The sequence below is a fragment of the Setaria viridis genome, chromosome 6 (genome assembly GCF_005286985.2).
Source record: "Setaria viridis chromosome 6, Setaria_viridis_v4.0, whole genome shotgun sequence".
NCBI lineage: Eukaryota > Viridiplantae > Streptophyta > Magnoliopsida > Poales > Poaceae > Setaria > Setaria viridis.
The window spans coordinates 28,208,070-28,272,136 of record NC_048268.2 but is presented as its reverse complement, the minus strand read 5'-3'; the positions used below and the strand labels follow the sequence as shown (position 1 = coordinate 28,272,136).

Genomic DNA, 64,067 nt, shown 5'->3' with positions numbered 1-64,067 from the left:
TCATATGGGCGGATGTATATTAAAACAATTGCATTAGCTGATGAACCGTTTCGCTCAATCTTTTACATTATGATTGGACTACACACAAGTCTTTCCACTATGATGAACATCGTGAACTCTAAAAACAAATGTACCTCACTTGGTTCTGTACTCTATTTTTCTTTGAGATGCAATACTCTAGGTTTTACCTCCCTTACTTTTTAGTTTTTAGTTCAGTCATTTGTATATTCTTGTGTATGCTGATACTTACATCTATGTGGTATGATTCACAACTACCATACACTTTTCTAATAACTACCACTAACTAGTTTTGTGTTGCTATGAAACACAAAAGATGATATGATAGTGTGATTTGATCATGATCTCGTTCAGTACGCATCTAGGCTTTCACTAGCACTCACCTTTCGCTTGTCCATCTCTGTTATGATGTTATTTGGAATAGTGTAGATAGTGTGATTTGATCATGATCTCGTTCATTACTTATATAGGCTTTTAGTAGCACTCACCTTTCGCTTGTCCATCTCTATTATGATGTTCTTTGGAATAGTGTAACACCCTAATTTTCAAACTTTTACAAATTAATAAAATTTTTTAGGATTTGCTAGAATTTAATTGCTTTTGCTTAAGGATTTAAGGATTTTCTAAAGTTTTATTTAATTTTCTAGGCATTCAAATGTTTTTCTGAAATTTAATTAATGAATCATACGACTTCATTGTTGCATTCATGCTGGTGCATTGATTTTGATTGTTTAAATTCAAATTTGTATTTGAATTTATTTATTTGAATTCCTTTGAAACAATAGATTTTCTTTCTCTTTTCTTCTTGTTCTTTTGCCCCATCCTTCTTTTCGGTTCAGCCCACAGCAGCACCTAGCAAGACAGGCCGCCCCAGCTCGGCCTAGCTTCCACGCCTCCTCCGCCCCGCCCCGCACCCAGCACCTCACCCGATGATAGGTAGGGCCCACCTGCCATCCGCCACCTCCAGCCACCTGTGCCTGACGCGAACTCGGTGCGAACTCGAGTATGAGCTCAAGTCCCGGTCACGCCCCGTGTTCGCCACCTCCGCCCTTAGGCCCGCATGCCTAGGCCACCTCCCTAGGCCTATAAAACCCGCCGCCACCTCTGTAAGCCCCACCAAACCCTAGCTTCGCGCCCTCAAGCTCTGCAGCGCTGCAACCCTAGCCGCCGCCCAAGCTCGAACCCATAGCCGCCTTCCCATCGATGAGAGCACCGCCCAAAGCACCGTGAGGAGGTGAGGAAGCCGCCCGTGAAGATCTCGTGCGCTCCCGTGCCCTTTACCACGTCCTTGGGCTCATCGGAGTCACTGCTCCGCCGTCGAGCCGCCTCTCCGAGTTTCACGTCGCCGTCGCCGCTCTGAGGACCTAGATCGATTCACCATGCACCCATCGTCATCCCGAGCTGGGTCCTGAGCCAGTTCGAGGGATTTGAAGAGCAAGACTTTGAAGACTTAAAGTAGCAAGAGTAAGTTTAGGAAGGCAAGTCGTGCCCTTGATCACAATTTGATCCTATGCAACCTTTATTTTAATGTTCAATACACATATGCTATGCACTTTAAACATATAAACATGATGGGTCCTATTTAAGGTGTGCCTAGTTTTATCCCTACACCTTGATCAACCTAGGTTTACTTTAATGTTGGGTAGTTCTTGCTTAGTTGCTCTAACTGGGTATGGTGGTATTAATGAAAAAAACCAATGCTTAAACTTATTTTATTTATGCTATACCTTCCATTAATACAAGATCACCATGCTTAATTGGAACATAGAGAACTACCCAGAAAAATAGTACAACCATAAGAACTACATGGCTCTAGTTTTGGCTAAGTAATTAGAGACTCTAGTTTGGGATAATCTTACCAAAAGGGCAAAAGGGGGACTGAGTCGTTGTATAGCCCGATCCTTTTGGGAAGTGAGCTTTGCTAAGACAGTATGCCCATTAGAGAGGTTTATGCACACCAGACACTAAAACCTTAGCGGGTTACCACTTATTAGGAAATCTTTGTAAAGGTCTCGTAGTGTCCCTATGCAATCACACCTCGGAAGTGTGGTATTGTGCCTGGCCCGCACAACATAGTTGGGTCTAAAGTTCTTTGAACTTTTACGCGACTTGTGGGTAAAAATGTACAACCTATGCAAAGTGTAAAACTGTTATAATTGCCATGCTAATGGTTAAGAGCGGCCTGGACCCTCACAAGATTAATTTATCAGAAGTTGAATTAAATTGATGTTATTTATTGCTGTTATCTTTATTTATTTTCATACTTAACGTAGGTGGTATACTTAATAATTGCTAATAAAACTTGACCAACCAATTAAAATGCTGAAATGCCATTAAACCATAGCCTATCCTTGAATAGCCTTACACTGCACATTCCTCACGCTTACTGAGTACCAACCATAAGTGTACTCACCCTTGTTAAAATCGCTGCTCAGACCAAGTCAACTTTGAGAAGATTCTTCAACTTTGAGGCAGAGCCAGAAGAGGTAGAGGAAGTTCATGAAGAGACAGCATCAGCAACTGCTCCAGCACCTGATCTAGAAGACGCCCAAGGAGGAGAGAAGAATGCACCAGATGCTGCACTAGAGAAATGGACTCTAGAGTCGAGGGATGATCTTGGGGAAGGTGTTCCCATGGTCGACAACTTGACCCTGCACCCTGTGGGAATGACTCGAAGCTAGTGTACAATTGTGATCGTTACACCCACCCCCGGTATGGTTCACATTGGGCGGTGACGGTGTTCCTCTACGAGGATGATCACAGCGCATGGAAGGAAATGTCCATCCACTGTGATGTTGCTGAGAGGGATACTAAGGAAGCTGGGATCGCTGAAGCTGCTATGAGGGCACTCTATGTCCTCTTTCACAAGCATCGTCACCGTTTGAAGCACACCAGTTGCAGGTACACTCCATACGGGGCAAGCGGGGAAGCCAAGATATACATAGCCCCGGTCACTGGAAACAACGCCTCTCTGAACAATCTCCATGAGCTGTTAGCTGCAAACAACACTGCCTTGGATGAACTTATTTTAGCAAAATATAAAAGTTTTCAGATTGAACTAATTTTAATGTTATTTTTTACTCCCTCCGTTCTAAATTGTGGATCGTTTTGATTTTTCTAGATTCATAGGTGTTTGTATGCATTTAGACATATCCTATATTTAGAGGTATAGTAATAGAAAAGCTAAAACGATCTTGGAACGGAGGGAGTAGCTGTTTATTTTCATAAATATAGAAAAATCCTCACCGTCCCGCTTTCGTTTTCTAATGCCTACTCTGCCCAGTACCAATCTGGATTTTTGGGTGACTCAGCAAGCCGTGGAATCCACCTCACGCTGCCCCCCAACCCAAAACCCTATTGCGCCGAGCACAAAAACCCCCAACCGCTGGTCCCGCCGCCGCACGGGCCCCCCGGGCACGGACACGCGCCCAGAAAGATAGCCCAGGGGACGCACCCGCCGCGGCAGAAGAGCCCAAATCCCGGCCGCAGAAGCACGCGCTTGCCCTGCCCCTGTCCCCATTCCCTTCGCTCCCGCCGACACCGAGCAATTCCGACGCGGTGCTCTGCCGACATGGCGCCGCCGCCCCGCGCCACCACGGTCCTCGCCTGGTGCGCCCGCTCTCCCGACGCGCGCAAGCGCGCGCTCTCTCTCTCGCCTCTCGGGGGACTCCGTTTCTCGCGATGCGGCCACCGTTGATTTCTCTCTTTCCTCGGTTTGTGCTTGCAGGGGTTCCGGGGAGGACGGGCAGATGGGCATGGGTGGGAACGAGGAGAAGGACTGGGCCCACTGTGTGGAGGCGCTGGAGCCCTACAACGTCACCGCCGTCGTCGCCGGCAGCCGCAACTCCCTCGCCATCTGCGACGACGGCCGCGTGCGTCCCCTTCCCCGACCGCTGCCTACCGTTCGCGTGTTGTTCGTTTGTCGGCGAGCCTCCCGTTCTGAGTTCTGACCCGTTTGCTTGGGGTTCCTTGCCGTGCGCAGCTCTTCACGTGGGGATGGAACCAGCGCGGCACGCTCGGGCACCCGCCGGAGACCAAGACGGAGAGCTCCCCGGGGCCAGTCGACGCCCTCGCCGGCGTCAGGATCGTCCAGGTGCGCCTCGGCTCCTCTTTACCCGCGAGATTCATACCTCCGTGTTGCTGATGAAACAAGCTCTCTCCCTATGGGTTTCGTTGGTTCCAGGCGGCGATTGGCGGGTGGCATTGCCTCGCGGTGGACGACAAGGGCCGCGCGTACGCCTGGGGTAAGTGAACCCACTTCCTGGCGCTGCCCGTGACCGATTTCTGGTTGGTTTGATGCAATGTGCGTCGATGGTGCAGGGGGGAACGAGTACGGGCAGTGTGGCGAGGAGCCTGAGAGGAAGGAGGACGGGACGAGGGCGCTCAGGAGGGACATCCCGACCCCACAGCGGTGCGCGCCCAAGCTCAAAGTCCGGCAAGTGAGTGGACTTTGATTCCTGCGCTGTGCTAACATCAGTGAGAATATTTTGAAACTTTAGCAATTTTGGTTCGTGCTCTGGTTGTAGGGAATCCTACAAATTGTGGATGGTATTGTCAGTTGTCACTTTGGCATATGCTTTGTTGCCAAAGAAGTAGTCTGGTTGCGAACCACATATGGGATAATTTATATGATGATGGAACTGGAACTTTTATAATGTTTCTTGTCCATATGAATTATTCCTGTCTCCGAATGATGCTGCAACTTTGTCTCCTGCACTCATGATTTCCATTAGTTATCTTTTGGGTTGCTTATTCATTTGCTAATTCTAGGTAGCTGCTGGAGGCACACACTCTGTGGTTTTGACTCAAGAAGGTCATGTCTGGACTTGGGGGCAGCCATGGCCTCCTGGTGATATGTACGGTGCCATACACCAAATCTTCAATTTGTTTTGTTATTTTCTCCTTGAATTTGTTGCTGACCATATGTCTTTTTCAGCAAGCAAATATCTACACCAGTACGTGTGCAAGGCCTTCAGAAAGTGAGGGTGATTGCTGTAGGCGCATTCCATAATTTGGCACTAACAGAGGATGGAATTTTGTGGGCATGGGGTAATAATGAGTATGGTCAGCTGGGAATTGGAGATACCCAACCAAGATCACAACCTATCCGTGTTGAGGGGCTATCTGATCTCTTACTGGTTAGTCATGCTGATTTCTTTTTTCTTTGAATTTCTGTTTCATTCTAAATTAGTCTGATATCAGTGTAGATGTAGAGTTTCTCAAGCCATTACCAAACAAGCAAGTTAAGGCTGCCTTGGTGTCTAACTGAAATGATTTTTTTTCCCAATCTTAGTTCTTTTACCCCAGCTAAAATTGACCTGCAAGGAGTAAAGCTTCATTCAGCTAACAAGTTTGCTCTTTCCAGGACTTCAAGTTATAATCGTCGCACATTAGCAATAATATGTTTGGTGTTGCTGATAAATTGATAGTTTAACTGCACATTGGTTTCCTGAATTTTCACTTGTTACATGTACCCCTATGTCTATTTGCAGGTTGACATTGCTGCTGGAGGTTGGCATTCAACTGCACTGACTAACGAGGGAGAGGTATTACTTGCCATCTTTTATATATACTGCTTTATTCTACCAAGCCACCAGATGAGAAAGATTTAATTGGCAACGGACTATTCTTGCATCCTATGAAATTGCATTCGTGAAGGCTGTTGTAATGTTACATTGGACTGCAAATTCAGGCTTGCTGTTTATTCAGGGCATGCTTGAAAGATGTCCAAATTAGATCTATGAAAATAATTATTTATTATACATATTATATGGTGAAAGTAATCTAGAGTAGGGTGTCAACTGTCAACCAATAACCATGCTGAGCTCATCCGAACCAAATGCAGACCATTGTTCAAAAAATGCTACTGACTCAAGTTTAGCTTGAGTTACACTGGTCCAGCTCACGTGTACCTTGTTCTGGAGTTTCTGCAAAGCCAATATTGATGCCATAGAAATATGTTTAACCCGGTTGGACACTGGCATTGATCACAAGAAAATGATGATAAAAAAATATAAGGTGCTGCAGGCTAAGTTTGTACTACATATTAAGGAAGATAGGACAGAGAATAATTGGGGGAGCATGGCAAGGGTGCATGTTGAGAAATGAATTTAACTAGGCCACTTTTGATGGTTTTGTTTTAAATGGACAACAGCGAGGGCTTGTGGCTTCATTTAGAAACAAACATTGTACATTTGACACATGTGTGCTGTGTTGGGAAAAGCAGATATGCACTTAGGTCTCTCTGCTATGTTTGTAAATTTAAAGGAATGAGCAAATTGATCTGATCGTAACCTTGATTTATTACACTCATCATTTTTCATCTTGACAACAAGTATTTCCTATAACTGCATCATCTATTTATCTCCCATTTTCATATATGACGAGCAAAATCATGTTTTAGTCCACTGTTAAGCATAATCACTCATTTGTTTTTGCGTACGTGTTAACGTGTAGGTGTATGCTTGGGGGAGAGGAGAACATGGGAGGCTTGGATTTGGAGATGATAAGAGTAGTCACATGGTGCCCCTAAAGGTTGAGCTTCTAGCTGGAGAGGATATTGTTCAGGTAATACACCTTGACTGTTCCTGGGATGTTAACTTAGTCTGCTGCCCTCTTCAATTTTCTTCTCCAAGTTGAGAATCAGGGCTCATTCCATGTTTGCAGGTATCATGTGGAGGAACCCATTCAGTTGCACTAACTCGAGATGGCCGAATGTTTTCTGTAAGTACCTTTTTGTCACTAGCTGGTTATCGTGTGCTTTGCAAGTATCTTTTGGACGTCAGAGCTAGCATATATAAATGGATATCTTTCGATCATTTGAGCATTTTACTGCCTTTTTTTTGGTAGAATACCACCAAAGGTTAATTACAAGTTCTGCAACAAATTTACATAAACTTCTCTGCAACAGTTTTTGTTCTGAAAAACATACCCATGGACACTGAAGATGAACAGACTTGAATCTTGCTTTATTAAATACAAAATATTTGAAGACTTTAAAGATCACTAAGGTTGTTGATGTGCTTTTTAAACAATAAGACACATGCTATATAGAAGTTTTAACATAACCACTGTTCAGTTAGCATTATTGATTTTCCAAGCTTTCTTGCTCATGTTATCTGTGACACCCTTCTGCGCTGACAGTATGGGAGGGGTGATCATGGCCGTCTGGGCTACGGCAGGAAAGTAACGACAGGCCACCCCCTGGAGGTTCCCATCGACCTGCCGCCTCCGAAGACCAGCACCAGCTCGGACGGGCAGTGGCAGGCGAAGTACGTGGCCTGCGGCGGGCGGCACACCCTGGCCATCGCTGAGTGGAACGTGGCAAACGACTGATCTGCGGGCCACTCCTGAACTTGACAAGTATATTATTACTACAGTGATCGAAGAATAAGCATAAAGCTATGCAACATTAGGGATCGTAAGATTTACTGTACGCTGTCAAGAAAAAAAAGAGGATTTACTGTATGAGCTGAGTCTGGTAACGAAGAACAACATTCGGGAAGGGAACTTTGTGCAGAGATAAATGAGAGGTTTTCATTTCGGCAATATATTCGATGAACTAATCTGTGTTCCTGTGTTTTCTATTTTCTGCTCCCAAATTTGCCATTCGGTGGTCATTTTATGATCACCAATGAGGTCATTTTTTTTTGTCTGAAAGTCACTGTACTGAGTGGCTCTCCTTTTGATGTTCTTCAGAAGCGTTCATATGCATCGAAATGAGATGGGCAACTTTTGTTCCGACGCTGTCTTGCTCGAATTTCAAAATATTAGGTTGTAGCTGTGCAAAGTTCCATTTCACCCGAGGGCCCCGTATGGACAGCTCTCCTATTTGATGCTAATTAGAAGTATTTAAATATTTGGATGCTATTTAGATGCTAATTAGAAGTATTTAAACATTTGGATGCTAATTAGAAGTATTTAAACATAGGTTAATTACAAAACTAATTGTACAGATGGAATCTAATTCGCGAGGTGAAACTATTAAGCCTAATTAGTCTATGATTTGACAATGTGGTGCTACAGCAATCATTTGCTAATGATGGATTAATTAAGGTTAATAGATTCGTCTCGCGAATTAACATAGAGGTTCTGCAATTAGTTTTATAATTAGCTCATGTTTAGTCCTCCTAATTAACATACGAACATCCGATGTGACATTGCTAAAGATTAGCACCTAATATCCAAACGCCTCCGAAATACCTCAACCTCCAAAATCTATCATATATCCATCGAAAAAATTACCACCAGTTTCCTGCTTCCTACCTCTGCTGCACGGATACATAAGTATCTTGGGAGTATTCGGAACAAAAATGAATATAGGAATTTTCGGATGCTTGGGCCGATACGACAGGCCAATATATCCTTCTGCTGGATACGGCCCAGCCCAGGTAACGGATTGGTACTTGAGGCGTAGCTACTGGCGCGCGTCGTTCCCTGCCCAGCTGCCCTAGCCGCCGCCGCCGCGTCCCCTCTCCTTGACATCGACGGCTTGACCACCGTACAGTACACACCGCGACGCATCCCCGCCCCGTCGCCGGCCGACCACGCCGCCGCCATCTCTCGTCCCGCAGGTCTGGTTCCTCGAACTCATTGCCGTCTTGCAGCACGCGGATGTGGCTGGCTTCTTTGGTAATGGCTGGGCTTGCCTAGTTGTTCGTGTTCCTTTCAATGACCCTCGTTCCATTGCTCCCTGCAGATTTCCCCTAAACCTCACCTGACCCAGAACCCCCGTCGGCGGCCGCGATGATAAAGAGGCGCTTCTTCAGGCAGGACCACGGCGACAGTGGCGGCTCCTCCTCGTCTTCCTCCTCATCGGGTTCGGACTCGGACCGAGACGTGGCGGAAGAGGCAGCAAGCGATGACGAAGTAGAGGAGCAGCAAAAGGAAGAAGAGGAAGCGGTCGAGGAGGAATCGGGAGAAGAAGAGGAAGAAGAGCTGAAGCAACAAATTCAAGAAGAAAGTGAGTGCTACTCCACATTATCACAGCGTGGGATGAGATCTTTCGCGTATATTCTTTGTGTTTACTCCGGGTAATTTTGTCTTGCGTCAGTGCAAGTGGATTAGTTCATCGATTTTAATTTGTCTACTTAAATCTGCAATATATCATCTGAAGGAGAGGATGCATCACATTTTTCATGTAGACGAATGTGGCAATTAATTTCTCCATTGTCTCTTTGTTATCAGATGTAGTGGCTACTTTTGGCCTTGTATGCACTAAATCTGGACACGTGACATTTACAACCTAACAATGGCGAAATGTCAGTATATTGACAAAGAATATTGCCTTATCACTATACAGCTTGCATATGATGCTAGCTCTAACTACAATTTTTCAGTAAGAGAAAATGTAGAGTCGATGGAGAAACTGAATAAGGGAGCAGCATGTCATCATTTGTTAAGCAAAACTGCCGCGTTCATCGGTTATGTTAGCATCTGTTTCATTCTATGTTTTCTATGTTCATTTGTTATCTTTTCAGTATATGTATAAACAATTGAAACCTATCCTCAAATGCAGGAATAACTGAAGTAGACTTGTGACATGTGAAAAGTGTTGATCAAATTTCTTCTTCTTCTACTCATGTTTATCAGGTTCAGGGTACCAAAGTGAGGAAAGCTCTGGGAATGATGTTGATGGTCCATCTGTAGGTATTCTTTCTTGTTGTGATACATCGCTTTATTAATTTTGGACTTTTAACTTATTTACCCCTCAATTTAGAGGAGCTTTGATGGTGGGCAATTATGGTTTAGACTAAGTTTGTTTTATTAGTAGCAAAGCTGCTGTTTGATGCCTTTTCGTAGTTAGTAGAACACTCAGAATTATTATTTCTGACTTCTGAGATTTATCAAGATACTTCTGAAGTCTTGTCAAACTGAGAATTACGGTTTGTAGGTTAATTTACTCTATTTGAGAGCTAAATGAATGTAAACGTATAACCAACGTCTGTACCCTTTTGTGTGATTGTGTCATATGGTCATGCATCATGACTAGATATGAAAAATAGTTTAGATAATTTCGCAAAACATCTATTTGTGACATTTCAAGGAAGCACAACTTCTAGTGGCTATTTCACAAAACTACAACTTTCATTAACATGTACAACTTTCAGAGAAAACAGTTGTAGGGCCCAACCGGCATCCAAATAGACATGGACTATTACCTATTTTGATGACAGGTGTGTCCCTTAACTTGTTTTTGTGAAAGTTGCAGTTCCTTGTTTAAGTGGGGCAAAGTTGTTGTAGTTTTGTGATGGTCACCAGAATTGTAGTTTCATGTTACATTGCCCAAATACTTGTAGTTTCCTGAAATTAACTCAAAAAAATGAAATCCAAGCAGTACTTATCTTTGTTTCTGATTTATGTAATGGTTCGTCGAGTAGTACGGAAGGGAGCTGATTCTGCCCATTGCTATTGAAGTTACTCTATGTTGAACATTTTTAACGAATAGGTTTGGTTTCAGATGATGATCACAGCAGCCCAAGAGGTGAAGAATGCGATGAAATAAGTTTGCCTGTCAAGAAATCTTCTGGTGCTAATGCTGGCTCTGCCAAAAGTGCCGCTAACACAGATGATGCTGTTGAGGAAGATTTTGCTAACTGCATTCTGAAGTGCAAATCTGTGTATAAGTGCAAGCTCTGTCCAAGGATCATGTGCCTGAATGAGGAGATGGTGAGGGTACATCTCAAATCAAAGGTAATTAATTTTGAGGAATTCTAATGTTTCCTTTGCGCAAAACAAGGAGCAGGGTCCTAAAAAATTGATAACAATTTTCTATTCTGAAGATTGAAAGCAACCTTGTATGACAGTAGGAGTCTCTTTTCCTGCTCCTGTCCGTTTTCTCCCTCATGCTTTCCATTTGGTTTGCCTTTGTAGAGGCATGCTCGGTCCAAGAAACTACTAGGAGAAGGGAGGCTTAAGCTGATGCTCAACAGTGATGGTGAGCTGGAGGAAGAGGAAGAGACACATGCTGAACGACATGCTCGGACTATCGCTCTCGCTAAGGTAATTGCACTATGTAATAAAATTCTTTTTCCTCCTGACTCCTGACTGATGTATTTAATTTTAATTGTTACAGTATAGAATTTTGGCATTAATTTGTTCATGCTTGTTAACTATTTCAGCAAGTACAGAAACCAAAGAAGGATTCAGGTAGGCAGCGGCAAAATCGGAGAAAGAAGGTAACTGAATCACTTCCTTTTTTCATTTGCATATTTTGCGAAGCACATATCGAAGGCTTTTAGGAGTCATTTTGAAAATCCTATTGAGCTCAAATTTTGTGCTATATCATGCTTTCATCATCTTCAATGATCTCAAGCAGCAGACCACTGTGGAGGTCATATCTCGATGTTGAATACAGTTAACTGAAACTGCATTACTGTGGTACTGCACATGTTGTTTTTTGAAGCACATGTGGAAGGCTTTTAGGCATCGATTGGAATGTCCTATTGAGCTCAAAGGTTGTGCAACATCGTGTTTTCTTCATCTTGAATGATCTCAAGCAGCCCACTACCTGACTACCATGGAGGGCATGTTTGGATGTTGAATACACGCTTAAAACTACTGAAAGTAGTACTGCATTTTGATTATTGGTGAAGCACATGTCAAAGGCTTTTTAGGTGTCATTTGGCGAAGCCTATTGAGCTCAAAGCTTGTGCAATATCATCTTATTATCATTTCCTTGTTGAGTGATCTCGAGCTGTATGCCACATATTAGGATGTTGAATACATGTAATGAGTTTTCCTTGAATGTGAACTTGTAATGTATTGCATCTCATCTGCGAAGCAACTGGACGCCCCGCCACTGTTGTCTGATATATTTTGCTGTTATTTCTTACAGAGGTCTCGGAATCATCAGGAGAAGAAACAAGAGGCACAAGGCTCAAATAAAAAGCAGCGCAAAGCTAAAGGATGAAGTGGTTTCCGCAGAAAATGTGCTCAGATCTTTTTGCTGGTTGCAGCTTCAGCTGCTATATGCTCTGAAACTGCTAGTAGTGAGATCATTATGATATGCAAAGTAACTTCTGCTTGGTTGTACCTTCTGTTTCAACGAAAGTTGGTTATAGTTTGCTGAAACTGAAAGATTGAATTGAAATGACGGAAGAGATAACTCTGCTGTTAGCGCTATAACACTTTTGAATCCTTACTGTGATTTATCTTAAGTAGTACAGTATATTGCAATGGCTATTTCAAAGAAGTTTGAATAGAAACCGATGCTTTAAATAGCTAGCTATTGCTGTTTTTGAACCTCTTAACGCTAAGCATTAGTCAATGGCCTTGCTACGTTAGATATTGATCATATGAGCGCTATAGCTTGCCGTGGCTTATAGCTATAACATACTTGGTCATGACCTGGACCATGGTTTTAGAGAGCTTCAGAATTTGTTTCTGATAATGTCCGAGGCATATCTCTGTTTACTCGTGATCGTGAACAACCAGACGGTATTGACGAGATAAAATTTTGAGCACAAATTGAACACGGAGTTACCATGCTTCCACTACTGAGACAGTGAGTCCAGAAGAGGCCTGACAGTGGATTACTTGCATCCATCCATCACCACCCGAAAAATGGAGTTGAGTTTTGCTGTTCATATAAACAGCCAAAGCACCGGGCATGACCTCTGGCGTTGTTTCTATGCAGCCAAAGCTTCATTTGTCGCTCCATTGTGGTGTTTTATGTAGTGATGACAGTTTTGATCAATGAAAATTATACTTACTGAGATGGAATTTTTGACTAATGAAATGTGGCTGTCACTTAAAGTGCTTCGCAGCGGGCTTGGAATTCAAGGCCCTGATCAAGAGTTAGGCCATATTTAGTTGCCAATTTTTGAAGTGCCAAAATTACTGTGCCAGCACTGTAGCACACTGTAGCGTTTCGTTTGTATTTGTGAATTATTGTCCAAACATTGACTAATTAGGCTCAAAAGATTCGTCTCGCAAAGTACAACAAAATTGTGCAATTAGTTTTTAATTTCGTCTACATTTAGTACTCCATGCATGTACTGCAAGTTTGATGTGATGGGAAATCTTCTTTTTGCATAGTGCCAAAGTTGGAATTTGGGGGAAACAAGGCCTTATTTTTAACCTCGGCGCCATAAAAGTAACATGACAATTATGATTTTGTCAGGGTACATTTTAATTTTTTCAGAACAAATTCTGACGGCCAGTCTGGGTCTGATGCAACAGAACCCGAATCCAACCTCGGTTCTCCTGCGTATTTGCGGGAGCCGACGCTTCCTCCAATCTCTCCTCGCGCGCTATCCTGCACGCCGCCGCGTCGATCTGGCCGGCGCGGAGGCCGTCGTGACCCCTGCCACTGCCGTTACGAGGAGCCTCGTCGTGACCGCTGCCGTTGCTGTAGGGCCCCGCCTCAGCCGCGCTTGTCACCGTCGGTCCCCCTTCGTGCCCTCGGGCGAAGCCTCACGCATGGCCGCCGCCGCGGGAGCCCTTACCGCCCGCCGGTGCTTCCAATTCCTGCTGCTCCACCGAGCCCTCGGTGCGCCGCCTACCAGCGCTTCCCCTCATGCCGCACTGCTGTGCTCCAGGCTGCCGCGAGCCCACGACGCTCGGACGGACCACGTGGGGCGCACCAGGCATCCTACATGAAATGGAAGATGAAGTTAGTACGGTGACGCACGCCAAAATTTACATGTAGAGATAATAAACGGACACTTACAGAATCCAAGCGCTGATCAGAGAGACGTCCAGGGCATCATGATGGTACACTTCGTATATATCCTTGAAGTCTAGCCACAGCACTTTCTCCCCTTCACCGTGAAAATCTATCGGTTTTACCTTCATGCCGATCATCTCCCTCGAGTTGGCGGATGCCGTCATGTACCATTGATGGAATTCGTACATCTTTGTTGATAGCTTCCGTAGCATTGAAGGCTTTACTAGAGGTTTGCCTAGCTCATAAGGCCATCTCGGCTCAGGGGGCGGTGCAGTTGGCGTCTCGACTTGCCCTATGCATTCATCAAGTCCCAGACCTGTTTCTTCCATGAACTTCAATATATTTGCTTGTTGATCCAAGGGCATTGCTTTTACCCGTTGAGCATCTTTTTTTGATAAATGCCTGAGGTCGGGGACTGGACCGCTGGAGGATGATTTTCCTTTTCTTTTATCCTTTTCATCAGCCTTTACTAGAGCCCGTTCATAGTTTGACAAGAGTGGTATCCTTTTCTTGGCTCCTTCCTCCATCCTGATAAAAAAGTTTAAATCTCACCGACTTACTGGCGGTGGCTCCATCTCCCTTGCCTTTTTTAATTCGGCTTGTTTCTTGAACCACTCACTGGCCTCTCGTTGGATTTCTGCCCACTGTTCCGCATGAGACATTGCCTCAAAGCATTCCTTGCGAGCCACTTCAGGGTCGACCTTTGTTTTCTTCTTTCTCTGCTGTCTTTGCTTGGGAGGCGGTGCTCGTGACTTCTTGAGTGGTGCTGCAGGTTCCTTCGAGGGGGCCGCTCTTGGTGCCGGCGACGGTGATCGGGGAGGGGTGTTGTTATTGTCGTCGTCGCTCCCAGCACCAGGATGTGGTGGAGATGGAGACCTTGATATAGATCGAAGAGACGGTCCTGGAGCAGGAGATGCTGGTCTCGAGGTATGAGGAGAAGGTCGCTGCTCGGGATCTACGGGGAGCGGTCTTGAGGTCTGAGGAGATGGCTCCGTGCGGGGAATAATGATGTAGCGTTTCTTCCATAGAATGATCCCATGAAGCGCATCTGCCAATGTCTTTTCCCCGTCGCCTCCCGGGAAGTCGAGCTCTAGACCTTCATACTGGGCATCTACTATTTGCTCGACGCAGACGCTGGCGTAGCCTGTTGGAATGTCCATGCCATGACTGCTCTGCCCTGCCAGGGTTGGTAACGCACTTCCGTACGCTACCTGTACATATAGCAGAAGTAAACAAGTTGAACTCCGATCTTGAGGCCTGGATCAATTGACAAGATTGCATAAATATTATGTATAAGTATACCTTAATAGTGAGGTTGCCGACCGGTGCATGCAGCTCACATGAGGTCCGTTGCGTGATGGCATCCACGGGGAACCGTTGCTCCTCCACGGGTAACCTGGGCGTCTGCGCATCGGGGACCCCTGTAGAAGCACAACTGCTCCCGAGGCGTTGAGAAGGGCTGGCGGTGTGAGGATTCGGCATTGCTCCAGATTGCGCCAACTCCGCAACTGCGTCGGCCACCCGCCGATTGATTTCATCCATCATTCTTTATTCTAGCATCTGCCGCCAGCTCTCCTCCATCTGTTCCTTTCTTCGCTTCCGGCTTCTGTAAGAGGCGTTGTCGCCTCGGAAAGCGAACTTCCACGGAACCACCCCGAACCCCCGGCAACGTCCTGGGTGCTCTGGATTACCGAGGGCCAATGTGAGCTCATCATTTTCTCGGTCCACCCTCAACCTCCCAGCCTTGGAATCTTCAATGTTCTTCATGAGATGTTCGGCCTTCTCACGTATTGTGTCATTGAAAATCAGCGTCCCATCCTCTTGGCTTAGGGAGCCTCCATGAGCGTAGTACCAGTTCTTTGATCGTTCGGGCCATTCAATAGTTGCAGGTATGATTCCCCGTTCGATCAGATCTTGTTCCATCTTTCTCCACTTGGGAATTGCTGAGCCATACCCACCTCGCCCCAAATGATGGTGGTAGCCCTTCTGACTAGCATTTGCAACGTTGGTCGTGATCTTTTTCACACCTTCTTCACTCCTCTTGTATTCAACAAATGCATCCCAGTGGTCCCTCAACTTTGGCCACGCGTTGAAGTCTGGAGTTTTGCCCTTCTTGATGTAGTGGGTGTCCAGCATCTTCTTGAATGTCTGGAATTGAGTAGCCATCTTCTTAAGCGTCCACGCTTTGACATCCTTCTCACTATATCCTTCGGGGAATGTGAAATGTCTCTTCACGTCTTCCCACAGCATATTCTTTTCTGTCTCTGGAAGGGCGTACGGATTATCGCTTCTGCCCTTCCATTCTCTGATGCTGATAGGCACGTTGTCCCGGACGATTGTCCCGATTTGACTAACGTACTTCTTTGCTACTTTCTCGGGAGCAACCGGCCTGCCCTCTTCTGTAACTTCGGTGATGACAAGCCTCCCTTCCATCACCTTTGTACGACCTCGGGTCTTCTGCCCTTGTGTCGATCCGGAGGGCTAACAGTTCAAGATTCGTTAATTAGTACGTAGTAGTAGCGGTGGCGTGAAACAATACAAGAATGGTTGTATATACCTCGCCGGAACCTTCCGCCACGGCAAGTTGTTGCTGCGGCTGTTGCTCTTCATTCCCATCGGCATACATGTTGAGGAACATGTCCGCCTGGGTGCCCTCTTCATCCGTGTATGATAGTGGAACGTTGTCGCCACTACCATCACCAGCGATTATCTGCTCCATGATATACCTTGCGGTCTTATCGTCTGCCATTTCAACTATTGCTGGAAACATACATGGAATCATACATGACAGTCATAGAAATTGTCTTAATACAAATTTGTACAAAGTCCTACAAAGTCCGGAATCATACATGTATATAATGAAATCATAAAATAACATGAATCGTACAAAGTCCGGAATATTTATACAAATTTCTATGAATTTTGACGAATTTCTACAAATTTCTACGAATTTTGACAAATTTCTACAAATTTCTATGAATTTATACAAATTTCTATGAATTTTGACAAATTTCTACAAATTTTTATGAATTTCTACAAATTTCTATGAATTTTGACGAATTTTACGAATTTGTATGAATTTCTACAAATTTCTACGAATTTCTATGAATTTCTACAAATTTCTACGATTTTCTATGAATTTCTACAAATTTTTACGAATTTCTATGAATTTCTACAAATTTCTACGAATTTCTACGAATTTTGACGAATTTCTACGAATTTTGACGAATTTCTACGAATTTTGACGAATTTCTACGGCGGCGATAAGGGCGGCGGAGGCGGGACGGCGGCGGTCAGGGCGGCGGTACGGCGGAGGCGGTTCACCGGAACCACGGGCGGTGCCTACTACGTTGTGATGGGCGGCAGGACGGTGGCGATCACGGCGGCTACTCGGCGGCGATCACGACGGCTACAAGGCGGCGATCACGGTAGCTACTCGGCGGGACGGCGGCGATCACGACGGCTACTCGGCGATCTCTGTATCAACTCTAACTTAACAAGCTAACTAGAAATCTAACTTAACAAACTAACTAGAAATCTAAAAATCTAACTTAACAAAATTAGAAATCTAAAAATCTAACTTAACAAAATTACAATTCTATCTAAAAAAAACAAAATTAAAAGAAAACCCTCTCCCGGCGCACCGGCCGGCGCGGCAGACCTCTCGCGCGCGGGGCGGTGGCCGGGGCGGCGGGACGGCGGCGGCCGGGCGGCGTGCGGGACAGCGGCGGCCGGGGCGGCGACGAGGACGAAGACGACGGCGGTGGCCGAGGCGAAGACGACGACGGCGGCTACAAGGGACGGCGACGAGGGGCGACGAGGGGCGACGAGGATGGAGCCGGCGACGAGGGGCGACGAGGATGCAGCCGGCGACGAGGTGGCCGGGGGCTGGGCCCGTCGACGGACGAGGAGGGGATCGAGGAGGGCCGGCCGGGGGACGACGACGGCGCAATGCGGGACGTCGACGGCGCAATGGGGGACGACGACGGCGGCGGCCGGCGAGGGAGGCGGACGGGCGGCGACGGCGGAGAGCGCGGGACTTGCGAAATTTTCGCTAAGTGTGGAACTGGCGGGGGGTAGAAGGGAGTACAGTGCCTTTTAACCCCCCCTTTTATCCCGGTTCGTAATGGGACCCGGGACAAAAGAGGGTGGGTTGGAGCGCACCCTTTTATCCCGGGTCCCGTCACCAACCGGGATAAAAGGCCCCCCCTTTTATCCCGGTTGGTGACGGGACCCGGGACAAAAGGGTGCCCCCGCCAGGTGGGGCTGGGAGCGTACCCTTCAAGTACATGCTGTCTGTGTCGTCTAAACAGTGGGTGCATGCCCGATATCCCTTATTTGTCTGTCCTGAAAGGTTACTCAATGCAGGCCAATCGTTGATGGTTACGAACAACAGTGCTCGTAGATTAAAGATCTCTTGTCTATCCTCATCCCACACACGTACACCTTCTTCCTTCCAGAGCTGTAAAAGGTCATCAACCAACGGCCTTAGGTACACGTCAATGTCGTTGCCGGGTTGTTTTGGGCCTTGGATAAGCGCCGGCATCATAATGAACTTCCGCTTCATGCACAGCCAAGGAGGAAGGTTGAACATACAAAGGGTCACAGGCCAAGTACTATGACCACTACTCAACTCACCGAATGGATTGAAATCCATCAGTACTTAAACCAAACCTTATGTTCCTTGCTTCACTTTCAAAGTCTGGGAATGTTCTATCAATTGATCTCCACTGTGCCCCATCTGCGGGGTGTCTCAGCATCTCATCTTCCTTACGGTCTTCTTTGTGCCATCGCATCAACTTAGCATTCGCCTTGTTCCTGAACAAGCGCTTCAAGCGTGGTATTATAGGGAAATACCACATCACCTTCGCGGGAACTCTCTTCTTGGGAGACTGCCCCTCGACATCACCAGGATTATCTCGCCTGATCTTATACCGCAGGGCTTCGCAGACGGGACAAGCATCCAATTTCTCGTATTCATCACCACGATAGAGGATACAGTCATTAGGGCATGCGTGTATCTTCTGAACCTCCAATCCGAGAGGGCAAATAATTTGTTTAGCTTCATATGTTGTGGACGGTAATTCATTATTCTCGGGGAGAATCTTCTTGACAATGTTCAACATCCCCTGAAATGCCTTATCGGACACACCATTTTTTGCCTTCCATTGCACAAATTCTAGTGTCGTACCTAGTTTTTTATGGCCCTACTGGCAACCTGGGTACAACAATTTTTGGTGATCATCTATCATGCGCTGCAACTTTGCTGCTTCCTTCTCAGTTTCGCAATCTCTGTATGCATCTCGTATCACCTGACCAAGGTCATCAGTAGGGTCATTTTCTGCAAACTCATCTTCATCAGCCTCGCCCATTGTAGTACCTGCAAAAGCTTGGCCTGCAACCCAGTCCGGAATGGTGTCATCTTCCTCCTCCTCCTCGCCATCTTCCATTACAACCCCTAGTTCACCGTGCTTGGTCCAAACCAAATAGTTAGGCATGAAACCGTATTTAAACAAGTGGCTGTGAATAGTCCCCAGGAATCCTTTGAATACTCCTTCCTGTTATTGCATTGGAAGCATGGACAACATACGAACCCATTCTCTGGCTTGTTCGCTTTTGCCACTTCGAGAAAATAATGCAAGCCATCAATAAACACCTTGCTCCGCCTGTCTGCATTATACATCCATTGCCGGTCCATCTGCATCGTATTACGCATGAAAATGGATTACACTTGACAATGGATTACGCGTGAAAATCGATTAAAGATCCAAACAACATGGTACAATACAACAACATGAAGATCCAAATACACATATTTAAATTATTATCATAACACTGCATAAGTTGTTCAACTTGAAGACCGTGATCATCTCGCGAGGATGTCCTCAACTGGGCAGCACCGCACTTCGTCATTAAAGAGGTTAGATGCTACGGAAAAGGGGACACGGTCACGATGTCCGTATCCACTCTTTCTCGTAGAATCGAACCTCCTTCTTGACATACGTTGCTGCTCGGCGGAGAACATCCTCGGCGAGATGAACACGGTATGCAAGTTCAACAAGTAGCAGAAGTCATCTATGTACAAAAATTCTTTCCTTACCACTACAGAAGTTGTTGAACTTGAATACCGTGTTCATTTCGCGAGGATGTCCTCAGCTAGGCGGCACCGCACTTCATCATGAAAGAGGTTAGATGCTACGGAAAATGGGACACGGTCACGATGTCCGTATCCACTCTTTCTCGTAGAATCGAACCTCCTTCTTGACATACGTTGCTACTCGGCGGAGAACATCGTCGCAGAAATGAACACGGTATGCAAGTTCAACAAGTATATGAATTTAAAAAACCATATTGAATTTGATAAGATAAACCGTCTAGACAAGGTAGCATCATTTTTAAACCACTGAAATAATGCATACTATATATGACACATCAATCTCCCTCACATTCTAGCTCAAAATATCTCTCCATTTTTCTACTTCATCATCACATTGTAGCAAATAATCTTTCCATCTCCAAAGCATAAATCAAAGCATAACACAAGGATGAAGTAGCAAACCTTCGCAGCACTTGTTGGCTGAGTCAAATTTCCACGAAAATGAGGGAAAAAACTTCGGGCAGCACCTCCCTTGCTTGGGCACCACCGGAGAGTAGGTGAAGCTCAGCTCTCTACCAATGTGCTGGACTGGCTCGGGCTGGAGGAAGAAGAAAGTCTCTGTCTCGGGATATGGTGAGGGATGAGTTTTTATCCCGGTTAAAAACTCCAACCGAGACAAAAGGAAACACCTTTTGTCCCGGTTGGAAGTTTATCCCGGTTGGAGGATCCAACCGGGATAAAAGGGTGGGTCCGGCCACCGACGCCCCCCAGCTAGCCGTTGCAACCGGGACTAAAGGGGGGCCTTTAGTCCCGGTTGCAATTACCAACCGGGACTAATGCTCCCCTCCAAATTTCCGCACCCCCCGCACCCCATTTTGTCCCGGGCCAACTTTAAACCGGGATAAAAGGGGGTGGATCGAAAGTCAGTTCTCTACTAGTGATTGGAGGTAGCTTGCAGCAATCTGCCGAGCTGATATTTTGAGACCTCGTTTTTTTGAAGAATTTTTTGAAACTCGAGTTAGCTCTATGCCTTCGGCGCGGCCCCTCGCCGGCGACGCCGCCGCCGCGGCCTTACACTGTCAGAACCACACGGCTTCTCGCACCACGTGCTACACCTACCCGTTCTCCAGTCTCCACTCGAACCCACCCACCTGAAGCTCCAAGCCCAAAGCAAGCAAGCTCCGCAACCACCCTCTGCTCCTCTACGGGTCTCCGCTCCCTTCTCCTCTCCTAGGGTTAGCAAGCTTGGTCTCGTAGGCCTTCGCGCGCGACTGCGCCCGCCCGCTGCCCGCACCGGCACCGAGATGGCAGCCGCCGCTGCGGCGGCGCGGCCGGTGCCCCTCCGCCGCCCAGGCGCTCTCCTCCGCTCTCCGGGGCCCTGCAGCCTGCTCGCCTCCCGCGTCGCGGCGCCGTTCCCCCGCCGCACAGGTACTGAGTGGTTCTCATCTTTTGATGTTCTTCTGAAGCTCTCGTATGCTTCGAAATGGGATGGGCAACAGCTGTTCCCACTCTATTTTGGTCGTTCCGTCGTTGTACTCTAGTGGCTCCAAACTGTACATGACATTGTTCTGCTTATATGAGCAAGTTGTGAGCTATTCCAATTTCAAAACGCTTGGTCGGAGCTATGCTAAAATTCCATATCGCCTGACGAAAGGCTCAACCTCCAAAATCTGTCGTATACCCATCGAAATAGTTATTAATTGCAATGCTGATTCATTTTACAGCACACCATTTTGGTGCGTGTGGAATCACAGGCAGTGCTAACTTCTGTTCTCATGACGTTTAAAGTGATTCTGTGGTAGGACTTTGAACGCCACCAGGTTCCTGTTTTCTATGCTATCAGGTTGCTATGATTTCCAATTGGTGAGTATAAATGAGGCCTGGGAATGGGAGTGTGCGCTCATTTGGTCAGGATCCATGTTAATATTCTCAGATTTTTTTTCCAGTGTGCACACACTGTTTTTTCAGGAGTAGTTTGTAGGTGCTGCCGATACAGAGCATATTCGTTGATAGAAATAGCTACATAACTGCACAATTCTGTAGTGCAGGTTAAATAAAAAAAAATTGTCCACTAAAGTAATCCTGATCCCCCAGCCATTTATCAAATGAATGTGCACTCATTCACAGCATTATTTGTGAAACAATTCTGATTACACAAGAATATAAATCAGACTTGTTAATTACAGTTCATTTATGTTCCTCATTCTCGAATATCAATTGACCTTCCTCATTACTCAAGGGAGCTGCTATACATGAAGTAGCAGCTGGAACTATTTGGCAAGTTCTAGGCATGGAGCTGGCAGGACCAACTAGCGGAGCATAAGTTCCTCGTCCATCAATTCGTGACACAGCGGGCACACAACACACAGTTCAAATCATCTACTGAAGTGCACAACTCACGTTTTTCAAATGCCAGAATCAAAAGTTTTCCGATATTTCTCATCTTAAGACCTAAAAATCAGCATTCTTTATAAAATTCATTCAATAAACACATTCACAGCTTCGTACATCATGCTGGTACATTATTTTCACAAGCCTGTCCACCACGCTGGTGCATTTACTTTTGCAAGTCCGGTACCTAGCTGCTGCAGTGAAGAAATGACATAGCGGTGTTGCTGCTGGCAAGGCCGATGTGTTGCATGAATCCTCCTAGTGTGCCACAAAGTAACTTATCGATAAGGAACTCTATCTTTTCATTACAAACCCTAGCTGCTGCATCATGGAAGACGTGGGCAAAGTCCATGTGATTAGGGAGAATGGTAGTATAAGAGGTAGATATTGAAGGTGTCACCTGGATCAGATTTGAGAAAAGGGGAGTTCAGCTTTGGAACCGGGGCTGCAAGCATTTTCTTTTCTCCAGGTCCTACTTTCGTACTAAATATTGCTTCTCTGTCATGAGGTGGTTGACAAGATTCCTTAAACATTATTCTTTTTTTTGTGCTCTACAACTTCCCAAAAAATGCCATCCAAACCCGAAGTTTTAGGCTGATATTTTGGTTTGTGTTATCAATTTCTTTGTTTAGGATGTTAAATTATTATTACCTGTTAATGGGACATAGGAGCCAGGAGAACGCAATTGCCTCTGCCTGACAAGATCTGTCTATGCCCCTTTTAACTGAAACAGTTGTGATTTGGTAAAGTATGTCTGTTCTGAACCTTTAAAAAAATTATGCCTGTTCTTGTTACCAAACATTGGAAAAGTTTCTGTAAGAAGCCAGGGGCATCGTTTCCTTTTTCTGAAGAAAGGGTTTCAATCAGTTAGACCCTCCAAGAAATAGATGGCTTGAATGTCTGCTATATAATTGGCAAAGTTATCTAACAAATCTTGGCAGAATTTGGTTGATGGTAAAACTAATGTAACAGAATTTCCTTATTTTTCAACAGATTCCCTGAAGATAAATCAACTCCGGCTAGCAGCTGCACGATTTTCAAAAGAGAGCAACTCTGATGAGGACGATGATCTCCTTTCTGAACTCAGGGATAAGGTTAGTTTAAAAGCAATATACTATCTCTATGCTAACAAACTTAGTAAAAATAGTTACCGTAATGTCTACTACAGTGGGATGCCATAGAGAACAAGTCCTCTCTTCTCTTGTATGGTGGTGGAGCAGTCCTTGCTGTCTGGATATCCTTGGTTGTGGTCAGAGCTCTCGACTCTGTCCCATTGGTAATATATCTACCTTATCTTGGTATTTCCATTTACTTGTGGCTGTTCATTCTCTAAGTCCATGATGTTATTCATATTGCCATCTGCTTATTTGATTACTGTTTTCTTGCCGTGATCTGTAGCTCCCGGGCTTATTGGAGCTAGTTGGGCTCAGCTACTCGGGATGGTTTGTATACCGGTACCTGCTCTTTCAGGTAATCTTTAAACCATGTAGGTTGGCCGTGAGACTTCTTTTCCACTATTCAACACGAGTTTCTCAAGTTCAGGTTGTCCTTAACTGTGAACACCTAAAAGTTGCCCGTGGAAGATGCACACACAGCTTTGATATTAATGAGCTAGCACAGATCAAGTTGTCCACTCTCCTTGCCTGACATGCCCACCAGATAAACAGCTGGCTAGTGTGCTTTGTCAAAGCTAGATGCAGTGTCCTTTCTCCTTTGCATTTGGTTGAGCCTGATTACAATTCAACATAGCATTAAAAATGCACATGATTTGTGTTGAATATGTGTCGGTGCAACCTGCAAGGATGCAACACCAAGACCAAATACCTGGTTTCTGTACTTTTAGTTTGTCCAAGTATTGGTTCTGATCATCCGTATGTTTTAGTTCCATTAAATGAATGCCTGCTAAAAATCCGTATTGTTCTGGCAGGAAAACCGGAAAGAATTGGCCGATAACCTCGATGATCTAAAGAAAAGGATCACTGGTGATGAATAGCTGTATTCTTGCTTTGGGACCTTGTAGGCTTCTATTCTTAATGCCAGTCAATTTAGATATGATCCAGAAATATTCAGAGCTATTGAGGTATGGCATCCCACGCCTCCCGTGCAATCTACAGTTCAGCATGGTGTTTTGCTGAATCTTCTGATTCCTGAAGACGCATCTCTACATTTTCAAGCCGCGCTGAAATTCTTGTGATTCCCTCATGCAAGCTGTGGTTCCTCTCACGAATTCCCCGTGCTGCCCGGAGTAGGAAATTAGCCGCCGGAACGTACAATTGTATTGTAAGGTGTAAAGTCATCTGAATTAAACCAGAAGCACTCTGTTCTCCCACTTGGTCAGAGATGACGCACCTTATATTGCTAATCGAGTGATTAATTTACACGCCCTGTATCTGTATCTGAAACATCTTTGCTTTCCATGTTTGCTCTGAATTTGTCGGTTGGCTACCTGGCCGCTGCCACGAACTATTTGTGCCGCCCTGCAGTTCCATGCATGGATTATCACTCGCATCAATGGTTTTTCCAGATTTAGACCTAGTTGTGTCATATCGGATATTCGGATGCTAATTAGGAGGACTAAATATAAATTAATTATAAAACTAATAGCAGAATTCCTAGGTTAAATCGCGAGATGAATCTATTAAGACTAATTAATCTATCATTAGCGAATGGTTATTGTAGCACCACATTATCAAATCATGAATTAATTAGGCTTAATAGATTCGTCTCGCGATTTAGTCTAGTGGTTGCAATTAGTTTTGTAATTAGCCTATGTTTAATACTCCTGATTAGTGTCAAACATCCGATATGACAGGGGCTAAGGTTCAGCCCCTATCCCCCAAACACCCCCTTATGCAAATTGTAGGTCATTTTAACTTTTTAAGTTCATAGATATTATTATGCACTTAGATATTATATTTAGATGTCTACCTAAAAAATATAATGATCTACGATTCAAAACGGAGGGAGTATATCTAAGTGCATAGAAAACTATGCACTAGAAAAGTTAAAAATAGCATAGAAACTATACCCCTAGAAAAATTAAAATAATTTTTAATTTACAATAATTTAGAACGGAGCTAGTACCAAATAGGTGCGCATGCACCGTCTGATACGATCGATATCTTTGGCTCTTTGCCGTACGAACGCTGTCAAAGACGTGCCACATCAGGATTTGCAGCCTGTGCCACGTCACACTCCGGATTGCTTCGGCGAGATGCCATCCCTTTCCGCGCCGGGATGAGACCAACTTGACGTGGAAAAGCGAGCGTGTGTTGGGCTGTTGGCTCCGCAATAATTCTGCCCGCGCGCGCTGTCGCCGTTCCTGGCGCGCGACTTGAGCTGCCAGCCACGGTCCACCACGCACGTGCCCGACTGCCTGATCCTGTACGCGGCTTTTTTTTCTTTTCCATTTTTTTCATCCAATTTTTTCACACCATTTTGTATTCGAGTGAATATATTTTATGCATATAACATACTTGCATAAATTATTTAACAACACTCCAATAAAAATTATGGTAAATATTATACTTATAAATTGTGTATATAATAAAAATTGTGCTCTAAAAGTTATCATATAAGTTTTTGTTAGGAAAAAGTTATGCATATAAATCGTGTGTATAAGTTAAATTTTTCTAAAATAAAAAATTAAAATCGTCCTTTTAGAAATTGTATATAGAAGTTATACGTACGAGTTCTGCGTGCCATTAAAATTGTACTAGATTATACGTTAAAGTTATGTGTATAATCTATGATATTCAAAAATGGAAGAGAATTAAAACTTTCAAAAAATAGAAAGGTCAGGGGATTGTCCGGAATCGATGGTTGGGAGGCTTCATGCCAGTTAGACCCTGTTTAGTTTCCCCAAACTTCTAACTTTGACATTATGCAAAAAGAAGGTTCTCCATCGCATCAAACCTGCGGTACATGCATGGGGTACTAAATGTAAACGAAATCAAAAACTAATTGCATAGTTTTGTTGTACTTTGCGAGACGAATCTTTTGAGCCTAATTAGTCAATATTTAGACAATAATTCACAATATAAATAAAACGCTACAGTGTGCTACAGTGCTACAACAGTAATTTTACATCTTCAAACTTTGGGCAACTAAACAAGGTCTTAGCATGGTCCTGTTGGCTACTTGCTCCGGCGAGCCTGGACAGCGAGGTGTCACCCGTGATCGCGACCTCTGCGATGGCTGGTTGCTAGTGCTGGGCCGGGCTGCAACTTTGCCCGGAAATTTGTTGTTCCTTTGACAAAAGCTTGTACGGCGCCATATTCTTTATTTTTTAAATAACGATTTTATTTTCTTTTTAAAGGAGGTTCTAAAATTGAGAGGTTATGTAGCCTTGGGGAAAAAAGGACCTGGTCCAAATTTGCCCGGTCTAGTTTTTAGATATTTGTTGGCAGCTAGTAGACGCCTAGAGTCCTAGATCATGGTTATAATTCATCGGAATGGCGTGCATGTGGGGCATCCACAATGCTGGAAGGCTCGTGGTCACTGTGCATTTGGTTTTCTTGGTGATTGGTTTGCTGGCAAACTAATTTCGGCCGCTTTTTACGCCTTTTTATAGTATCTTAATGAAAGTAGCTTTTTTGGGCAATCGATTTTGATGACCAAATTTGAGGTGAAAACATATCCACATGTTTTAAAGGGCGGAAAAGTGATTTGCTACATGCATGATCTCCTATCTTTTCCTTTGAAAGAGAAAGGGCCATAGATCATTATAGTAGTTGGAGCAACCTTTTTCTGTGTGAATACCATGTGCAGGCGCTGCCGACCAGCTGTGCATGATGCTGAAATGCTGATGCCCGTTAATCCGAACCGTCAAATCAGGCACTAATCACATGATTATGCGATGAATTGCAAGGCCTTTTCTTATCGTCGTGCCGGCTTTTTAGCAGAATAATGTTGAGTTTCCACTTTGGCGCTTTGCAGACAGGATCATTTCATTAGGAAAGCAAAGCCTGTTTCGGAAAAAAAAGAAAGAGAAAAATGACCAAACATCTCCCGGCGTACTACATGGCCGCACGCACAACCCGACCGGACCCACATGTCATGGGCAAGGGCCGGCTTTTCCAGTTCGCGGAGCCCGAGGGAGAGGTTCTCAATCGCGCAGGGGGATATTCCCCACCGACCACGTACTCCGAGCCCACCACACTGGATCACCCCTCCAAATGACAACCTGGTCCCACAGTTCTCTGGGCCCGCATGTCAGCCGCGGTCGCCTTGCGCGAGGGATGCCGGTGCGGGCCCCACCCGCAGGCGTGACGCCGCGCCATTGGCCCGCTGACCACAGCCTACCTCTCGCGTCTCGCTATAAAGACACGCCCATTCCCACGCCGTTGCGCCCTGTCCACCCCCCCCCCCCCCCCCCCCCACCCCAGCATCCGGAGTTCCCGACCGCGCCGTTCCGCTGCGCTCGAGAGCCGACCCACGCTCCAGGAGGTTAGGGTTACCGATTTGCCTGTCCCTTCTCTCGAGAAATTAATCCTGCGTGCTGTCCTGCTGCTTGATCTCGTTGTGCTTCGTGTTCGTGGTACGCTAGATGCGTGGGAGTGCCGCGAATTTTATTCGATTTTTTTGGGGGCGATGTTCTGGCATGCGGCTAGATCCGCTCGTCTCGGGCGTTACTGGGTGGGTTTGCTTGGTCTCGATCTGCGAGATCTGAGGCGGGGCGCGTAGATCCGTCCGATTTGGCAGTAGTTTGGTGTGAGGACCGAGGACCTTTTGGGTTCCCCTTCTGTGGTGAGCGGCTTGTGTATGTTGGAGGGAGTAAACGGAGGGGATGGAATGTGGAATTTCTTTAGTCGAATGCGTTCGTTTATCTGAATGGTTAGCGTATACCTGGATATTTGATCTGGATGCAGGCGTACTCTGCAACTAGGGTATCTAAGGGTAGTGCGGTTTGTTGCAGGGAGGTGTTGGGGTTGAATTTTCTGTTGATGAACTATTATGTGTGGGATTCGCTAGGGATACAGAACCTGTTGGTCTGTGCTGAAAATGTGGTAGGATTAAATCATTAGATATCTCTGTGGTTAGATCTGGCTGGCCCATTTCAGTGATCTGTTAGTCTGTGATGTAAATAGTTCGTGTATGACTTGGATATGACATGGATTCTTTTAGGTGGTGTTTGGTTGGCTCAAATGTAACGCAATTCGATTACCGAATGTAATGAATCACATTACAGATGTTTGGTTGTGGTGGTTTGTAATCAATTGACGCTAATCGAATCCCTTGCCTATACAATACCTATACAAGCTTGTTACCCCTCCTCCCCCACTGTAATTAACACCCACGCCGTAATCTGATTACGTTACTAGAGTGCAACCAAACAAAGAGGGTAATCACCCATTCCGCCACCGAATACTCTAATCTGATTCCCTTTGCGTTTATGTTACCTTAGCACGAACCAAACACTATCTTAGTCTCTTGCATCATATCATAATGTGTTGATGGTTTGTTTGATTCAAATGGATTTGGTATTGTGGAATTATATTGATTATTAGTTTGCTTGGAGTCATATATTACTATTTTGAACCGTGGATTTTTTGTGCTAGCACCTTGTGTTAGATTAGCTGATGCCTCCTTGTGTGACTGTTTGTCACTGGTTGAATCAGATTTGTGTGACCCTATCTTGTTGCTCAGAAATGTTTAGTCACCATTCTTATTTTAGCAAACATGAGTGAAATGAATGACTTGTTGATTTTTATGGCCAGCATGCACATTTTCTGTATACCTGAGTAATTTTGTTTAGTTTCTACTGGCTTTTGGCAGCGACTTTATCAGTTTATTTTGTTGTTACAGTAAGCCTTATCCTTGATCAACATGTCGAGGGAAGAGAATGTTTACATGGCCAAGCTGGCAGAGCAGGCCGAAAGGTACGAGGAGATGGTTGAATACATGGAGAAGGTGGCCAAGACCGTAGATGTTGAAGAGCTCACTGTTGAGGAGCGTAACCTCCTGTCTGTTGCATACAAGAATGTGATTGGGGCTCGCCGTGCTTCATGGCGCATTGTCTCATCTATTGAACAGAAAGAGGAGTCCCGCAAGAATGAGGAGCATGTTTCTCTGATAAAGGAATACCGTGGCAAGATTGAGGCTGAGCTGAGCAATATCTGTGATGGCATCCTGAAGCTGCTTGACTCACACCTTGTGCCTTCTTCTAGTGCTGCTGAGTCAAAGGTCTTCTACCTCAAGATGAAGGGTGACTACCACAGGTTAGGAAGGGTGCAACGCAATATTACAATATGTATTTGAATATGTATAAGCTGAAGTGTAAGCAATCAGATTTGATAACCTTCTTTTCTTTGACACTATCGCAGGTATCTTGCTGAGTTTAAGACTGGCGCTGAGAGGAAGGAATCTGCCGAGAGCACAATGGTGGCCTACAAGGCTGCTCAGGTATGTTCATTTTGCTGCTGGGATGATAGAGTGGTCACTATATTTTCATGTCATAAAAGATGCCCAGTTCATTTGAGTGCCTAGCGACACTCTTTTCTTAGCAAACTCTAATCTGCTATGTAATGTGTAGGATATTGCTCTGGCTGAGCTGGCACCTACCCATCCGATAAGGCTTGGACTAGCTCTTAACTTCTCGGTGTTCTATTACGAGATTCTGAACTCCCCAGACAAAGCTTGCAACCTCGCAAAGCAGGTTGGTATCACATCTACCATTCTGTTACATCCATTTTGCTCTGTTTATGGTGCAGACTGTTTGTGGTGCACTGGAACCTGAACTCAAGAATGGAACCAAAAGTACCCTTTTAACTGAAAATTGTAGGTTCCTTATTGTCCTTGGCTGTTTAGTATAACTGGAGGTCTTGATTGCTCGTCATATGCTAGAACCTTTTCTCTTTTTCACAGTTAGGTTCGTCAACTAAACCATCTTGAACCCAATGTATCAGATCAGATAATTTCTGATTAGTAATGTTAATTTTTAGTTTTCATATGATAGCTTGCCCTCTTAGCTAGCTACATACTACAATTGAATTTGCATGCTTTTAGTGATTGTGTCATTCTGTATTCTGCTGTCATTGCTGGACTGATTATCATTGGCTCTGTTCTGTGGGATTATGATGAGACTTGTTGTATCTGGTGCTCACATTATCAAATGATAATGATTGTAACTACAATTCGTTTACTTTGTCCAAGTAATTGGCTGTCTTGTGTGGGTTACCTTACCAGTTACCAGCTTAAGTCTGTCATTGCAAGATAATTGATGCTGATCTACTAATCCTCTTCAGGCATTTGATGAGGCTATCTCTGAGTTGGACACCCTTGGGGAGGAGTCATACAAAGACAGCACTCTGATCATGCAGCTCCTGAGGGACAACTTGACCCTTTGGACCTCCGACCTCACGGTATTTCCTTCCCTTCCAAGCTTCATCATTTGTCGCTTATCGTCTGCTCACCTTGAGGTGCTAAAAATCTTAAATTGCTCTCTGCAGGAGGATGGTGCTGAGGAGGGCAAAGAAGCCCCGAAAGGCGATGCTGGCGAGGGACAGTAACCCTTAGATGTCCTGTGCTGTCAAAGTTGTGCGCTGCGCCATTATTGTAGCTGCTATCGTCTACCCCGCTCGCTTCTTTTCCTATAGTAGGCTGGTAGAGGTCGAATTAGTTCTCATTGCTTTGCATTGCCGCTAGTTGGCACTAGGCCCATGTGGACTGGTATTGTTCTCCTGGATTTGACAAGCATGTGTGTGGTCGGTCTAGCGTTTTATTGAGCAATATTGAAGTTGTCGTTTTTCATCTAGTTGTTGCAATCAGTTGTTGTATGTGTTCTTCTGACCCTCCGCCCTCCGGAATGGCATCAACACGTGCTTCTGGGCCTCCGGAATGGCAACATGCCATCATCGTGCCTGGGCTGGCATTTTACTAAGGCACTCTTCTATAGCCCATGTGGCCTTTGAATGCTCCTTTGTGTGTTTGGATGCCAGAATTTGGTGAAGCCTGAGTTGCCTGACCACATAGGCTTTTTAAAACTAAAAATTGAAAATAGCAAAACCCCACCCCAAGCAGGGTATTTTCAAATACCGACATACCCATGTATGATGTTTATCACTTCCTTGCATTCTGGTGCTTGTAAGCTTTATGTTATGGTTGATAGGCTGATGCCATTTTGCCTCCAACATTGTTCGACCCGATCTATATGTTATGGTTGTACTTGAGGCGGTTTGTGTGCCAAAGCTTGCCCAAGTGGGAGCGGGTGAGTCATGTGGAATAGGGTTAATCACAAACTTAAGGAAAATAGGGTTAATATTGATGGCTAAAGCATCAGAGACCAAGGAAATTAGTTACAACTAGACAAGGAGAGTATTTGAAAACATACAAAACTTCTTGGTGTTAAACTGCAACTCTGTAAGTAGGATGTGGATAGGTACTACGTATTTGCAGACCTCCAATCTTGCATGTGGGTTTTTGCAATTTTCCCCAACTAAAAGTCCCGTACGAGCTGACTCCACAAACTAACATGAGCGGCCCCGACCTCTAGCACGGTAATCATAACCTCCATACGAATCCATCTTTATCGAATTCGTTGTAGGGAGAGGGGCCACCTTGCGGGGAACACGCAACAGAGGATAGAATGACAGGGGAGCTTCGACAATTCGACGATGAGACGGCGGAACTACAATTACTACACCATCCTAGAGTTTCTAGTTCAAGTCTTGTTCGATGCCGAACAAGTCACCCTTCTCCATCTTTAGCAGGCTGCTCCCGATTACAGGTAAATCAAAGTTTAACTGAAGCAAATAATAGTGGTAAACGCACTTAGGAGCTAAGCAAAGTGAATCAACGTTGGCCAGTGGATGATTGATGGATGGACTGACGTAGAACCTGACGAACCAGCACTTCCCAAATCTCTGACGAGACTAAACGTGCTGTTCACTGACGAAACTGAATGGCTTCAGTTCCTGACATACCTCGCGCGAAAGTTGGGGGTTTTGCGGGACATCAATGGCCTCGGCGTGCCAGCACCTGGTTGATGGGCTCCGGCTGGATGGCAACGGCTCGCCCTGTTTCTTTCCTTGCCTAGTTGTTTCCAAGTATTGATTCCTACCTTTTTTCAATTATGGAATGTAGTGATCTCGTTGCATCTTTTGGGAAATCTGCTACTACCTCCGTTCCAGAATATAGCTACTTCTAGCATTCAAAATTTGTCCCATAATATAGTTATTTTTAAGTTCCCAAGTAGCTTATCTGGCATAAGAGGTCTAAAATACCCTCCATGCATGCAAATCAATTATGGCATGCAGATCTGCATGCAAGCTTGCCACCAATTTAATAGGAAATGTATAATTATTCTAATAAGGGGCAATATAGACTTTTAATCTACATCCTTAATCTGTCTGAAAAACTCTAGAAGTAGCTATATTTTGGAACGGAGGGAGTATTACTGTTAACACAGAAAAGATTAGCCTCAAGTTAACGCTGAAAAGATTATCCTCAAATTGCAGCTAACACTAGAAAGATTAACCTCAAATCTGGCAAGGCACAGCATATTAACCAAGGAAACCTACATAATTGAACGAATCTATCATGCACAATAAAAAACTAGTATTGCTAATTTTCTATAAAGCTTGTATGAGCATTGCCTTGCCAAATTTAACAGATTTAAGTGAAACATGATTAACTGCAGTTTCAATTGGTGCATGATAGATTTGTTAAGAGTACTCATTTGTTAAAGTCCAAACTTTCTATTGTTTTGGGCAACTTGTGAAGGTGTTTTTTTTTGGGTTTGGAAAGATTAAAAACATGCCATATAGTGGCCAGTTTATAGAAATCCTAGTTCTTGCTTGCGTTATGAATTAGGATGGATAGCTATTCCTTTTCATGTCTATGTAAGACACCTAGGATAGAAAAAAAAACAAATTGGCAGCGTGGATGTTGGTATTGATATTTTGGGGTTCCAAATCCTCTTTACACTTTGTATTGATATTGGGAGTGTGATACTTCTTGATCATGGCCGACCTTAAGAAAGGCTGAACTATCATCTCCGTAATCTTCTAAGCTCCCACGCTACCAACATTGCCACCTTCTTTCTTCTTTTGATGCCATGGAAAATTCAGCAGCTCAAGCCATCTGACGTGCAGTTTGCAACCATCCCCTAGGTCCAGCTCATTCCGCTCAAGTGCTGCAACAAAGTCAATGCGGCTCTGGAAACGCACAAAGGCTTTCCTGCAAGATCGGTCACCAACACGTGCAATAGAACAATCAGTATTATGAATGGTATGTTGAACTCAATTGATCAATGAACAGACCAGTCAACTTGGTTTCCCTGTGCTTGTGCCATCTGGATTCTGTGGGGTGATAATGCGTCGGCCATGTAGTCGACTACGGTCGAAATGAGATTTGAGCATGCTTCTGATCTGCAGTGGTGAGGGATCAGTAAGACAAGTGGAATGACAAGGCGAAGGAGACTGATAAGGGGTAGCACAGGAGATGTATGGTTAATCACCTCTGTGATACTGAGAGATGAATCGAAGCCCTCAATGTAGATGGTGCGAGGTACTCTACCAGGCAGTAACTCCATTGCAGGAAGAGTATCTCTGAGAAACGAAATCTAAGCTGACGAGTTAAACAACAGAGTGCATTCAGGATGGCGTTTACCTGTTAGGATCATAGCTGTTCTTATCAAACCATGCAAATTTGAGTGGACGCCCCATCAGGCAACTCCCAGTAAGCAGACAAAGTGCCTACAAACATAACGACACAAATTGCAACATCACTACAGAAAAGAAGAGAAGATACAATTATTGATGTAAAGACAAAGGTGAGCAAATTGGTGGATGCCCTATCAAACCAAACTGGCATGATGTTGTGCGATAATCTCAGAAATATTTGCCCAACAAACACAATCGAGGGAAATAAATTGGAAACATGTATTTACCGCCTGAGCAGCAATTGCTGTAGCAAAGTGTACAACTGCTCGGTGTCTTGTACTACTGAAAGAAATGTCAATAACCCCATTGATGTCCTTCAAAAGATTACTCCTGTAAATGAAACAGAAAATAAAAGGTAAAATTTTGGTCTAAACTTCAGGATGCGAATTAAGCTGTACGATCTTTGGACTGCATATAAGCTTACACTTGATAATAGCCGACATCTGGGGCCAAGTCCCAAAACATGATTGTGGTCATTTTTGACACTTTGTCTGGACGAACTCTGACATTTGGGCTGCACATTCGGTGTAGGACTTTTATGCTGCACTTCCGGTGTAGGACCTTTAGGCTGCATGTCCGGTGTAGGACCTTTAGGCTGCATGTCCGGTGGAGGGCCTTTGGGCTGCACTCCCAGTGGAGGACCTTTGGGCTGCAGACAATATCAACAGACTACAATAGTTACCAGATCTTAAATTCCAAGAAACACAGTAGATGGGTTTCTACATTCTGTTGTCTGATATGATCTCTATCCTGTGCTATTGGCTACAACAGAATCCTTCTCAGTGAGCCAAAACATCAACAAATTGATACACATCTAACGGTTGATGTGTAAAAGTATAACCATCTAATCTTTATTAGCTAATCTGCTAGAATCCAACATAGGAGCAACTGCCGCTTCAGTATATGGAAGTTATACAAGTGAAAATCAATGCTAGAATAAATCATAATATATCGATGTGATATTTCTTAGTTACCAAAGTTTCAGATTTCTTGTGTTACTAGCAATGAGCCTTGGAAGTTTGAACTACATATTTGTTATGTATTTTTTCCATAGAATTCTACACCCATGTGCCTCTTATGTCGCATATGAAACTATATGTTATATGGCCTAGAGAGAAACAAACCAAACTAGAATTGTAGTGCAAACAAAATACGGGCAAAGACAAAATTTAATAGATAGAGATTTGTTTGGATTGTGCTATACAAATTTGTGGTAAATTAACAGGATTTCATCGTTCCAGATTGCGCAAAGTGATGTTAGATTTCATTGCGTTACCAAAATTTTCACTAGTGTTATCCAGCTTTAGTATCACTGAACAACACTCAGTTATCGATAGTGTTATCAAATGCTTAGTTTGGTTCAGGTGGATATCAAACTAAGCAATGCTATGCATAATGTATATTCTAACAGCCACAGATTCGATTTTTGTGTTGTACCAATACCCAAAAAATACTCGCCAAACGATACCCAAGGCAATGGCCATTTGGCACACCTAGTAGCAGTTTATTCAGCAAAATCATGTAGACACATTTTACCCATCAGAAACTGAAGATAAACATTGTGTACCAAAGGAAAGGAAACTAATGCAGAAGTTTCAGCATGTTAGATTGGACAAGAGCAATGGATCAGAAATAGTGTGCAGGATTTCTTTCTAGGCAAAAGAAGCAAACAGCAGCCAACAAGCAGTACTGAGACTCACCGCTGGGTTGAACGAGTTGAGCAAGCTACGGCGGATCGCTCAGACCTTTCCAAGATGAGACTCACCGCTTGGACTGACCACCCAAGTAGAATCCCCAAGAGGAAGCAATTGTTCATCGCCGAGCATGAGAGACAGATCGTGTATGACGACCCTGACATGCAGAGGACATTCGGTAATCTTCCGCCTTATTTGCGCCAAAAGAAGAGCCTCGCATATGAAGTTCTCATCCACCTCCGAAGCATCGCCGACTTCCGATCGCGCTCGCCATCCCCGTCGCCGGGACCCTCGGCCCCCTCCAGCGACGGCGATTCGGGACATGACGGGGATCCGGATCGCGGCTATGGCGAGACACGTGGGGTAGGGCCGCGCCTGCACGGTTTTTTCATTCAAGATGGAGTCGAGGATGGTGGTTCTGCTCCGGCGAACGACGCTGGGCCGTCTGGGGTCCTGTCGCGAGCTGGCGCGCCGCAGCCGCCGCCGCATTCTCAGGCGCCGCGGGCTTTGGCGCAAGGGGCTGTTGTGATGCCCCCGAAGGTTGCCGTGTCAAGCGTCGAGCGCGGGTCGCCGGCCGCCGCCGGCACGGTGGCCGCCGTCGTTGTGGAACGGCCATGCTCAGATTCCGAGGTAAACGAGGTGGGGCCCACACAGCGGACTGAAGACGCGCCCGTCAACGGCTCGCCCGTGAGCGCGCCGCAGGCTGACAGCGACGCCCACGTCGCGCCACTGTGCACGCCCGCGAACGGGCCATACCCTGCTGCTCCTGCTCAACTGGGCACGCCCGTCAGCTTTTCACGGGTGCGCCGCGCGCCATCGGGTCACCAGGGATTCGGTATGCTGCTACCGAGGGGCTGCCACGACGAAAAGGGAGCGGACCCCATGCTGGTTGAGGCCGCGCTCCCCGCCAGCTCAAGTTCAAACGCCCCGGCCGTTTCCTCCCGCCAAACCACGCCGTTGCGTACGTACGCGCGCCGGGCGCGTACTCGGCCTGAGCACGAGCTCGTCACCGGCAGTATGGACCGCCCTACTCCGAGGAGGACGCCGGACATCGACGACGGCTCTCCCCCCCCCCCCCCCCCCCCCCCCCCCCCCCCCCCTGGTGGCCACATCCGACGCTCCTCCCGCGCCTGCGGAAGACGCGGCTCGTCCCACGGCACGGCGGCGAAACGCCTCGGCACCGCCGCCGCCGAACAGGCATGAGCAGCCGGTACACCAAGCTGATGAAGCTGCAACTGCCAAAGCCAGAACAGAAGCCTTCATTGCCTCTGTCAGAATGGCGCTGCAAGCTCCCCTCGCAGCTGCACCACCTAAGCCCGTCGCACCGCCGGCGCAGACGCCAAGACGGAGTAGCAGGCTGGCCTCTAACGCTCTGAACTCGGCGACCCGGCCGTCCAAGAAAGGGGAGCTTTTGACAATGAAAAAACTCGGCATCATACCCCCGGATCAGGGAGATACTAGCACGGCTGATAAAGATTTTGACAAATTCTTAAACACAACTATGAAACCGTGCCACTTTGCATCACTCAGGGATATATTTCCTGCGGCCAACAACCTCTCCGACATGGAGCTCCTGCGAATCACCTCCCAGGCGGGTGGTACTGGCACTCTCGTCTGAACGCGCTTCGCCCTCACCCCTACTGTTGTAACTTGCTATGCTATGGATTCGGAAAACTGTAACATCCTCGTTTGGAATGTCCGCGGGCTCAATGCGCGCGCGCGTAGAGATGCACTAAGGACGATCGTGGGCGACGTCAATGTTTTGGTTGTATGTTTCCAAGAAACAAAGCTCCGCGAGATTTCCCAGTACCTCGTTTGTGAATTGCTTGGCAGCAGGTTTACAAGCTTCGCATTTCTGCCATCCAATGGTGCCAGCGGTGGCATTCTCATCACCTGTAGAGGGCCGGAGCTGGTCTATTCCTTGTTGCACATTGGCCGTTTCTCTATCACCGTAAACATCTCCACGGGAGCATCGCAAGATCTTTGGTGCTTCACAGCAGTTTACGATCCCCAACCAGAGGCTGAGAAGTTAGAGTTTCTCAATGAACTTCGCTCCATACAGAGTATGGCCGCTCCATTTTGGATGATAGCTGGCGACTTTAATCTTCTTCTGGATGCCTCTGATAAGAACACCAATTCTATCAACCGGGCCGTTTTAGGAAGTTCGTCGATGACATGCAGCTCATTGACGTACATCTTCATGGTCGTCCCTATACATGGAGCAACGAGAGATCAAACCCCACCTTGGCCAAATTGGATAGAGTACTAGTTTCTGTCGACTGGGACCTGAAGTTGTTCCCTTTTGCTTTCCTCCAGGCCCTCTCCTCGGACATATCCGACCATTGCCCCTTGCTGTTAACCACCAATGCAAGTTTCTCAGTTAAGAGACGTTTTCATTTTGAAGTATGGTGGCTCAAACTGCCTGGTTGCTTAGAAACCGTCTCACAAGGTTGGGTGTGCCCGTCACACATCTCTGACCCCTTCACCAAGCTCGACATAAAACTCAAGAACACTGCTCGCAAGCTTCAGAGCTGGAGCCAAAAGAGTGTTGGGCAAATCAAATCACAGTTGATAATTGCAAGGACATTAATCCTCTGGTTGGATAGGGCTCAGGAAAGGAGGCAGCTTACTGAGGAGGAAGGCTAACTCAGGAAACAACTCAAATGTAAGGTCCTGAGGCTTTCATCGCTGGAAAGGACCATGGTCAGACAACGATCTAGGTTGATCCACCTTCGTGACGGGGACGCAAACACAAAACTTTTTCACATGCAGTGTGGATACAGAGCTAAAAAGAAGTTTATTGCAAGGCTAGAGCACGAAGGTGGGGTGGCAATCACACAGGAGGAGAAAGAAGGGGTCCTGTTCAACCACTTCTCTGCCATTATGGGCATTGCCATGCAACGGAATGAGACGGTGAACTTGTCTTCTTGGTTTCCAATAGAGAAATCTGAGCCATTTGGAGTTTCCTTTCACTGAGGACGAAATTTGGAATACTATCAAAGATCTACCAAATGAAAAAGCGCTTGGCCCAGATGGTTTCATTGCGGAGTTCTACAAATCTGCTTGGTCAATCATCAAACCAGATGTGATAGCTGCATTTGACGCGTTCTACAGGAACACAGTTGCACAGCTGCATAAGCTCAACGGCACATTAATCACTTTGTTGCCCAAAAAGCAGGATGCCAAAATACGAGGGGATTATAGGCCTATAAGCCTCATACACAGTTTTGGAAAGTTACTGGCAAAGCTACTCTTAAACAGACTTGCACCTGAGCTTAGTTCACTGATTGATGTTAATCAGAGTGCCTTCATTAAACAGAGATCTATTCATGACAACTTTAAATTTGTCGAGCAAGCTGCAAGAATATTGCATAGGAAAAAGAAGCCCACTTTGCTGATCAAATTGGATATCTCAAAAGCCTTTGACAGTGTATGTTGGCCTTTCCTCTTGCAGCTGTTACAAGTCATGGGTTTTGGATTAAGATGGAGGAATTGGATAGCAGCATTGACATCATCAGGCACCACAAGAGTTCTGCTCAACGCTACACCAGGCCCTGTGATTCATAACGCCAGAGGCTTACGGCAGGGGGATACTTTATCCCAAATGCTCTTCATCCTCACAATGGAAGTTCTACACCGGCTGTTGAGGAAAGCAGCAGGAAGGCGTCCTCAAACCACCTGCAGATTCTGCAATACACCACCAATGCTCCATTTATGCCGATGATGTAATATTGTTTGCTGCACCTGATGTTCAGGACATCACAGCAATCAGAGAAATTCTTAGCTTCTTCGGGAACACATCAGGCCTACACACCAATTTGCAGAAGAGCTTGATAGCTCCTATAGCTCGCAATGCAGATCAGGTTGAGAACATCCAGGGTATCTTGCCAGCTCAGATTTCTGTTTTCCCTATCCAGTACCTCAGATTGCCTCTATCAGTCACCAGGCTCAAGAAATCTCATTTTCAGTCTCTGATTGACAAAGTGTCAGCAAGCATACCGGCTCGGAAGGCCCCCTTGATGAATAAGGCAGGCAGGCTTACTACTGTAAAGGTTGTCATGAGTTCCATTTGTGTGCACACATTCATATCTTTAAAGGTGCCAGATTAGGTTATTCACAAAATCGATAAAAGGCGTCGAGGTTTTCTTTGGGCCAGCAGCAACAAAGTGCATGGAGGGAAATGTCTGTTTCCTGGCCTTCAGCATGCAGACCACCTGAATTTGGTGGGCTGGGCATCCCAGATCTACACATTGCCTCCTTCTCCTGGAGGTTGAGATGGCTTTGGTTGCAGAAGACGAACTTGGACAGGCCATGGAGTCATATGCAGCTTGATTTTGTCCAGGACCAGATGCTACAGAATCTCATCCAAGCTTGCATCGAGGTACAATTGGGGGATGGGAACCGGACGTTGTTTTGGACTGACAAATGGCTTGATCAATTAGCCTTGCACCATTGCTCCTGAGCTATGCAAACTAATTCAGTTGAGAATCAAGAAGAGGAGGACAGTGGCTCAAGTGCTGAACCAGAAACGGTGGATACATGATATTGTCGGACGACTCATAGTACCAGCTCTAACTGAGTATGTCACTATCTGGCATGTTTTACAAGGGAGGACACCGTCAAATGGAAATGGAACATTTCAGGCGAATATTCAGCGAAGTCGGCGTACCAATTTTTCTTCAAAACAGCTGTCACATTTGCTGCAGCAAAGCCAATTTGGAAATCATGGGCTCCTCTCAAAGTCAAGTTTTTTATGTGGTTGGCCACCAAGAACAGGTTGTGGACGGCGGCAAGGAGACAAAGAAGAGGACTGCAGGATCAAGCCGATTGTGCCCTCTGCAATCGCACTGGAAACGGCAAAGCACCTGCTCTCCAGATGCTCCTACACGTTGCAGGTGTGGCATGAAGTCAGCGCTTCAATCAACATTCAAAACACTGCACCGTTACAGCATCAATCACTGCTGGATTGGTGGCTGCAGAAAAGAGCTGGTTTCACTGCAAACAAGTGCAAAGGCCTCAATTCAGCTTTCATGCTAATGTCCTGGAACCTTTGGAAGGAGAGGAATGATAGAGTTTTCAATTGTTCCCAGGCCAAGAATGTCGCTACCCTAGTCCAACAGAACACAACAGAAGGTGAGAGGTGGTGCGCGGCAGGCGCCAAGCATCTAGCAGCTCTGGGATGGCCAGGGAACCCAGGGACGGCAAACATGGCGCTGTTGTTCTCGGCAGACGTTTAGAACTCTATAGCTGGGTTTCCACCCATTAGTTGTAAAGGTTTTATGTATTAGCAAGTTTCGCAACTTGAACCGTGTGTGTGCACCCGGAAGACCCACGTTGTATGATTATTTCCTTCTTAATACGAAGATGCGCAGCTTTCCTGTGTATTCACGGAAAAAAAAAAGCAGTACTCAATGAGCAAACTAGCTCACTCCCAATCCCCCCCCCCCCCCAAAAAAAAAAAAAAGGCAGATGGTATTCTGATGTGTTTCGGTTATTCTACTCTGTGTGCATATAGTGCTTGCAGGAGACGGCTAGCTGCCGGGAGCTTCGAGCGGTAGCCATGAATTACCTTGTACTCGCACAGCACCGCCAGTCAGTGCTCAACAACCAAACCATGCTGCTATGGCCGATCTGAACTGGGAGGCGAGAGATTGGAGGGAAACAGAGGAGGATGGGGCTCACGAATCCACCGCTCCGGATGACCAACAGACTGGTTCACCAATCTTGAAGGGAGGAGAAAGATCCTCTGCTGCCGCGGCCTGCCACCGGTTGTGGAGGAAGGAAGGGTGGATCCGGTACGATTCTGCAGCGTGAGCAGTTGCAGAAGCAGTCGCACAAACGGAAGCGAGGGGCGATGGTGCCGGCCTAGGAGGAGTTGGCGCCGGCGGACTTGGCGGATACCATTGCCGTGATACCGGGGAAGGGGAAAATAGTACTGGTTTGGAGTAGACTCAATAATTGATAGCACTAAAACATCAAATGCACTCACAAAAATAGCTCCACCTCTATTTCTTCCTCGTATTTTTCCAGCATTTTTTCAATATAGCAGTTGACCATGTTATTGCCCCCACGCTACCATGCAAGGCAAACTAGCTAGCCTCTCCGCATTTTAAACATGATTGCTTCTCCAACTTTTAATTTGCTTAAACATGTTATGTGCTGTAGGTGGGATGGTAATGAGGTATAATGCGAGGGGCAGGTCGGGGGCAGGCCGTGAGTTCGAAGGCTAGACACTGCACACGCGCGTATTTGATATGAAATACGCGTGACTTATGACTTGCAACCGTGAGCATAGCTGGGGGATTGCCTTCTAGACCTAGTAATTTTTTTTTGCTATTTGCATTTATAAATTCCTGTTTTAGTGTGATATCCCACCGGCGTATTATCTGATATTCGCACCAGTTTCAACGTCGGCACAAATAACCATCCACATTGTATCTTCTTTGGGTGCCGGTCCTTCCACCAGTGTGACTGAGATTTTCGCGCCGGTACAAATGAAGTGCTCTGCAGTAGGCCGACTCCGGCGGCAGTGCGGTGACCATCGCGGCAGCAGCAACCACGAACCATCAGGGAGAGGAGAAAAGATGATAGGTGGTACTGCCTTCCCCTGACACCACGCCCTCGCCGCAACCTTTCTTATGGTTTGTGCGCGTTATGGAGTAGCCCACGACGACGGTGTAATCATGTCTCTCCAGCGAATGGATGGGAACTTCCCACGGCTCGAGCAGACACTCAGGCGTGTTAACTTCCCTGAGGCGTATGGTGGAAGAGGTACGGTGCCGATGAAGAACAATGCCAGGGCGGAGAGGAGAAGAACGGAGCTAAACCTCATGGCTGAAGAAGTTGGGATTCTATGACTAATTTCTTTCTGAGTTCTAGGCAACTAAAACAGAGTTCAGGTCCTGAGGCCCATCAGTGGCATTTCAGCGACTGAGGTGACCTTGTTGATGGGTTTTTTCAATTCCTCGGTGGAGCAGCTTTCACCTAGTTTAAATTTTGGTGAGGGGCTTTGCCTATAATGCTGTGTAAGATTGCTTTTGCTCTGTTGAGGTCCTCTATGATGGCTGATTACTTCGTGACATAGATCTTGGTCTGTTCCATCGATTTGGGTGGGTTGCGTTGAAGGGTAGGAATTTGCATTGATGCATCTTTTGATCCCCGCGGATCAGCTAAATTTCTCTTTTTAATTTAGTGGAGCCATGTAGATTTAAATGTTGAACTACATCTAAATTATGTCGGTCCTCACATGGTCACGGTCGACGCCATTGTTGGGGAATAATTTTCAGTTCAATATGAGGAGTACTACATGGGAAAAATGAGATAGATATGGGTAAGTCATCCAAAAAGCTGGGATATTATAATTTATCTTCTACACAACTATATTCTCTGGATATTCGAGGGCACAATAGTCTTCTACATGCCCATATAGGCGGATTACAATACGCCTCCTTTAAAAAAAGCGACCTAACACACAAGCTCTGGCTCGCTTCTGCTTCTGCTCAGGCCTCCTTCTTCGATTACATCACTTGCCTAGCGAAGTCTCAATATACCCTTCCCTAGCCTTGCCACATTTTGACATCACTATCTCAGCATTCACGTTGAATGGTCTCGGATAACCGTCGCTTCTTGAATTTTGGTGAGGGGCTTTGGGGGTCTTGAGGGGCTTCGCCTGTAATGCTATGTAAGATTGCTTGTTCTCTGTTGAGGTCCTTTATTGCTGCTGATTGCTTCGGCTTCGGCATAGTTCTTCTTTGATGACCGATTGCTTCTAGACGTAGATCTTGGTTTGTTCCATATCGATTTTGGTCGGTTGCTTTGAGAGGTCGGGATTTTGCGATGATGCATCTTTTGATCCCTGCATATCGGCTAGATTTCTCCTTTTTTTGGAGCCATGTTGAATTAAGTGTTGACTACATCTAAATTATGTTGGTCCCCACGAACACCATCACTTTTGGGATTATAGGTTTTTGTTCAATCGGCAATTGGTGACGTCTAGTTTATCCCTAGCAGTGTTGACAGATCAGAGCCCTTCGCTCCAAAAGACTGAAAAACAGTAAACATGAAAACCCCTACGCAAGGGTAGATGGCTTAGGCGGGGATCGTTTGCCCGGCAAGAGTAGTAGGCACTGCATACATGTGAAAGGATCCTGCTACCAATAAGCGGGCGCAGTAGACGTTGGAACCAACGTGATAACAAGTAGGAATCACTAGTACAGAGAATATTTTTTCAGCAGGAATCACTACTGCAGAAAATTGTTTTTCAATGGGTTTATCACCTTCCGGGTCAAAAACAATTGGTGGTGATAACTTTTCATTGCTGATTCTATAATAAGCAGGTGCAGTAGATGTTGGAACCAACAGTAATAACAAGTGTTGTTTGCACTGCCCAGTTCTTAGATGGAATGGACAGTGATATATCTTTTCACTACCAGGGGCTAGCCATGAACCGACAATAATAGTACCGTCTATTTTTGCTGCCGGGTCTTGGCTACTGGAAACCCACTCATTCGCATGAAAATCTTACAACTTTTTCATACGATGATGAAGACAAACTATACATAAAAATTATAGAGCTTGACGCAATCTACAATTTTATAGCTGCAACCTTTTCAATTTAGATTGTTTAGATACCCAAATATTCAATATAAGTTTTCAGACCTATCGAACGATCTAAGATGGAAACAAGGTTAACATCAAAGGTGTACTCGGCTAGATCTACAACTTTGTAGTTGATAATCTTTTCATTTGAAATCATTTTGATAGACAAATATTATATATAAGATTTAGAAAAGTTAATAAAAACAGCTTCCATAAATAGGTTGTGAGTTCGCATATTTGAGAATGCACATTTGCTTTTTGTGTGAAAAATCACAGGCGTTGAGCCTTGTGAAGGGTGATTGTGTGGTAGCCATTTGGGTAAAAAATATTTTTGTTTGTTCCTACTCTCTATTTTTGTGCTATTTTTTTAAAAATGTTTTCATCGCCGGTTCATGCCTCCAACCGGCAGTAACAGCCATTTTCAGTCAGATTCTATATATGGTCCCGTGCTCCCTCACTGTAGCGTGCTGAAGTGTCGGTGCGTACCATGGCATGGCATGTATTTCATTACGAGAAAAGGACCTTGTCCATCACTTCAGTTTTTTATGGTCAGTGTCAGTTGCTTCCTCGAATAAGCAGCGGACCACCCGATCCTCCGTGTACGCGGGGCGAGGCAATATCGGACGGAGTAAATCGGCAAGCCAAACACGCTGTCTGGGATGTTTTGGATCTTCAGTTCGGATTAAAATTCATGTCACATCGAATATTTGGAGGTTAATTAGAAGGATTAAACATGAACTAATTATAAAACTAATTACACAGAAGGAGGCTAATTCACGAGACGAATTTATTAAGCCTATTTAATCCATCGTTAGCACATGTTTACCGTAGCATCACATTGTCAAATCATGGACTAATTAGACTTAAATAGATTTGTCTCGCAAATTAGTCTCCATCTGTGCAATTGGTTTTGTAATTAGTCTATGTTTAATACTTCTAATTAGTATCTAAATATTCGATGTGACAAGAATTTTAGGAGGGACTAAAGAAACAAACACCCCGTTAGTCTCCACTGTCCACATGTATGCAGTGATGTATTGCCCACTTTTATATTTTATTCTGTGCAATTCATCGTGAGTTGGAACTTTCTATAACTTTATTGATGCTAACACTCCAGTTTCTTCACATGTCGTACTAGTACTATGGAATAATACACTAGGTAGCTTGTCAATTGTTGTCCATTCGTCCCTCAAAGCTTCGAAGTATCCATAATTCCAAATCTCTTTTGGAGTATCCATTATTAATTATGCACCCTCCTCGTATGCACAAATACAAATACTAAATCTCCCCTTCTAAACACATCCAGAGAGACTATGAAAAGTGACGTGTTATATTGTCCGATATTGTATTTTATTTTTTGGAACATTTTCATAACTTTATTGATGCTGACACTATGATTTCTCTACATGTTGTACTTTTGGGACTATATGGAATACACTAGGTACCTTTTCAATCATTGTCCTTGCATCTCTTAAAGCTTTTGAATGATCCAAATTTGTTTTTGGAGTAGCCATTACATGCCCTCCTCATCTGCAAAAATAAAAATACTGAAATTCCCATTTCTCATCCTGGAGCGAGAGAAACTATGCAAGTGATGTATTATATTGTCCACTATATATTGTATTTTATTTTGTGCAATTAATCGTGAGTTGGATCGGAGATTTCCAAAACGTTATTGATGCTAACAGTCTTGATTTCTTCACATGTTGTACTAGTCGTAATATGGAATACGATAGGTAGGTAGCTTGTCAATCTTTGTCCACACATCCCTCAAAGCTTCGAACAATCCAAATCTCTTTTGGAGCATCCAGATGCCCTCCTCATATGCATAAATACAAACATTGGATCTCCCCTTCTCATCATGTGGAGAGAGACACTATGCAAGTGATATGTTATACTGTTCACTATTGTATTTATTATTTTGTCGGAGCCTTTAATAACTTTATTGATGCTTCGAATAATCCAAATCTCTTTTTGGAGTATCCAATACATACCTCAATACATACCTGTTAGATTGATCTCCTCCCCAATGAGCCCAAAGGCCCATCGGGACCCTGATCCGCGCCCTGATCGGGGGCGCCCACCTTAGCATTGGGTGGTGGGCCTCTGTCGCGCTGCGCTATATAAACAGGGTGGGGGCCACGGCTCGGCTCACGAGGTTCGCCGCAGCCAGCCGCCCCACCGACACACCTACCGATCTAGGTCTTGCGCAGTAGCGGCGGGAAGCACCACCGCCACCTCGTCGGCGACTCGATACTGCACTGCGCGTCGCTGCCTTGCGCAGATCTTCAACAACAGAACCCGCGATGGCCAGCAGCTCTGCTGCTTCCACCCATAGGGGTGAAGGTACCCCTACCTCTCTCTCTCTATCGCTCTCGGTTGACTCCAGAAACCCCAAGACCTTCATGTTGATCGTGATCCCGACTAGATATGCATCTAGAGATCCTAGGCATGCACCTAACAATGGTATCAGACACCTCACTAGAAGCTTTTCTAGATCAGGAAAAAGAAGTAGATCGAAAAAGAAATAGAAAAGAAAAGGCAAACCCTAACCCTAACCCTAGATCTAAAGAATGAAAGCGGAGCGGCTTACCTGCCGCCGTCCTCACCACCGCACGTCCACCGACGGCGAGCGGCAAAGGCCTACCGAGCCATGGGCTCGCTGGGGAAAAGATCCACCCGAGCCACCGGAGCATCCGCTCGAGGCTCGGGGGGGGGGGGGGGGGGGGGGGGGCGCAACAGCACCACCAAAGGACCGCTCGACGGCGGCGCACCCAACCTCGCGGTGGACGCGCGCGCCGGCGAGGGGACCCGCGGTGGCGCCGGCCCTCTTCCGTGGTCACCATGGCCAACTCCTGGATCTCGGAGTAGGCTCCGAGGGAGGGGGGGAGGGAAAGCAAGAAAGAGAAAGGGAGGGGGGCTGCCGTGGCCGTGCGCCGGCGGGGCCATCCCTCAACCGCCGCTGCCGGCCATCGCCGGGCGCGGGAGAGACAGCCCCGCTGCCGCCGCCACGGCGGGAGCTCGCGGGGGAGAGAAAGAAGAAATGAGCTAGGGTTTTCGGGGGAGCCGGCCGTCGGGAGAATTTTGTTCGGCCGAAACTACCGCCGGACCGTCCGATCAGACAGACGGCTCAGATCGAGCAGGCTAGATATGGCCCAGGCGGGCGGTGACGGCAGGCCGGAATCATGGCCTGGGCCCAGGTTGCAGCCCAAAAGTCGGCCTACGGGGCTGCCAGGCGCGGACCGCGGCTGCTGGGCCAAAGGCTAGCAGGCTGAGCTGCTGGGCCAAAGGCCAGCAGACCGCGCTCACGGGTGGGCCGACCGCGTCGCGCGAGCGGGCTGAGCGTGGGAACGGACTGTGGGCCGTTTTCACTGTTGGGCCAAAAAGAGAATTTTGCACTGTAACATTTCATAAATTAGTTTTTCTATTTCCAGAAGCATTTAATTGATGATTTTTGCATAGTTTTGATCTCCATTCAAATTTGAACCAACGGGATAATTTGTGTTAGAGATTAATAAAGTTTATACAGTAGTTTTGCTTGTGAAAATAGATTTATTTCACAGTTTCCGCTGCAAAAAGTTTAATTTATTGCTCTATTTAAATTTAATTTGAACCAACGAGACAATTAAATTTATGGTAGCATGATAAAGTTAATTCCTTCTTCAAAAGTTAGATTATGGTGCTATTATTTTCTGACCAACGTTGTTAATAACTGTATCATGATTTAAAAAGTTTGGTGCTTTTATTTCTATTTCTGCCCAACAGTAATATAGTTTTAAATTGCATAAACAGTTGTATGTTTTATTTTTTGACCAACGTTGGAAATAAATCATGCAATTGTTGTTATAATCTCACCTTGAATTGCAAATTTCAGGAGCATTCAACTTAATGGCTTGTCTCAATGCGTAGATTGCATTAAAGGAAAGTTTATAAAGCAAATTAAAAAAAGGCGCTAAACGTAGCACAAGAGTTTTAGAGATAATCCACACTGATATTTGTGGACCATTTCCTGTGAAAAGCGTGGATGGCTATGACTCGTTCATAACATTCACAGACGATTACTCCCGTTATGGTTATATTTATCCAATTAAAGAAAGATAAGAAGCGTTGGATAAATTTAAGATATTTAAAGCTGAAGTTGAAAATCAGCATAACAAAATAATTAAAATAGTAAGATCCGACCGTGGGGGGAGTACTATGGTCGACATACCCCATTTGGCCAAGTTCCTGGACCTTTTGCGAGGTTTTTGCAGGAAAATGGCATAGTAGCCCAGTATTCGATGCCGGGCGAGCCTCAGCAAAATGGAGTAGTTGAAAGGCGTAACCGTACACTGATGGATATGGTACGTAGCATGATGAGTTATTCCACCTTACCATTGGGACTGTGGATGGAAGCGTTGAAAACCGCCATTCACATTCTAAATAGAGTGCCAAGTAAGTCGGTGCCCAAAACACCGTATGAACTATGGACAGGAAGAGTACCCTCACTAAACCACCTGCGTGTGTGGGGGTGCCCAGCTGAGGCCAAAGTATTTAACCCAAACATTAGGAAGCTAGATCCCAAAATAGTAACCTGCCACTTCATTGGCTATCTGAAAAAATCAAAAGGTTTTTGTTTCTACTGTCCAGACAGATATACAAAGTTTGTAGAAACGAGACACGCCATTTTCTTAGAGGATGAAATGGTGAGGGGGAGCATGGTGGCTCGAGAGATTGATCTTGAGGAGAAGCGGGTTTGTGCACCTAATCCGATAATTCATGAACCATTCTTCTCACTACCTGTTGTTCCCACACCGATAGTTCCTGAGGTCGTGGTGCAAGCACCCGCTACAGTTCCTGAAATTGTGGTGCAGGCACCTGCTGTGATTCCGCCCGTGGAAACGATATTTGAAGTTTTGGAACCTGTCCTTCAGGAGCCAATTGAACCCATCATTACACACGAGGAAGAGTTGCAGCAGCCACCTCTGGATGATGTGCCACAAGCAGAGGCACAGAATGTGCCCGAAAGTGAGGGGCCTAGAAGGTCTCAAAGAGTCAGAAGATCAGCTATTTCTGATGACTATAAAGTTTATAATACAGAAGAAGTTCGTATAGAAGGTGATCCCACTTCATATGAGGAAGCCATGAAAAGTGTTCACTCATCAAAGTGGCTAGAGGCCATAGAAGATGAGATAAAATCGATGAGTTCCAACAAAGTCTGGGAACTTGAAGAAATTCCTAAAGGAGCCAAAACAGTAGGCTGTAAATGGGTCTACAAGACTAAACGTGACTCCAAAGGGAATATAGAAAGGTATAAGGCAAGACTTGTGGCAAAAGACTTTACACAAAGAGAAGGAATAGAATTACAATGAGACTTTTTCTCCTGTCTCATGTAAAGACTCCTTCAGAATCATAATGGCATTGGTTGCACATTTTGACTTAGAGTTACATCAGATGGATGTAAAGACGGCATTTCTAAATGGGGATTTAGAAGAAAATATCTACATGAAACAACCCAAGGGTTTTATCATGGAAGGCAAAGAGAATATGGGATGTCGTTTAAAGAAATCCATTTATGGATTAAAGCAAGCCTCTAGATAGTGGTATCTAAAGTTTAATGATATAATTAAGAAATTTGGGTTTCAAGAGAATATAGAGGACAATTGTGTCTATGCAAAGTTCAAAAATGGGAAATACATTTTCCTAATTCTGTATGTGGATGATATCTTACTTCCGAGCAGTGATATCAGTCTACTGCAAGAGACAAAGAAGTTTTTGTCCTCAAACTTCGATATGAAGGATCTCGGTGAAGCATCATATGTTTTGGGCATAGAAATTCACCGAGATAGAAAGAATGGGGTTCTTGGATTATCGCATAGGGCATATTTAGAAAAGATTCTAAAGAAGTATAATATGCATGCGAGTAAGGCCACACCTGCTCCCATAGTCAAGGGTGACAGTTTTGGGAATTTTCAATATCCCAGGAACCAGTACGAGATCGATCAAATGAAAGCGGTTCCATATGCTTCAGCTGTCAGAAGCTTACAGTATGCTCAAGTATGCACTCGCCCTGACTTAGCTTTTGTCACCGGGGTTCTCGGTAGATATCAAAGTAATCCAGGTGTAGAACACTGGAAGATGGTAAAGAAAGCATTGCGTTACGCGCAAGGCACAAAAGAACTCATGCTTACATATAAGAGATCCGATTCCCTAGAGATAAAAGGGTATTCAGATGCAGATTTTGCGGGAGACAAAGATGATAGAAAATCCACGTCTGGTTACGTGTTCACTCTCGCAGCAGGAGCTATCTCGTGGAGAAGCTCAAAATAGAAAGTAACTGCGTCATCAACGATGCATGCAGAATTCATAGCATGTCATGAGGCCACAGGGCAGGCGATGTGGTTAAAGAAATTTATACCCGGAATTAGAGTGGTTGACTGTATTCACAGACCACTAAAGATGTACAGCGATAATGAGCCAGCAGTATTCTATGCTCATAACAACAAATCAAGCAATGCTTCCAAAACCATTGAGATAAAGTTTTATGTTGTGAAAGACAAAATCCAGGATCGCACTATAAGTCTCGAGCATATAAGAACAAAAGATATGCTTGCGGATCCGCTCACAAAAGGCTTACCACCCAATGTGTTCAGAGAACACTTAGCCGGCATGGGTTTAAGGGAAAGCCTATGATTCCTGGATTGTAAAAGGCCCAAAAGAAACAGAATTGTTTCAAAATAGAGAGGTGTGTTGTAGCTGTTGATTCTATCGGCGATTGAGCTGTGACGATGAGGCATGCTCTACACATTAATCTATGATGAAACGAATAAAAGCGAAAAGTGTAAAGTTAAAAGTAAATGATGAGATCAAGGGGGAGAATGTTAGATTGATCTCCTCCCCAATGGGCCCAAAGGCCCATCGGGACCCTGATCCGCGCCTTGATCGGGGGCGCCCACCCTAGCATTGGGTGGTGGGCCCCTGTCGCGCTGCGCTATATAAACAGGGTGGGGGCCACGGCTCGGCTCACGAGGTTCGCCGTAGCCAGCCGCCCCACCGACACACCTACCGATCTAGGTCTTGCGCAGTAGCGGCGGGAAGCACCACCGCCACCTCGTCGGGGACTCGATACTACAATGCGTGTCGCTGCCTTGTGCAGATCTTCAACAACAGAACCCGCGATGGCCAGCAGCTCCGCTGCTTCCACCCCTAGGGGTGAAGGTACCCCTACCTCTCTCTCTCTCTATCGCTCTCGGTTGACACCAGAAACCCCAAGACCTTCATGTTGATCGTGATCCCAACTAGATATGCATCTAGAGATCCTAGGCATGCACCTAACAATACCCTCCTCCTATGCATAAATACAAACACCGAATCTCCCCTTCTCATCCCGTCGAGAGAGACACTATGAAGGAGATATGTTTATTGTCCACTATTGTATTTATTATTTTGTGCGAGCCTTTAATAACTTTATTGATGCTTCGAATAATCCAAATCTCTTTTGGAGTATCCAATACATACCCTCCTCCTATGCATAAATACAAACACCGAATCTCCCCTTCTCATCCCGTCGAGAGAGACACTATGAAGGAGATATATTATCAAAAAACTGTATTCATTAAAGATTAAAAAAGTTGGGAATCGATCATGTGAAAAACATGCACAGGCAGATCTCCAGAACAATGGGTCATCGGTCCTATACATTCCATTAAATTCCCACCAAGCAATCACAATCGTGACAGCCTCCCTCAAGCTTTCCACTGTCTAATAAGGCTACTCCTGATGTGTTGTGTCATACTATTATGCCGAAAACTGGCATGGCACTAGAGGGAATGAAATTAATTTTGTAGAAAGGCACCAGTTAGTAGATAGTCAACACATCCCTAGTCATGCATGTCTATTCGGAAAGACACTTTCGGAAGAGGCAGCAGCCCTTTTGAGCATAATCACCATATACAATCAATAATTGGTCAATGAATTTATTTTGTTCATTACAGTCCATTCTCTATCTACTCTTGACAGATTTATAGAAACTACTCATAGAGTGCATGGTATCATATTGTTGTTTCATAAGCCACAATAAGACAATTAATCGTTCTATGCGTTTGTGTCTACGAAGAATAGGACCCAAAATGTGAAGGTGTTTTCCCTTCCTCTCCACTGTAATTCCATATGACACATAACAAAAATAAATCTTGCATGGCATCTAATAAATACCGATGATATAGTGCAGTGGGAATAGCCCATGCGCCTCAAGTTAACTCAAGTTTCACCCATTGTTTCATGGTAAACCTTTTCTTGTTAATGGGGAGTTCACCTCTAAACGTGACGTCTTGTGCAAAACTAGAGGGCAAGCGTTTTTTTTATACAAATTTGTAAAGAGCTAGGAAAGATTACACAAGTTTTTAGTCAAGCTATTAGAAGTTTCACATTTAACAAGAGCGTTCTCAAGACATGACCTTCGGTGGGATAACTTAGGCCCTCTCCAATGGTCAAATCTTGTCCACCTCACATAAGAGAAGTAAAAAGATTGTCTCTCCAATGATTTGTCTAATGGCACGTTGCTCAAAGTATCTTGAGTTCCACAACTCTTCTCTCATCAATAAAGTGTGCAGCCCACTTTCTCTCTAGGGAATTTTGTCCACTGGACACCACCAAAACGTGGATTTATGTGTGACACATCCAACTCGTTGATTTAGTTTCACGGACACTACAATTTGGTTATTTTATCTACAGCACACTGTACCACATAAAAGGACCATCTTGCCCTTATCCTCTCTCCTTTCCTGTGCTCAGTGCAAAGCTTAGCAGCGGGGTTAGCCTTCTTTCTCGTGCTCAGTGCAAAGCTCAGCAGCGGGTCAGCGATATTAGGATGGTGCTGCACGACGAGATCGGCAGCGGTGGCCCATTATGATCGATTGGGCGGTAAGTTCAGACTCGAAATTGAGTTCGTGCTTGATCAGCTGCAGGAAAGAAAGACGCTGACCTATGGGTTGCCCTGTCAGCAGCCTAGTTTGTTGGCCATTTTGTTTTGTCTAAATGATCTGTAAAATGAGACATTGTTTGCTTTTCTTCATTTTGATTGCCTACAAATCTATGATTGTAAACCTTTCAGAAGGTATTAGACAAATAGGGCTCAAATCTTCTCATAACTGAAGAAAGGTGGGTAAGATGGCCATTTTATTTGTTGCGGTGTGATGGAAGCAAAAACACAAAGTCACAGTGTCCAATCAACAAAATTGACGAATAGAGTGTGTTATCGACAAAGCCACACATTCGCAGTGTCCTGTAGACAAAGGACTCCTCTCTCTATAAGATAGCTCTTGAAGAAGAGATAGTGTACTCTCTCTCCTCACCTTCTCTCTCTTCCATGTAAATAAAAAGATGAGATGGAGCTAGCTGAAGTGGTATGGTTGGAGGAGGCGTATAGTAGTTATCTAACGCCATAGAGATCATTAGCTCTTTCATAGTTCGGCAATATTTTTAATTCTCTATATGAGTAAGCGTTTCAGTCACTGGATGCAAGGCCTATGAGAGAACACTAATTGAAAGCGCTTCCCAACCAACTAAATCCATGTCGAAACTTAAGGCAATGATTAGGTCCCGTTTGGATACACAATGCTAAACTTTAGCACAGTGCTAAAGTTTAGCATCCTCAAATAGACTGCTAAAGTTTAGCACTTGGGGTTGTTTGGATACAGTGCTAAAGTTTAGCATATTGGGTGAGAAATGACTACATTGCTCTCATTTATGACTGGCTTGGGGAAAAGTGGAGAGGAGAGAGAGGGGGGCAGCACGGGAAAAATGAGCTTGGGATCACTTTTAGCACACATTAGCACCTTTTAGCATCCCTTGAGTGTGCTAAAGAAAATGGGGGTGCTAAACTTTAGCGCACTCCTTTTAGCACCCCTGTTTGGGAGCCCAAGTGCTAAAATATGCTAAAAAGTAGGGTGCTAAAGTTTAGCACCCCCTCTCCAAACAGGACCTTACTCGTTTGGTGCGTCGTCAGCACATCATATAGCAATTGTTTCTCTCCCTTTCTCATCCATATATGGATGGTGCATCATGCTAGACCACATGCATATTAATTATTGGTTTAATAAATTTTATCTCCATCCCAAACTACTATTCAAGGCATACGAAAGAACAAAAAATTGAAAGCGCTTCCCAACCAACCAAATCCATGTCTGAACTTAAGGCAATGATAACTCATTTGGTGCGTCGTCAGCACATCATATAGCAATTGCTTCGTGTCCTATTCTCATTCATATATGGATGGTGCATCATGCTAGACCACATGCATATTAATTATTGATCTAATAAATTTTCTATTCTCTTCGTCCCAAACTACTATTCATTTTGACTTTTCGAAGTATTTATGTATCTAGACATATAGCCTATATCTAGGTACATAGTACATGCTACCTCTGTTTTTGTTTGTAAGGCGCACATGTATATCACGATTCAAACTTTGCAATCTTTAAACAAAAATTTAGCCAACATTTTTAATTTTTATAATATAAACATGAAATGGTTAGATTCATAATCAAATGTACTCTCCAATGATCATAAATTTATAACCATAAATAATATAATATAAGATAAATGAACAATTAAAGGGTAACGTGAAAGAGCTTGTCAAATTATATCACATATAAACGGTAGTAATAATTTGGGACGGACGAGTGCTAAACAAGAACAAGTTTTTATTACATATGCAAATGCTAGTATGCAAATACACTCAATCCTATCAACGCGCGCGCGCACATACTAATACGCACATTTTAAAAAGTGCCAAACATGTAAAGTCAGAATGCTTTGGCAGGTTGCTGGCACGTCGAAGTGTGTTCAAGAAATAGATGATTAGATAGGCCATTTGATAGGATTATGTATGAGATCCAACATTTTCTTGCTTTTTTTTTGTTACTTGCTGCATTTATGTATGATGGCCAGTCTACTGGGCTAGGATCACTAAGTAGAGAACCCACCTTCCATCCACTTCTTTTATCCTGGTTTAAAGTTGGCCCAGGATAAAAGATTCACCAACCGGGACTAAACCACCCCCCACTGGTGAGGGGCTCACCAACTGGGACTAAAGAACCCCTTTAATCCCGGTTGTAAAGACTAGTCATTAATCCCGGTTGGAAACACCAACCGGAATAAAGGGGGGCCTTTAGTCCCATTGATCCCAGTTGGAAACACCAACCAGGACTAAAGGGCCCCCTTTTATCCCGGTTGGTGTTTTCAACCGGGATAAAAAGTTCCTACCCTCATTTTCCGTGCACCCCTCCAATTTTCCTCTCTCTTACGCGCGTTACCCTCCAATTCCCCTCCAGCTTCCTTATCTCTTCCTTCCTTATCTATTTCTTCCTCTCTCACGCGCGTTTACTAGCAGGCCTCAGGCCTCAATGGCGTTGCCGTCCCTCCCTAGCCTCCCTACCGGTTGGCGCCGCCACCCCCTCCCCTCCCTCCCGGCGCCGCCGCCCCCCTCACCCTCACTCCCGACACCGCGCCCCCCCCCCCCCACCCTCACTCCCGGCGCCGCCGCCACCCCTCCCCTCCCTCCCGGCCGGCACCGCCGCCCCCTCTCATCCCTCCCGGCGCCACCGCCCCCTTTGCTGCCCTCCCCTTCCCCCTCTGCTCGCCCCTCACTGCCAATGAGGAGCAGTAGCGGGGCGAGGTGCAGGGCAGCGCAGTAAGAGGTGGCCGGCCAGCGGCGAGCTCGGTGACCAAGTCAATGTAGTTGTTGTGGTGAGTTCTTGTAGTTTTTTGTTGCAGGCGGCGGTGGCGCGCAAGGAGCAGCAGTAAGAGGTGCGGTGGCGACGAGCTCGGTGCAGTGTAAGTGTTGTTGTGGTGAGTTTTTGCAGGTGGCGGCGGCGGGTGGATGCGGTGGAGGAGGAGGAGGCGCGAGGCGGAGCAGGAGGCAGCGGGGTCGGAGCAGGCGCACCGGCACAGGCGAGCGAGGCCGGAGCAGAGCGCTGGCACGGGGTGCGGGCGGCGGCGGGATGCGGTGGCTTGGCGGCGGCGGGACGGGGGCTCTGCGGCAGCGCACGGAGGGAGGGCGCGGGCGAGCGAGGCCGGAGCAGGCGCGCTAGCACGGGGTGCGGGCGGCGGTGGGATACGGTGGCTCGGCGGCGGCAGGACGGGGGCTCGGCGGCGGCGCACGGAGGGAGGGCGCGGGAGCCGAGGCGGGCCTCCGCCCGTCAGTGCTTTTTTTTTATTTCTTTGGAAAATTCTTTTATCCCGGTTGGCATTCCCAACCGGGATAAAGGGGGTCTTTAGTCCTGGTTGACTGACCTAGGATAAAAGATCCCCCTTGTCTCGATTGTTTTTTCCCGGATGGTTTTTCGGAAGATTTGGTCCCTACCAACCGGGACTGAAGGCGAGTTCTCTACTAGTGGATGTAGAGGGACAATAGAATCATGTGAAATATGTGATTCTTTCATAATGACATCCATCTTGAAATCTTGATATAGAATATGTATCAAAACATTCGTAACCCATTTTTAAAAAATTACATTTAAAACTAACAAAACCCTGACCAAATTGTCATCAATCGGTCGTGTGAATTACAAACTTACCGTTGGAATTAAAATCAAGTTGTCTCCTCAAAATTTGGCTAAAGATTAATTTCTAAACTCAGAATAAATGGCTTAAATAATTTTCTGCTAGTATTAGTTTATGCATTAGAGTAAAATCTAAACTAAAATACACAATAATATTGATAACATAGAAATTCACAAATAAATAAAAGTAAACTGCAAGTTATGAGCATGCAAATAGGTTCCAGCCGAAATTACCCAGAATTGAGTTATTTTTGTACATTGGAAATTAGCTGAGACCAAATCACATACTTATTACTCAGGATTCAGTAATTTGAAGTAAAATGAAGAACAAATAAATGCATGCTTAGCTTGGTCAAAAAAATATATAAAATAAGCTGGGACCAAATATATCACATTCTTATTTTTTCCCCAATCCAAAAATGGAAACAAATTATGTTTTTTTATAATTGCAAAGACGTCCAGGTGCCTGCATGATAATTGATATATAACCTGTATAAATAGAGCCACCGGTGGTGTGTATTGCTATGCAGTGTGCACAACTAATAACCTGCCAAATGGAGAACACAACAGCAACCAGCATGACGACATCGTCGCCGCTCCCATATACTAACACGCTCATGCACACCAAGTTCCTCCTCGTGCTCCTTCCCGTCATCTCATCCGTGTTGTTGCTACTCGGTGCACGCCGCGGCAAGAAATGGCTGGCGGTGGTCGGCAATGGCAACCGCCTGCCGCCCTCTCCGTGGAGACTCCCCGTCATCGGCAACCTTCACCAGCTCGGCCGCCTCCCTCACCGCTCGCTGCGCGCACTCGCCGCGTCGCACGGCCCCGTCATGCTCCTCCGCCTCGGGCAGGTGCCCGCCGTCGTCGTCTCATCGGCGGACGCCGCGCGGGAGGTGATGCAGGCGCAGGACCACGTGTTCGCCAGCCGGCCCTCGCTCACCATCCCGAGGAGGCTCCTGTACGGCTGCACCGACATCGCCTTCGCGCCACACGGGCCCTACTGGCGCGGCGCGCGCAAGATGAGCGTGCGCCACCTCCTGAGCCCGGCGAGGGTGCGCGCCTACCGCGCCGTCCGGGAGCAGGAGGTGGCGGCGCTGGCCCGGAGAGTCGCCGAGCACGGCGCCGGCATCGTGCGGCTTAGCGAGCTCCTGAACGGCTTCGCCAAGGACGTCGCCGGCAGGATCGTGCTCGGGGTGCGCGCCGCCGGCGACAGCGGGTGGCGCGCCAGGGTGGACGCGCTGCTGGAGGAGAGCAACGCGCTGCTCGCCGCGTTCCATGTCGGCGACTACGTCCCGTGGCTCTCGTGGGTCAGCGCCGTCGACGGCACCGACGCCAGGGTGCGGAGGGCATTCCAGAGGATCGACCGGATCCTCGACGAGATCGTGGACGCCGCCGCGGCAACGGGCGGCGAGATCTCACCGTCTTCAGCGGTAGAAGAAGCGGATGGCGAGGCATTCATCCACGTGTTGCTGTCGCTCCAGCAGAAGGACGACGAAGCTCCTGGGACAGCGGAGTTGCGCCTCACCAGGGACAACGTCAAGGCTCTCTTAGAGGTACGTGCGACACGTCACACACGTAGACGACCGATCAAGCATGGTTAGTTGGACACGCTCTGCCTAATTAGCAGATCATCATGAGTCTTTGAATAATGGCGCAGGACTTGTTCGGCGCCGGGACAGAGGCAACGATCATCGTCTTGGAGTGGGCCATGGCGGAGCTGCTCCGGAACAAGGAAGCCATGCACAAGCTGCAACTCGAGGTGAGACGACAAGCTCGGACCACCAGCAACCATAGCAACCTGATCAGGGAGCAAGACCTGCCGGGAATGGAGTACCTGAGGGCCGTGATCAAGGAGACGATGCGCCTGCACACGCCGGGTCCCCTGCTGCTCCCGCACAAGTCGATGGAGGCCACCCGGCTCGGCGGCGGCCGGTACGACGTCCCCAGCGGCACCACGGTGATCGTGAACGCGTGGGCCATCGGCAGGGACCCGTCGGCGTGGGAGTCGCCGGAGGAGTTCCGGCCAGAGAGGTTCGTCGGCAGTGCGGTGGACTTCCGGGGCCGGCACTTCCAGCTGATCCCGTTCGGCGCCGGGCGGCGGATGTGCCCCGGGGTGAACCTCGCCATGGCCGTCGTGGAGCTCGCGCTCGCCAACCTCGTGGCGCGGTTCGACTGGGCGCTGCCGGACGGCGAGCCGGTGATGGACATGGAGGAGACGCCCGGGTGCACGTCGTGGAAGAGGGCCCCGCTCCGCGCCGTTGCCACGCAGCACTATTGTTAATTGCTGTGGTTTTTTTCCTGATCGATCAACACGTGTTCAAGTCAGCTTCGAGTACCATCTACTATCACCAAAAGTCGTTATTGCAGCCCATAATGAGGCGACCAGACATATCGTTTTCACCAAACCCTGGCTTAGAGAGGAAAGTTTTCAGATCGTGGAAGTCATGCTAGTCACTAAAAAGTACTACCTCCGTACTACCTCCATTCTTAAATAAATGATACCATTAACTTTTTTCATTTATTTGATCATTCATCTTTTCTACAAATATTTTTTTCTAATAGATAAACTTACAAGTTAAATCTAAAGTATATTTGACAATAGACATAATGATATACATTTTACTTTAGTTAGCTAACTCGTTCAATAGATATTGATGGTCAAAGTTGGAATAAAAGTCAACGGCATCATCTATTTAAGAACGGAGGGAGTACAAGAACAGCTTTCTGAACAAGTTCAAACCAAACTTTCAATTAGTTTTCAGTAACATACATATCTCCTAAATGTAAATTTCAACTCATTCCCATCCCATACATTTAGAATCATCTCCTCCTTTGTTCAATAACGATATTAAGAAGTTCCCACGTACCGCTGTATATTCAACTTTATGCTTTTACCTTAGTGCAGAGGAGCTCTTATGTTTTGGGTGCAAAATTTCTCATCCGGCCTCACGTGACTATGCCATTGTCATTTTATATAGAGTAAAATGCATCGGAGGTCCATCAACCGGTAAGGAGGTGTCACCTAGGTCCACATGCATTTCTAGATCCATGAACTTTTTAAGTTGTGTCAAATAGATCCATACCCCTCCACGTATGCTTAACATGACATGCTGACTGGGCATCTTCTCTCTCATCCCTCCACCCTCCTTTCTCCCATGATTTCTGGTTGGGACATGTGAACTCCGACGGATGAACGGGGCTGCCTGCATTATTCGCTCTGCCACTCGGTCCCATGGCCAAATGGCCTGCTCGAGCACGAGTGGAGAGGAGCTTCCCCGTGGCGAATTGCTCGCCTACAACAACTGCAGACTCCAGGCGGCTGGTGGAGCTGGAGACGCCGTGGAGTGGTGAAGCTCCAGCCAGGAACTGTCGAAGCTATGTTCGGCAACAGCGCTGGTGGGATCGTAGGAGGACAAGATTATTAGCAATAGTGGAGGCAGCAGCTTGGGGCTCAAGATTGATGACGACATCAGGGCCTATTCAGCCAACGTGATCTCGAGGACGTGCTTTGGGAGCAAGTACGTGAGATGCAGTCTGAATTTTCTCCCGATGAGGCTCCACCAGCACTCCGGCAGGTGCGCAAGCTGGTACTGGACATCGTGAGGGAGAGCAGGGACGACGACAAGAACCTACGCAGAACGGCGAGCTCTCGCGGCGACTGCAGTGTGGCTGCGGACATCGTTGACAACTGCAAGAACATCGGCGGCGAGCGCTTGCCGGCGGGCGTGTGCAAGGAGAGCTTGGCGAGCGCACGTCCGCAGTTGCAGCCGCACGGGTACCTGCCCTGCAGCGCCAACGCGCGCACTCGCCTCGGCCAGGCCTTCGCGAAGCCCATGCCGGGGACAGCTCCCCTCCCGTGCTACTTTTATGCATTTTCTCAGCACTATTATCTTACTTTAGTTTGCTAATTTTATAGCTTTGTTAAACTTGGAGCCGCTCACCTCGCAGATCGTGGTGATCCTTGAACTCGAGAGATCCATCTTGGTGTAGGGTTCTTGCTTGGGCTCTTGTGCGCTCCATATCACATATGATATCCTGTGACCTATCATCTCGGTGATTCTTTGGATCAAGGTCGTTGACATGTCTTGCTAATGTTTTCTGAAAAATTAGTTCAGTGCGATCTGCTAAGTGCTAGTAACTCACAACAGCACATCATGGTGTATATGAATGATTTGACTGGCTCTTATTTAGTCTGCTTGCTGCATACGACAGGATGATATATCTTTCCTGTTACTCTGCTTTTAGCTTTTAGCGGTTCGGTGATTCTCAAAAGGTTTTACGAAGTCAGGTAGAGCTTCCTAATTTTAAGGTCCATGGTATCTTATGCTTATTGCCACCACTTTGCTTAGTTTTGGGGGTTATGCTGTTTCCTTCCCTTCAAAATTTCTCCATGTTTTGGAGTGTTTAATTAACTTTCTGTTTCTATAAATTTTTGGAAGTTATTTTTGTATAGTTCTAGGTATTGGTTTATTTTTTTTCTTATTTTTTTAATGGTAAAGACTGTGTTTCAGCCGGCTGTATTCTTGTTTATCGGGACAGCCGGCACTATCCACCATTCATCCATGACGGGCAGGTGGAGAGCGTCTCCGTCTCACCGATGCCCGTGGCGACTGGCGACGGCGGCGGCATGTGGTGCGGCAGGCATCAGCCGCGCGGCGCGGAGGGGGCGGAGGATCCACTGCAACGGCAACTCCTCCCAAGCGGTCAATGGCGAGCCGTGCGTCGTCCCCTAACCCTACCTCTCACTACGGTGCGGATCTCCCTCGGCGGTGCCACCGCAGCCGAGACGGTCTTCGCGCTACCAATCTCAGCTAGGTTTGGGGATATCCTCCAGCCATGATGTCGAAGAGAGCAGCGGCAGAGGCAGCAACCGGATGCTCAGCCCCCGTGGGAGCCATGGAGCTCACCCCCTTCCAGCCGGCGGCCGGTGCTCTCGTCGAGGCTATTGCTGCCCCTACTGCTGGCCGTCGGGCACCACTATCCTTTATCCTAGGTATACATCTCTCTCCGACTGGGTTTGATTTGGTCCCCATCTATATCATACTAATTTCCCCTAATTTGATTTGGTCCCTATTCTAGGATTTGGGTTGGGATCTATTCCGTTGATGGCTGCGGATTTACCATAAACCCACAGCACCATCCGCTGCCTCCTAGCTCGCAGGTGATTCCTCTTCTAGGTCAAATAGCCCATAGCTTTTCTACTACTCTAATCCTGTTTAGCCTCTCCCCTATTAGCACTGCATAGGTATTGCAAAGCTCTGCCAATTCGATTACAAGCTTAAGTTATTTAAATGTGTGAGGCGTGGTGAGGTTAGAAATTTGATGCATGTGGCAGAACAAGGTCGACATATACTTGCAGATCACTTTTTTATTCCTCTATACTCTAATAGGTAGAATTTTGCTCTAATTTGTGCTTGCTCTATACTAATAAGAGGGTTGATAAACTAACAGAGTAGGGTGCACTAGTTTAGTAAGTATGGAACCTAAGCAAACTGATTAGCTTCTAGCGCGTCCGGCAAAGAATTATTTGCCATGCCTCAGTTTAGGATTTGATACTTGAGGTGTGCTCAAGTGCTTTATCCCCTATTTCTTGTGATTTCAGTTGATGGTGGTTTACTGAAAGTAGTGGTTGTATATAAAATCAAATTGTACTGCTTCTCTAGTTCATGTGGTTTGTAATTCATTTGCACCTCATGAACTGTTTGTTAAGTAGCTCGAGGCCTGATGGGTACTGGCCTATCAGCCTATGTTGTATAGATTGCAAGTTGTAATATAGGTGGCTATGTGCTGATCAAGAATTAGAGCAGTGCTTCAGTTGCGACTAGTTACTAGTTGCCTACTGTCCTTACAGGATACCTGTGGCTATACGTGGCTGTTGTGCCTAAATTCCATCTTGGTGATAACTGAAGGGTACATATTGCCTACTGTCCTTGTTTACAGTCGAGTTAAGTTCAGGGTCTTGCATTTTTTTCTGGCCTAATTTCTATATCGGTTGTCCTTTGTAGGCAATTTATTGTACTAAATGAACAAGTAATTTATTCATTTTGTGTAGCATTTTCTGATTTTTCAGCATTTTCCCATACTGTTGGTATTTGATTCAGCCATAAGATTCTTTAATTTATTCAAGATTGGCATCACGATATATTACTTACGGTGTTCGTCTAAAGTTCAGAACATAGTAGTGTTTTTTCACAAACTAGCAGTAACCATGGAGGACGTCAGTGTGCTTCTTTATTAACAAAAGCTAGCAGGTAACTTGCTGGAAGTGCTTTGTTCACAAATAGATGTTATAACTATGGATTTATTAGCAGTAACCATGGATTTATTAGCATTTCTGTGTGCATGATTTAAACAGTTTTGTGTTCCAATTTACTAAAAGCATTTTAACAAATTTAATAGGCATTTAAATGCTATCCAGATAGCATTTTAAATCTTCACATCAAGCATTTTTGTGTTGTTCCATTTGAAAGGGGAAAGTTTTGAGTGAATACACAAGATGTATTTTGAATATTGTTGGATATACATTCTTTATGATTTTCATGTTTCACTTTGCTCACCATCTTTCTGTGTGGTTAATTTTCCTATAGCCTTTGAACACACTGCATGTCTATGAGTCCTCACCCCTGCTCGTGCAACTCATGTGTAGGTTATGCTAAATAAATAAAAAAATAGTTTAGCATTTTTTTTAGTTCTGGTATAGTAAGAGAATGAATTTTTCACATCCTGATTTTTTATTTCAGTTTTATAATTGATACCATTAACTTGCTTTATCTCTAGCCTAACAATCTAGCACTCTTCAGTAATTTTATAGCATCACAATGAGATCGTTCTTTTCTGTATGCTCTGTTAGTTTTCTCCTAGTTTTTTCTCTTCAAGTTGCTACTGAATTAGGCAACACAATACACATAATATGGTTGTAAATTAGCAATAATACACATACGTTATGCATCCATTAAATGTGGTTACATCCAGGACCGTGACTATCCAGTAGGCAATTTGTACTTTTTCATCAGGCAATAATATGGGTACATCCAGGCAATGCAATATAATTCATTAGGCAATAATAGAATGTGTGCAGGTCACCAAAACAATGTAAAAAATTATTTTTCTTATTTTTACATCACAGGTTGCCAAATTAGAGCAGGAGAGGGAGAACCTAAAAATGATGTTCAGGTTATATGGTAGTCACTCCAGCCATTAGGAGGAAGGACATACTATGTACCCTGAGTAATATTTTGCATTTTTCCCTCAATTTCGTGCGTATTATCAGTGAAAACATTGGTTGTAGCCGCTGTTGTCCAACTGGGCATTTCGTGTAAACCAGAGGGCAAAATGAATTCTAGGCCATCAACGTCTTCGTTCAGATTTGCATGGGCAAGGAGCACTTTTGCT

At 45.7% G+C, this 64,067-nt stretch overlaps 6 protein-coding genes and 1 long non-coding RNA gene across 9 annotated transcripts; 6 read left to right on the top strand and 1 right to left on the bottom strand.

Annotated features, from left to right (window-relative positions):
• Positions 1-3,444: 3,444 nt before the first annotated feature.
• LOC117861492 (ultraviolet-B receptor UVR8) lies at positions 3,445-7,583 on the top strand. The gene is made up of 11 exons (XM_034745058.2): positions 3,445-3,627; positions 3,746-3,890; positions 4,001-4,111; positions 4,202-4,262; positions 4,339-4,457; positions 4,789-4,874; positions 4,955-5,156; positions 5,511-5,564; positions 6,475-6,585; positions 6,685-6,741; positions 7,162-7,583. The coding sequence occupies exons 1-11, from the start codon at positions 3,590-3,592 to the stop codon at positions 7,351-7,353; spliced, it is 1,176 nt and encodes a 391-aa protein (XP_034600949.1). The 5' UTR covers positions 3,445-3,589; the 3' UTR covers positions 7,354-7,583.
• An 850-nt stretch (positions 7,584-8,433) lies between these two features.
• LOC117862164 (uncharacterized) lies at positions 8,434-12,144 on the top strand. Of its 2 annotated transcripts, XM_034745685.2 has the most exons (8): positions 8,434-8,591; positions 8,717-8,980; positions 9,610-9,666; positions 10,128-10,193; positions 10,478-10,710; positions 10,891-11,019; positions 11,139-11,195; positions 11,855-12,144. In XM_034745685.2, exons 2-8 carry the CDS (start codon positions 8,764-8,766, stop codon positions 11,927-11,929), a joined length of 834 nt encoding a protein of 277 aa, XP_034601576.1. In that variant the 5' UTR covers positions 8,434-8,591; positions 8,717-8,763; the 3' UTR covers positions 11,930-12,144. The 2 variants fall into 2 exon arrangements, with proteins under 2 accessions (XP_034601576.1, XP_034601577.1); XM_034745686.2 differs by lacking the exon at positions 10,128-10,193.
• An 8,651-nt stretch (positions 12,145-20,795) lies between these two features.
• Positions 20,796-24,555, top strand: LOC117860522 (protein CURVATURE THYLAKOID 1A, chloroplastic). Its single transcript, XM_034743837.2, has 5 exons — positions 20,796-21,212; positions 23,169-23,269; positions 23,344-23,451; positions 23,574-23,645; positions 24,103-24,555. Exons 1-5 carry the CDS (start codon positions 21,089-21,091, stop codon positions 24,166-24,168), a joined length of 471 nt encoding a protein of 156 aa, XP_034599728.1. The 5' UTR covers positions 20,796-21,088; the 3' UTR covers positions 24,169-24,555.
• Positions 24,556-27,543: 2,988 nt separating this feature from the next.
• LOC117860519 (14-3-3-like protein GF14-C) lies at positions 27,544-30,926 on the top strand. Its single transcript, XM_034743834.2, has 6 exons — positions 27,544-27,623; positions 28,983-29,395; positions 29,501-29,579; positions 29,710-29,832; positions 30,422-30,538; positions 30,626-30,926. The coding sequence occupies exons 2-6, from the start codon at positions 29,004-29,006 to the stop codon at positions 30,683-30,685; spliced, it is 771 nt and encodes a 256-aa protein (XP_034599725.1). The 5' UTR covers positions 27,544-27,623; positions 28,983-29,003; the 3' UTR covers positions 30,686-30,926.
• A 2,105-nt stretch (positions 30,927-33,031) lies between these two features.
• LOC117860521 (nucleolin 2) lies at positions 33,032-36,457 on the bottom strand. 2 transcript variants are annotated; one of them, XM_034743836.2, is made up of 7 exons: positions 35,539-36,457; positions 34,263-34,487; positions 34,066-34,168; positions 33,786-33,871; positions 33,634-33,724; positions 33,437-33,544; positions 33,032-33,353 (listed from the first exon to the last, which is right to left on the bottom strand). In XM_034743836.2, exons 1-6 carry the CDS (start codon positions 35,694-35,696, stop codon positions 33,440-33,442), a joined length of 768 nt encoding a protein of 255 aa, XP_034599727.1. In that variant the 5' UTR covers positions 35,697-36,457; the 3' UTR covers positions 33,032-33,353; positions 33,437-33,439. The 2 variants fall into 2 exon arrangements, with proteins under 2 accessions (XP_034599727.1, XP_072150452.1); XM_072294351.1 differs by having other exon boundaries at positions 33,437-33,724.
• Positions 36,458-57,217: 20,760 nt separating this feature from the next.
• Positions 57,218-59,194, top strand: LOC117861557 (cytochrome P450 736A117). Its single transcript, XM_034745128.2, has 2 exons — positions 57,218-58,228; positions 58,333-59,194. Exons 1-2 carry the CDS (start codon positions 57,227-57,229, stop codon positions 58,954-58,956), a joined length of 1,626 nt encoding a protein of 541 aa, XP_034601019.1. The 5' UTR covers positions 57,218-57,226; the 3' UTR covers positions 58,957-59,194.
• Positions 59,195-59,718: 524 nt separating this feature from the next.
• Positions 59,719-62,744, top strand: LOC117859661 (uncharacterized). The gene is made up of 2 exons (XR_004641251.2): positions 59,719-61,668; positions 61,755-62,744. It is a non-coding gene; the product is annotated as an uncharacterized lncRNA (long non-coding RNA).
• The last annotated feature ends 1,323 nt before the right edge of the window (positions 62,745-64,067 follow it).

What these genes read in the sequence shown, in the direction of transcription:
- LOC117861492 (XM_034745058.2), top strand. Translation starts at nt 3,590, where the DNA reads ATGGCGCCGCCGCCCCGCGCCACCACGGTCCTCGCCTG. An exon ending in CCATGGCCTCCTGGTGATAT is followed by an intron (nt 4,875 to 4,954) that starts GTACGGTGCCAT and finishes TGTCTTTTTCAG; the next exon opens with CAAGCAAATATCTACACCAG. An exon ending in CACTGACTAACGAGGGAGAG is followed by an intron (nt 5,565 to 6,474) that starts GTATTACTTGCC and finishes GTTAACGTGTAG; the next exon opens with GTGTATGCTTGGGGGAGAGG.
- LOC117862164 (XM_034745685.2), top strand. Translation starts at nt 8,764, where the DNA reads ATGATAAAGAGGCGCTTCTTCAGGCAGGACCACGGCGACAGTGGCGGC. An exon ending in TGTTGATGGTCCATCTGTAG is followed by an intron (nt 9,667 to 10,127) that starts GTATTCTTTCTT and finishes TACAACTTTCAG; the next exon opens with AGAAAACAGTTGTAGGGCCC. An exon ending in GGCAAAATCGGAGAAAGAAG is followed by an intron (nt 11,196 to 11,854) that starts GTAACTGAATCA and finishes TATTTCTTACAG; the next exon opens with AGGTCTCGGAATCATCAGGA.
- LOC117860522 (XM_034743837.2), top strand. Translation starts at nt 21,089, where the DNA reads ATGGCAGCCGCCGCTGCGGCGGCGCGGCCGGTGCCCCTCCGCCGCCCA. An exon ending in GCCGTTCCCCCGCCGCACAG is followed by an intron (nt 21,213 to 23,168) that starts GTACTGAGTGGT and finishes ATTTTTCAACAG; the next exon opens with ATTCCCTGAAGATAAATCAA. An exon ending in ACCGGTACCTGCTCTTTCAG is followed by an intron (nt 23,646 to 24,102) that starts GTAATCTTTAAA and finishes TTGTTCTGGCAG; the next exon opens with GAAAACCGGAAAGAATTGGC.
- LOC117860519 (XM_034743834.2), top strand. Translation starts at nt 29,004, where the DNA reads ATGTCGAGGGAAGAGAATGTTTACATGGCCAAGCTGGCAGAGCAGGCC. An exon ending in CTTGCAACCTCGCAAAGCAG is followed by an intron (nt 29,833 to 30,421) that starts GTTGGTATCACA and finishes AATCCTCTTCAG; the next exon opens with GCATTTGATGAGGCTATCTC. An exon ending in TTTGGACCTCCGACCTCACG is followed by an intron (nt 30,539 to 30,625) that starts GTATTTCCTTCC and finishes TGCTCTCTGCAG; the next exon opens with GAGGATGGTGCTGAGGAGGG.
- LOC117860521 (XM_072294351.1), bottom strand. Translation starts at nt 35,696, where the DNA reads ATGTCAGGGTCGTCATACACGATCTGTCTCTCATGCTCGGCGATGAAC. An exon ending in TCAACTCGTTCAACCCAGCG is followed by an intron (nt 34,488 to 35,538) that starts GTGAGTCTCAGT and finishes TATTGTCTGCAG; the next exon opens with CCCAAAGGTCCTCCACTGGG. An exon ending in CAGCAATTGCTGCTCAGGCG is followed by an intron (nt 33,872 to 34,065) that starts GTAAATACATGT and finishes TTATGTTTGTAG; the next exon opens with GCACTTTGTCTGCTTACTGG.
- LOC117861557 (XM_034745128.2), top strand. Translation starts at nt 57,227, where the DNA reads ATGGAGAACACAACAGCAACCAGCATGACGACATCGTCGCCGCTCCCA. An exon ending in ACGTCAAGGCTCTCTTAGAG is followed by an intron (nt 58,229 to 58,332) that starts GTACGTGCGACA and finishes ATAATGGCGCAG; the next exon opens with GACTTGTTCGGCGCCGGGAC.